Below are 72,089 nucleotides of genomic sequence, written 5' to 3' on the forward strand. Positions count from 1 at the left end.
CCACGAAATTCAGAAAAAAAGGGTTCGGGAGTCGGTTACGCACGAGGAAGGATTAGCGCCCTCGATACGACCAAAATTGGTACCTAGTTGATTACTTAATGTCTTAATGTCGAAAATTGAGAACTTTGAAGAATTTTAAAAATACGATCATTTTATTAAAACGTTGAAAATTTTCAAGTAAAAGGGAATATTTCACGTTATTCGAGAAAGAGAATCATATCGTGTAAGTTAGGACACAATGTCCCGAATTTTCGATACGCGAATGAATGCCAAAATTTTATTTATTTAAAAAAATATTTTATTATCTCGGGTTTAGGAAAGGGATCATGCCCAGTAAGTTAGGACACAATCTTTTCTTAACTCCCGATATCGTTTAAAACCTGAGTTTAAAAAAAATCGTGTAATAAAGTTTAAAAGAATATTCATTGTTTAAATCAAATGAAGAAATCGCAACCCAATACGTTAGGGCAAAATTTCTCAAAATATTAAACATTGAATATTGCATTTATTTCAAAAACTCCTCGTCTCGAGAAAACAACGTGTCACATCCAATGCGTTAGGACACAACGTATTGAATTCTCGATAACAAGCTTTTCATCATTTTTAAAAGAGTAATCCCGATTATTTAGATTCAACAAAGAAAATCGGAATCCAATACGTTAGGACTCGATTCTCTCGAAGATCTAAAATACCGAATATTACTTATATTTTTAAAATTTCTTTTTTAAAATCTAAAAAATGGGTGTAATGAAATGATGATGATAATGTAAGTAAAATAATCACGAGCAAAACAAAATATAAATAAGTAATGAGACTAATATATAAAAAATACCAAACAGACAAACCGAAGCAAGATAAAATAACAATAGCAGAAATATACATGAAGAAAATAAATAAAGATATATATATGAATTATAAAAATAATAGAAATATATAAAACATGTATATATGAAAGTATGTATATATATACAAATTAAAGAGTATATAAAAAGTATAGAATTACGTTTATATATACGAAAATTAAGAATATGTATATAAATATATATATATATTTATATGTATATATAAGGTATAGAAAACATATATATAAAATAAGGTGCAAAGATATATAAATAGTTATATAATAGTAATATAATAGGACAAGTTTATTTAAAATTTAAATAAGTAAATATAAATAAAAATATAACAATAATAAGGAGGAACTAATAGTATAATAATAGTAGCATAAATATATATACATAAAGGAAAATATAATGATAATAATAATAATAATAATTATAATAATAACATCAAATTTGTCAATTTTAATAATAAATTAACCAAAGTGTGAAAAAGGATGATTTGAACTTAAAATAGAAATATGGGGGTGAAAATCGCAAATAAAATAAGAAATGAGTGGCCAGGGACTGAAATAGAATGCGCCCAAAGAATGGAGGGCTAATTGAGCAAATATTCCTAAACTTTAGCGCATCATTTCGTTCAGACCAAATTGGAATAAGCGCAAAAACATGAGGCCAAATTAAAAATGATAAAAGACTTAATTATAAAACCATTAAAAAGCGGAAGGGCTAAAGGTGCAATTAGCCCTTCCGAATGAAAAGCTTCTGTGGATCCTTGGTGGGTCGGGTTGAAATCGGTCAAGAGCAAAAGCAGGCGTCGTTTGGTGCTCGAGAAGGTCGCCCAAAACGAAGTCGTTTTGGAAGCCTATTAAGCCAATTTTCTAGAAAAAAATTCATTTGCCTTGTTATTTCGAAAAAAAACTTAAAAGTTCTCTCCCCTACCCTCTTTTAGTCCAAACTCCGACCTAAGGTCCGGCCATGGGCCACTTTTTTGCCATGGCCGATCGCATGGCTGTCATGCCGTCATGTGTGTGGAGACCAAAAGTCTCCTTTTTCCGTTGAATGGTCTCCTCGTCCTCCTGATCGCTCCGACGTCGGTAAAAGAGGGTAAAAATGCCTCCTTTCTTGTTTTATTTTGTATTTCGAAATAAATAAAAAAACGAGACAAAAATAAAAAAGAGTGACCTTTTATTGCTTTTTTTTCTTCAGATTTCCTCTTTTTTTTAGAAGAACCCCCTTTCACAATGAAGACATTTGGCTTTTTTATAGCCTAAGTTACATGTTATTTTTACTATTTCTCTTGCGTTTTCTGTTGTTCTTGCGTGTTTGCTCCATTTTGCGGTGATTGACGAGCAAGTGGGCGAGTTGGTGGTGGTAGGTGGTGTCGGAAGGCGGTGGCCATGACTTGCGGTATTTGGAGGTGAAGACCTAGGTGGCTAGGGTTTCTTCTTTTCCTTGATTTGGTGTTGAAATTTCTTTGTTGGGTTTGGGGGTAGTTGGGCTTAGGTTTAGTTATTGGGCCTATTGGGCCCGGGTCAAAATTTGGGTCTTACAGCTGCCCCTCTTTGCTCATTTTCGTGTAACGAGAACAGAGCAAAGACTAAAAAAGTCCAATTTTGCCCGATCTCGCCGAGTCTTGACTTCTTGTTGCCTTTCTTCTTCAGGTAACCTCTTTTCAGTCCGCCGTGTCTTGTTGCTTCGATCCATTCCACTGCACTTCAGAGAGATCTGACTTGTAGCTTCAATTTTCTTCGCAGTAACTTCAGGGGGATGAAGTTTGTGGTTTTAAATTTACTTCCCTACTACCTTGGAAAGATAAGATTCCGCATCTTCGATCTGCTCCACTACTGTTTAAGGTGACAGAATCTGCAATCTTCGACCTACTCCCCTACTGCTTAGGGTGATAGGACTAATGGCTTAAATCTGCTTCTCCACTGTATTGGGAAGATAAGATTCATCATCTTCGATCTGCTCCACTACTGCTTAGGGTAACAGAATCTGTAATCTTCAACCTACTCCACTACTGTTTAGGGTGATAGGACTAATGGCTTAAATCTGCTTCTCCACTGTATTGGAAAGATAAGATTCACCATCTTTGATCTGCTCCACTACTGCTTAGGGTGACAGAATCTGCAATCTTCAACCTACTCCACTACTGCTTAGGGTGATAGGACAAATGGCTTAAATCTGCTTCTCCACTGTATTGGGAAGATAAGATTCACCATCTTCGATCTGCTTCTACTACTCTGCTTAGGGGTGAGAATCGATTCGTAGCTTGGTCTTCTTCGCAGCAACTTGAGGGGACGAAATTCATAGTTTGATCATTCTCTTTGCAACATCAGGGAGATAAGACTTGTAGCTTCAACTACAACTTTAAGGGGAATAAGGTTCGACGCGATCTGCTCTACTGCAACTTCAGAGAGATATGATCTATTATTTTAATTCGCTCCACTATAACGTCAGGGAGATAGGATTAATTTCTTCTATCTGTTTAACTACAATTTCAGGAAGTAAGATTCGCCGTCGTAGCTTTAATCTATTTACTTGCAATGTCGGGGAAACGAGATTCACTGTCGTAGCTTCAATCTGTTCCGCTGCATTGCCTGGGAAGTAAGATTCGCCATTGTGGCTTCAATCTTTTGAGTTGCAATGTCGGGGAAGCGAGATTCACCGTTATAGCTTCAATCTGTTTCGCTGCATCGCTTGGAAAGTAAGATTCGCCATTGTGGCTTCAATCTTTTGAGTTGCAATGTCGGGGAAGTAAGATTCGCCATTGTGGCTTCAATCTGTTTCGCTGCACTGCCTGGGAAATAAGATTTGCCGTTGTAGCTTCAATCTTTTAAATTGCAATGTCGGGAAGTGAGATTCACCGTTGTAGCTTTAATCTGTTCCATTGCATGCCTGGGAAGTAAGATTTGCTGTTGTAACTTCAATCTTTTTAATTGCAATGTCAGGAAAGTAAGATCCGCTGTTGTAGCTTCAATCTGCTCCACTGCAACGCTAGGAGAGTAAGATCCGCTGTTGTAGCTTCAATCTTTTTAATTGCAATGTCAGGGAAGTAAGATCGGCTTTTGTAGCTTCAATCTGTTCCACTACAACGCTAGGAAAGTAAGATCCGCTGTTGTAGCTTCAATCTTTTTAATGTCAGGGAAGTAAGATCCGCTGTTGTAGCTTCAAATTGCTCCATCGCAACGCTAGGAAAGTAAGATCCATTGTTGTAGCTTCAATCTTTTTAATTGCAATGTCGGAAAGTAAGATCTCATTGTTGTAGCTTCAATCATTCCTTCGCAACGCTAGGAAAGTAAGATCATTGTTGTAGCTTCAATCTTCTTAATTGCAATGTCGGGAAGTAAGATCCATTGTTGTAGCTTCAATCTTCTTAATTGCAATGTCGGGAAGTAAGATCATTGTTGAAGCTTCAATCTGTTCCATCGCAACGCTAGGAAAGTAAGATCATTGTTGTAGCTTCAATCTTTTAATTGCAATGTCGGGAAGTGAGATCCGCTTAGCTTCAACTTCCATTGCAACACTAGGAAAGTAAGATCCATTGTTGTAGCTTCAATCTTTTAATTGCAATGTCGGGAAGTAAGATCCATTGTTGTAGCTTCAATCATTCCTTTAACGCTAGGAAAGTAAGATCCGCTGTTGTAGCTTCAATCTTTTAATTGCAATGTCAGGGAAGTAAGATCCGCTGTTGTAGCTTCAATCTGTTCCACTGCAATGCTAGGAAAGTAAGATCCGCTGTTGTAGCTTCAATCTTTTTAATTGCAATGTCAGGAAAGTAAGATCTGCTGTTGTTGCTTCAATCTGTTCCACTACAACACTAGGAAAGTAAGATCCACTGTTGTACCTTCAATCTTCTTAATTGCAATGTTAGGGAAGTAAGATCTGCTGTTGTAGCTTCAATCTGTTCCACTGCAACGCTAGGAAAGTAAGATCCGCTGTTGTAGTTTCAATCTTCTTAATTGCAATGTCAGGGAAGTAAGATCCGCTGTTGTAGCTTCAATCTGTTCCACTGCAACGCTAGGAAAGTAAGATCCGCTGTTGTAGCTTCAATCTTTTTAATTTCAATATCAGGAAAGTAAGATCTGCTGTTGTAGCTTCAATCTGTTCCACTACAACGCTAGGAAAGTAAGATCCGCTGTTGTAGCTTCAATCTTCTTAATTGCAATGTCAGGGAAGTAAGATCCGCTGTTGTAGCTTCAATCTGTTCCACTGCAACGCTAGGAAAGTAAGATCCGCTGTTGTAGCTTCAATCTTCTTAATTGCAATGTTAGGGAAGTAAGATCTGCTGTTGTAGCTTCAATCTGTTCCACTGCAACGCTAGGAAAGTAAGATCCGCTGTTGTAGCTTCAATCTTTTTAATTGCAATGTCAGGGAAGTGAGATCTGCTGTTGTAGCTTCAATCTGTTCCACTGCAATGCTAGGAAAGTAAGATCCGCTGTTGTAGCTTCAATCTTTTTAATTGCAATGTCAGGGAAGTGAGATCCGCTGTTGTAGCTTCAATCTGTTGCACTGCAACGCTAGGAAAGTAAGATATGCTGTTGTAGCTTCAATCTTTTAATTGCAATGTCAAGGAAGTAAGATCCGCTATTGTAGCTTCAATCTGTTCCACTGCAATGCTAGGAAAGTAAGATCCGCTATTGTAGCTTCAATCTTCTTATTTGCAATGTCAGGGAAGTAAGATCTGCTGTTGTAGCTTCAATCTGTTCCACTGCAACGCTAGAAAAGTAAGATCCGCTGTTGTAGCTTTAATCTTCTTAATTGCAATGTTAGGGAAGTAAGATCCGATGTTGTAGCTTCAATCTATTCCACTGCAATGCTAGGAAAGTAAGATCCGCTGTTGTAGCTTCAATCATTTTAATTGCAAACTATGGTTTCTTCGATCTACTTCGCTGTTAGTACAAGAAGGCAAGATCTGCTATCTTCATTCTGCTCCACTGTCAGTACAGGAAGGCAAGGCTGGTGTCTTCAATTTGCTTCGCTGTCAAGGCAGGAAGGCAAGATCTGTTGTCTTCAACCAGCTCCACTACAATCGAGAGAGGCAAGGTTTGTGTCTTCGATCTGCTTCGCTGTCAATGCAGGAAGGCAAGATCTTTTGTCTTCAACCAGCTCCATCACAATCGAGAGAGGCAAGGTTTGTGTCTTCGACCTGCTTCGCTGTCAATGCAGGAAGGCAAGATCTTTTGTCTTCAACCAGCTCCATCATAAACGAGAGAGGCAAGGTTTGTGTCTTTGACCTGCTTCGCTGTCAATGCAGGAAAGCAAGATCTTTTATCTTCAACCAGCTCCATCACAACCGAGAGAGGCAAGGTTTGTGTCTTCGACCTGCTTCGCTGTCAATACAGGAATGCAAGATCTTTTGTTTTCAACCAGCTCCATCACCACCGAGAGAGGCAAGGTTTGTGTCTTCGACCTACTTCGCTGTCAATGCAGGAAGGCAAGATCTTTTGTCTTCAACCAACTCCATCACAACCGAAAGAGGCAAGGTTTGTGTCTTCGACCTGCTTCGCTGTCAATGCAGGAAGGCAAGATCTTTTGTCTTCAACCAGCTCCATCACAACCGAGAGAGGCAAGGTTTATGTCTTCGACCTGCTTCGCTGTCAATGCAGGAAGGCAAGATCTGTTGTCTTCAACCAGCTCCATCACAACCAAGAGAGGCAAGGTTTGTGTCTTCAATCTGCTTCGCTGTCAATACAGGAAGGCAAGATCTTTTGTCTTCAACCAGCTCCATCACAACCGAGAGAGGCAAAGTTTGTGTCTTCGACCTGCTTCGCTGTTAATGCAGGAAGACAAGATCTGTTGTCTTCAACCAGCTCAATCACAACCGAGAGAGGCAAGGTTTGTGTGTTCGACCTACTTCGCTGTCAATGCAGGAAGGCAAGATCTTTAACTTCGTTGATCTGTTCTCTGGGGAACATGACCTGTATGTTCTATTTTATGAACCTAATTGTGCCTAGTGATTAGGATGACATGATCATAACGAATCAAATGCTCCTAACTATATATGTATGAATGACATTTGAATGAATGCAAAATGTCATGAAAATGATTCCTTAATGCTTAGGTTATCATCACGCAAAAGCTTATTAAGGCTTTATCACCGACGTGCTACATCGCTTTCTTGCTCAGCTAGTATATCCAAAGAAACACTTAATCTGATTGCCCCCTACTGTGAACGTTAAAGTTCAAACCACTGGGACATAAAATTTGTACCATCAATCTCCCACTGTAACCCAAGGGTAGAAAGATATGGTTTTTCTCAATCTTCTCTTATCGCAATTTAAGGATACCGGATCTGAATCTCTTTGGTCTTCTACACCATTCCCAGGGTTTCATACCAAATGCTCATGCAAAATTTTCTTCTCCGAGAAAACATTTTCTTATCACTCGGTGATCATTGCTTGTTTGTTCATTGAAGCTTTGTTACCAACACGGCATCTTGTCATTTTATTCAATCAATGTTTGGACAACAAAATCTGAAAGGATAGTCTTTAACTTAGACTCTTCCTTCTTAGATATTTCACCCTTTAAACTTGGTGTTTTCTAAACAATAGTTCTGTTTCAGGTTCCTATATTATTTAGAAACTTCTAGAGTAATATGCAAAACTTTTATTATGAAAGTATCATTATTCTAATGCAACATACTTGCAAAAAAAAAGAATATAATGATGGATGAAATAGAATTGATTTGAGAGCAAGCTTAAAATGAATGAATTATCAAGGGTAGCAAGAATAAAAGAGGAATTGATTGGAACACGTATCTTTAAAAAGAATGAAGTATTCCAAGAACAACAACAAATTCAATATATAAATAGTATGAAGGTTAGGTGCCCCAGATATCGCAGCTTGAACTTCTCTGTACAAACTTTCTGAAGACTTTCCTGAGTTTGACATGTGTTTAGGAGATCTATAGGACTCTGTCGATACCACAAGATGTTGCCTTACCCTTTCAGGTATAGCAAGATCATCACATGCCCCAATCTGATCACTTTATGCCCCATTCTGATCAATATTTGAGCCGCCCTTTTCGGGTTTTCAACTCAAATCCTCTTTGGCCTAAGGTGCCCTTTGCGGGTTTTCCCCTTAGCCTCTCCATTTTTACTTTTTCATTTTTTCATTTTTTCATTTTTTTCATTTTTCATTTTTTCATCATTTTTTTCATTTTCATCATTTTTTTTGACTCAAAGTGTCCTTTGCATGTTTTCACCTTGGTCATTCCTTCTTCTTTAAACGAAGTGTTTCTTGACTGGATTCGAGTTTATAGGATTAGCAATCTCACTCAGGATCAGTACTCCTCTAAAAATGGTCTTCTTTACAACATAGGGACTTTCCTAGTTTGGCATTCATTTCCCTTTAGAATTCTTTCGTTAAGGAAGAATCTTTTTCAACATCTGGCCCTCTCGTGGAATTCTCTGAGACGAGCATGTTTATTATGGGCTCGTATTATTTATTTCTGGTACATCTGACCCCTGATGAATAGCTTTTAACCCTTTTCCTAGGGCCAACTGATCACATCGCGATTGGATCCCTCCAACAAGCAATGGGGGGATTTCAATAAGTAAAACTACCTCAATCCTGTAAACCAACAAGAGAGGTGTTATCCCAGTATAGTTGTTCGTCAAGCAATAAGGGCAAATGGTAATTTCTCATGCTAGTCCTTGTTCACCTCTAGGTAATTCGGTGACAAAACGTGGTGTCTGATTCTGAATTGATTTCAGACCCCAGTTATCGTGCTATCATTTAAGTTCAATACATTTTCCAATACCATCCTCTCTGAAATTCTGTATCGGTATAGGATAACCTTGATCCATGAAGTAGCCTCTCAAAATGAAGCAATGCCCATTAGAAGTCTTCGATAATGGTGATGTCCATGCCCCATTTTGCTCAAAATTTGAGTCGTCCTTTTTTGGGTTTTCAACTCAGATCCACCTTTGGTCAAAACGCCCTTTGCGGGTTTTCGCCTTGACCTCTCCTTTTTCTTTTTTTTCTTCTATTTTTTTCTCCCTTTTTTTTTGACTTCGATTTTTTTGATTTTTGATTTTTGATTTTGTTTTGTTTTTTTTTTGTTTTTCCTTTTTTTTTGAGTCTGAACTCATGAGATCAGGCAAGTCCTGGTCATGCTTTTCGACCAAAATCAATGTTATTCTAAAGTCTTCCACTTTCATCTTGTATGTGAAAATTCTTCATTGGTATCAGATTTCTTTCATAGAGCCCTTTTGAGACGCAACTACGACAGAAAACTTTGGATCTTCCTCTTTAATCCGGACAAAATCCAACAACATCTTGAAGGGATGGAAACTCGACTTCAAATGGGCAAAGCTATGCTGACTCAACGAGAGAGGCATTACCCCGGCAAAGAATTGCATCGTTCGCACTGTAAATTTCTGACATCGTGCTCTTGTGCAGGTTTTATTATAAGAATCGAGGCATACCCTGGTATGATCATACAAAGACATCTTTGAACTCTAGGGGTAACTCAACAAGGTCTTGCTTCGTCTTTGTGGTTAGGTCAATTCTAGTCTTCATCAAGCTCACAATTTCTAATGATTCCTTTAGAGGTAGGATCTGTTTATCCTCTTGTTCTACCATCCTCAACAAGCTTGGAGATAAGCTACGATCTATGTCATCTTCAAAGTCGTGAGATCCCTCTAAACACATGTCTCGCTCAAAATGAGATTCTAAGTCTGTAGCAGTGCCATTCATGTCGTTGATATTTGGGGACCTATTATAGGTACAAGAGAATATACGAAGAATGTATGAATTTAAGAATGATTATTTGTACAATATGATTACGAATGAATGAATGGTTTGGAAAAAGAATGAAAGAATAATTATTCATAAAGAATGAAAGAATAGTGGCTTAAAAATGATCGCAAAGATATATTTCATTAAAATGAGTCTATTTCACAAAAGAGTTCTTGTTGCTTCTAGGCTAAAAGCAACAAGTTTGTTTTGAATATTACTCTAAGTAAGTTCTAAATACTATAGGGGTCTCTTCTACAGTCTAATTATTTAGAACACCCCCAAGTTTATAAGGGCGGATATCTAACAAGGTCCCTTTTTGTCTTCATGTATGACATTGATATGAACATTTTTTTGACCCCTTCAAAAAAGAACTCAATCCTGTTGGACCTTAGCTAACCGCTCATGTATTTGTAGTTGGTCTTACCTCCCCCTTTGGAGTTGTTCAAGTTCTTCCAATCTTTGGCCCATGTCCTTTTGTTCCTGTTCGGGTACCGCAAGAATGTTGGTTTTTCCAGATTAGCTTAAATAATTTAACTCAATTAAGGTCACTTGTGAAAATCTAATGCATATGATGCAATGTAATGCAAATGCATGAATGCAAAAAGAGACGTTGATTTTTGATTCAATTATATTAGAAGAACTTTACTAGAAAACAAATCTCTTTACATAAAGCGGATATACATACGACCTTGCCCTTATATTCCAAGACAACGATCCTTTTCTTCATTCGCGTGTTAGATGAATCTCACGAACTCTTCGAAAGAGACTTCTCTTTTATCTCCTTTTTGCTTGATCCAGGCCTCGGCTCGTTACTCGTTTATCCTCATGATGCTCGTTGGCTCATCTTTAAGAAAGTTCAGCGGTTCTTGAATAATCTTCGTCATCTTGAATCCTCGGGCATCAGAGCAATAGTTGTGTTGTCCTCTATCATCTATCTTTTGTTGTGTTTTCTCGGAACATATTCGGGCAACCGTATTATTTTCCACTTTATCAAAAGACCCATTTCCTTATGACAAGCTCTTTATTTAACAACCGAATCTGAATCAACACCTTTTTATGATAAAAATGCAATGCAATCATCAAAAAGGAAAATAGGTTAGTACAAAGCAAGCAAGCAAAATAAATAGAACCCTATTCGGGTGAATACTAGGGGTTCAAGTGGTTCTACCTAGGGTGGGCTCTAAGGTTCACTACATGAGGTTTGGTTCTAGAGTAAGGGTACCGAACCGGTGATTCCTCGATCCTCACCCATTATAGGCTCATACGGACCGAGTTCGGTTCAGGGAATACATTTCCCTATGGTCGCACGGAGATGAAAATCTCACGAAGACATAAATACGGATGTATCCGAAAGCAATCCACTATCCCGCACGGAGGTGAAAACCTCACGAAGGACTAGCTTCTCACTCCCACTTACGAAGGTGTGACCAACGGTCATGCAATGCAATGCAGAAAGATATAAAAATTTAAAATACAAAACATGATGAAAACTATAACTCAAAACAAATGAAATGCAATAAGAGGATCGTATATTTAAATCAAATTTTCAACTTTCGACAAAAAGACAAGAAATAATCAACTCATGGCTTGACTCTCTTATTTAAAATCCCCAGTGGAGTCGCCAAGCTGTTGACACCATTTTTTTTATTGAAAAACGGGGTCGACTTGGGTTTTGAAAAATGAAACGGGAGTCGCCACCAATCCTTTTTTATGAGGTGTGATTGGATCACCTCGAAAAGTGGTTGTTTTTAATAAACGGTTTGATTTTATTAAAACAACAAGTTTGGTCCACGAAATTGAGAAAAAAGCGGGTTCGAATTCGGTCACGCACGAGGAAGGATTAGCACCTCGTCGCCCAAAATTGGTACCTAGTTGATTACTTAATGTCTTAATGTCGAAAATTGAGAACTTTGAAGAATTTTAAAAATACGATCATTTTATTAAAACGTTGAAAATTTCCAAGTAAAAGGGAATATTTCACGTTATTCGAGAAAGAGAATCATATCCAGTAAGTTAGGACACAATATCCCGAATTTCCGATACGCGAATGAATGCCAAAATTTTATTTATTCAAAAAAATATTTTATTATCTCGGGTTTAGGAAAGGGATCATGCCCAGTAAGTTAGGACACAATCTTTTCTTAACTCCCGATATCGTTTAAAACCTGAGTTTAAAAAAAATCGTGTAATAAAGTTTAAAAGAATATTCATTGTTTAAATCAAATGAAGAAATCGCAACCCAATACGTTAGGGCAAAATTTCTCAAAATATTAAACATTGAATATTGCATTTATTTCAAAAACTCCTCGTCTCGAGAAAACAACATGTCACATCCAATGCGTTAGGACACAACGTATTGAATTCTCGATAACAAGCTTTTCATCATTTTTAAAAGAGTAATCCCGATTATTTAGATTCAATGAAGAAAATCGGAACCCAATACGTTAGGGCTAGATTCTCTTGAAGATCTAAAATACCGAATATTACTTATATTTTTAAAATTTCTTTTTTAAAATCTAAAAAATGGGTGTAATGAAATGATGATGATAATGTAAGTAAAATAATCACGAGCAAAACAAAATATAAATAAGTAATGAGACTAATATATAAAAATACCAAGCAGATAAACCAAGCAAGATAAAATAACAATAGCGTAAATATACATGAAGAAAATAAATAAAGATATATATATGAATTATAAAAATAATAGAAATATATAAAAACATGTATATATGAAAGTATGTATATATATACAAATTAAAAAGTATATAAAAAGTATAGAATTACGTGTATATATATATGAAAATTAAGAATATGTATATAAATATATATATATTTATATGTATATATAAGGTATAGAAAACATATATATAAAATAAGGTGCAAAGATATATAAATAGTTATATAATAGTAATATAATAGGACAAGTTTATTTAAAATTTAAATAAGTAAATATAAATAAAAATATAACAATAATAAGGAGGAACTAATAGTATAATAATAGTAGCGTAAATATATATACATAAAGGAAAATATAATAATAATAATTATTATTATTATTATAATAATAACATCAAATTTGTCAATTTTAATAATAAATTAACCAAAGTAACGAAAAAGGACTGATTTGAACTTAAAACAGAAATATGGGGGTGAAAATCGCAAATAAAATAAGAAAGGAGTGGCCAGGGACTGAAATAGAATGCGCCCAAAGAATGGAGGGCTGATTGAGCAAATATTCCTAAACTTTAGCGCATCATTTCGTTCAGGACCAAATTGGAATAAGCGCAAAAACCGAGGCCAAATTAAAAATGATAAAAGACTTGATTATAAAACCATTAAAAAGCGGAAGGATAAAGGTGCAATTAGCCCTTCCGTTGAAAACACGTGGATCCTTCAAAGTGGTCGGGTTGAAATCCGGTCAAGAGCAAAACACGCCATTTTGGTGCTCGAGAAAGTCGCCCAAAACGACGTCGTTTTGGAAGCCTATTTAGGCCAATTTTCTAGAAAAAAATTCATTTGCCTTGTTATTTCGTAAAAAAACTTAAAAGTTCTCTCCCTCCCTCTTTCGGTCAAACTCCGGCCTAAGGTCCCATATAATAATTTGCTTGGCCATCGATCGCCGCAAGATCGTGCTGCCGTCTTGTGGAGACCAAAAGTCTCCTTTTTCCATTGAATGGTCTCCTCGTCCTCTGATCGCTCAGACGTCGGTAAAAAGGGTAAAATGCCTCATTTCTTGTTTTATTTTGTATTTGAAATAAATAAAAATAAAAAACGAGACAAAAATAAAAAGAGTGACCTTTTATTGCTTTTTTTCTTGATTTCCTCTTTTTTAGAAAACCCCCATTTTACAATGAAGACATTTGGCTTTTTATAGCCTAAGTTACATGTTATTTTACTATTTCTCTTGCGTTTCTGTTGTTCTTGCGTGTTTGCTCCATTTTGCGGTGATTGACAGCAAGTGGGCGAGTTGGTGGCGGTGGGTGGTGTCGGAAAGGCGGTGGTCGTGACTTGCATACTGGAGGTCAAGACCTAGGTGGCTAGGGTTTCTTCTTTTCCTTGATTTGGTGTTGAAATTTTGTTTGGTTTGGGGTAGTTGGGCTTAGGTTTAGTTATTGGGCCTATTTGGCCCGGGTCAAAATTTGGGTCTTACAGCTGTGCTGTTGACACCATTTTTTGGATGAAAACGGGGTCGACTTGGGTTTTGAAAAATGAAACGAGAGTCGCCACCAATCCCTTTTTTTATGAGGTGTGATTGGATCACCTCGAAAAGCGGTTGTTTTTAATAAACGGTTTGATTTTATTAAAACAACAAGTTTGGTCCACGAAATTCAGAAAAACGGGTTCGGGAGTCGATTACGCACGGGGAAGGATTAGCACCCCCGATACGCCCAAAATTGGTACCTAGTTGATTACTTAATGTCTTAATGTCGAAAATTAATAACTTTGAAGAAATTTAAATTACGATCCTTTGTTTTAAAATGACTTGTATAAAATAGGATGCTTGTATTAAAAAAATCCTACGATAAAATTTTAAAAAAAAAAGGATATTCAATTGTTCAAGTCAGATGAGAAAATTGCAACCCAATACGTTAGGGCACAATTTCTCAACATTCCGAACATTGAATATTGCCTTGGTTATTTTTAAGAAAATCCTCATCTCGAAAAAAAACAACGTGTCACATCCAATGCGTTAGGACACAACATATTGAATTCTGGATAATGAGCTTTTATTCATGTTTTCGATTAAAAGAACATTCTCGAGAATTTAGACTCAACGAAAGAAATCGGAACCCAATACGTTAAGGCTCGATCCTCTTAAAAATCTCAAATACCGAGTATTGCTCTTATTTTCAAAAATTTCCCTTTTAAAAAATTTAGGTAAAATTGATGTAATGCTAAACTCGATATATGCATAAGTGTCACATTAGTAAACGAAAATAATGAACATGATGATATGGACAAACAACCACAATAAAAATAACAATACTAAAAAAGACAAATGAATTACATACAACAACATGCAAAGAGACGAATAAAACTAAAATATTTCCCAAGATAATAACAAACGTATAAACAAATAAACATCAAATACAACAATAATAACAATAACAAAATTTATAAAAATATCTAATGTACATATATAATAAAATTTAAAACTAAAAGATATAAAAGAATAAATAATAATTATATTATTATTATTAATAGAATAATAAATAATCTATAGTTAAAAAGAACACAAAAGATATAAGCACTTGCATAATGATAACATATAATAAAACAAACATATTTTAATAAATAAATATAAATAGAAATATAAAATAACAATAACACAAAGCTAATAGTAAAATATAATAATATAATAAGGACTAAATATAAAAAGGAAAAATACAAGCATGGTAATAAGTAGATTAATTAATAAGATACTAAAAATAACAAAAAAGGGGCTAATTCAGAATAAAACAAAATTTAAAGGACAAAACTATAATAAAATAAACAAAGAAGGACCATAATAGAAGGGCGCGAAAAGACGGAGGGCCAAATGGGTAATAAACCCAATTTTCAGGCCACGCATCCCTTTCCCAGGGGTCCAACTAATTGAGGATCAAATTAAAAAAGGGGACAAATCCGTGGTCCAAATTAAAAGAGAAGAAAAAAAGACAAATGGTCCAAATTGAAACAGACCGAAAATGCGGAAGGGCCTGAAGCGCAAATAACCCCTTTTGATAGAAAACACAGGGATCCCCTGAGTTGGGTCGGGTCGATGCGCGGGTTATGGGGTAAAACGACGTCGTTTTGAGGCCAGATGAAGCTGGCCAAAACGGCGTCGTTTCCAGGCGCTATAAAAACCAAATTTTTTTCAGATTTCTCATTTTCTTCACTTTTCTTAAAAAAGGAAACTCAAAAACTCTCTCAATCCCTTTTGGGCAATCCGATTTCTGGTCTAAAGTCCGGCCGTCGGCCACCGCGCCGGCCGCCGGTCACCGGCGATGGCGCCGCCGTCCGCGGTGGCCGAAAAATAAATAAAAAAAATCTTTTTTTCTTCCGACACACTCCCTTGGCTTCCCCGAGCACTCCGGCACCACCAATGAAGGTAAAAAAAATCTTTCCTTTTTTTATTTTTATTTAGTATTTCGAAATAAAAATAAATATAAAAAACAAAAATGAATATAAAAAAGGAAAACACCTTTAGTTTTTTGAGTCTCTTTTTTTCTTCTTGAATCCTTTTTTTTGTTTTTGTTTAATATAAGCTTTTGTTTGAAAAGAAAAATAAACTTATAAAAAGAACAATAATAACAGTAAGAAAAAAAGAAAACTAACCAGAACGTTGATGTTTCAACCTTTTGAAATCTCTAACTTTCCGTTTGATTTCTAATATGTGTCTCTTAAAAAAACCCCCCCTTTTTTACAAGCATTTTATTCTTGGCTTTATAGCCATTTTTACATGATTTTTTTTATCTTATTTCTTGCTTGTCATTTCGTTGCAGGCACAAGTGGGTAGAAGAGCGGCGGAGCAGGTGGTGGCAGTTGGGGTCAGTGCACGGCATTAGGGATTAGGTACGGCGCATGAGAAGCATGGGCTAGGGTTCTGAAACCCTAGTTCTTTTTATTGGGTTTGGGTCATTCATCATTTTTTTTAAATGTTTGGGCTTGATTTGGTTGTAATGGGTTTTGGGTTTATTTTGTTGGGCTTCGGGTTTTGGTCTAGGTTAATTTGAATTAAGTTTGGGTATTGGGTTGGGCAAAATATGGGCTTCACAATTATTATTTTTTATCCTCTGTTAACACAAAAAATAAGTTGGCCTCTTATTAATTAGTCTAAAAAGTTTTTCTACCAAAAAGTATTTTTGTAAGTAAGTTGATTCCTACTGGAAATAAATTTTATTTATTTTAAAAAATATTTATAATTTTATTATCAATTTGATTTACGAACATAGTATAAAATTATAATTGTAAAAGCTTTAGAAAAATTTTATTATGTACAAATTATAATTATTAGTTAAATTTATAGTTTCCAAATATAATGAGAGTAAAAGAAAACTACTATAAATACTGTTAACTGTTATGTCAAATATAATTTGAACAATAAAATATTTTTGAAAAATAAATAAAATTTATTTCGAGTTGGAACTAGCTTACTTACAAAATACTTTTTGGTAGAAAAATATTTTAGACTAATTGATAAGAGGTCAATCTATTTTTGGTGTTAAAGGAGAATAAAAATTAATAATAAATAAGGGGTTTAGGGTGCAATTTACCCTTCTAAAATTTAGTGCCTGTCAGGCAGCACCCTTCAAGCGTCTTTTTAGCTACCAATTAAAAAGGAAAATTTCATATAAGGTCCCTAGAGTTTTTAGATCATCACATTTTAGTCTAATGCCGCCAATATCTCAAGCGGCCCGTCAGAACACTGTAACAAATGCCTATTTTTGTAATTATTCTATTTTCTATATCTTTTTCATAATTAATTGTTTTTTAATATTATTTGGATAAAAAATCCCTTGTATTTTACCCTAATAAAAATGATGAAGACGTGGCAAGACCTGAAAAGGATGGGCCCCATCATTATGTCCTAAGTATGATATGTTGTATGTGTATCAAACGTGTCATTGTTGGTGCTAGTTAGATCAATGCAAGGGTAAAGTAGTTTGCCTAGCTCAGACCGGGCTTAAATAAAAATTTTTGCATCTCGAGCCAGGTCCAATTTAAGTAATATTTTTATTATTATTTAAATTTAATTATAAAAAATATAAATTAAAAATATTTTATTAAATTTTGAATTGTGAAACAACTTTTTCGACAAGTCGGCTAGAAAATGAGTTTGGACTTAAATTTTTTTAGTTGGGCCTCAACCTGACTTGACTCGACCCATGAACGACTCTAGTATCAGTTGACAATTGTGTCTAGGTGTTAGTATGAGTCCAATCGAGTTATCTATTTTGTGTTTTCTAAATAAATGTGAAAAAAAAACTTATATCAAAGCACATTTATATAAAAAAAAATGTAGAAGTTAAATAAGATTTTGAAATGGTAAAATTGAGATTTTGTATCTATTTTGAGTTTTGTTATAATAATAAAGTTATTAAGGTGTTGGACGATACAAAGGTAATACTTTACATCATAAGAGATGTAAAGAATGACTGGGATGGAGGTGATTCATATCGTAGATAGTGTGAAAAGTCTCTAAAATTAGTGATTTAGAATTATATGTGTAGAGTATAGGTTATGCATTTGGTCTTGTTCCTTTCTCTTTATTAAAAAGAGATATTTATAGATGAATAAGGGCTTGGGGTAGACCCTTACAGCATGTTTGGTTGGGTGTATTGGCATAGCCAATACAGCCCTAATCGGTGGGTCCCACTTAATCCCCCTTTAATCCTTTGTTTGGTTCAAGGTATTGCTATTACGGGTCTAATCCATTACTGACTTAATCCCCAAAATCCACCGATTCCTAATCTCTTTCTTTTGCTCAGTTTAGGTGCTGCTTCAAGTTTTATACCCTGTTTACCCTCCCGATCGACGCTTCCCCTTTCCATCTTCTGTTCCTTCCTTGTTTCTGCCGATTTGCTCCCTCTGTCTCTCTGCCCATAATACTCTCCAGCAATATACACACCGACGCACAAGGAAAGCACTGTTGGTAAGCCTTTGTTTCTCCTACCCTGAACTTTTCTCCAGAAACAAGCCATGACAGCACAATAATTAGCCATATAATTCATTCACCCAAGTTTCTTCTTCCTTCCTCTCTCTCCTTCTCCTTTTCTGGGAAGTTGAAGCTTTTGACAATGGCCGTGCAATCAAGAAAATGGATGATATTAGTAGCAACTATATGGATACAAGCATTTACAGGGACCAACTTTGATTTCTCATCATATTCTTCCACATTGAAATCAGTTCTTGGGATATCTCAACTGCAGCTTAACTATTTGTCCGTTGCTTCAGATATGGGGAAAGCATTTGGCTAGTGTTCTGGGGTGTTTTTACTGTATTTCCCTTTGTGGGTTGTGATGTTCATGGCTGCTTTCTTTGGGTTTTTTGGCTATGCTCTTCAATGGCTTGTTATCAAACAAATCATTTCCCTGCCTTATTTCCTGGTTAGTTTTCCATCTTTATAGACTCTTTCATGGTATTAGTAATTTTTCCTTGTTTAAATTGCCTGGTTTCTCTTCTTCCTGGGATTTCTAATCTGTTCTATTTTTTTACTGAATTTTGCAGTTTTTTTCCTTCCATTTTCTTTAAATTATTTATTCTATTTTCAGAATTTGCTGCTTTTGTAAGTTTATTTTTTTATCTTCGTTTCCATGGGTAGGTTGGGAGGGGGGTTAGTGGAATAATTATATACTGAACCTCAATCCATACAAAATCAAACATTAGAACACAATGTAACATAGTTTACCAAATGAAATGTAAAGCTAACAAGCTTTTAATGCAATTATGCAATTAAAATTAGCATCTAACAGGGCTCTGTTTGTAAAATAATAATAATAATGAAATTTGGTGGCTGGTTGTTGAAGTAGTAATGAATACTTCTCTAACCATTTCAGGACCTTTTCTCACCAAACTTTTTACCGTAAATCCTTCATTATTTGCTACTTTCAACTAATTTCTGATTTTTTTTTTGTTTATAATAAAGGCTACGTTTTCTGAACTTAGGAATGATTTCGAATGTGTTTGATACGAATTTATTCAATGATTTCTTTTATGTTTTTCCATAACTTTGTAGGATTATATTATAAAAAAAATGAAGAGTCAGTAAGGGGAATATGGGATTTTCTGTTGAACCACTCTGCTTGTTATCTGATCAACTAATGTTTGGTATCTAAAGATTAGTTAGTCCTGATCTGATGTGGTTGAAAACCACCTATGACTTTTGTTTGGATTATTTCTTGGCAGAGAAGTAGGCAAACCTTCCATTCCAACTTACTTTTCTTGCATTGGCAGCAAGGGCTCATCTCCTGAACTCTAGGAGTCACCCTCGACTTGATACAATTTATTCAAACATTTGATAATAGCCTTTGCTTTTCTGCATCACAAATAATATTTTCTGTGCCTTTGTATAGATAGCCATTTGGATCAGTTGCATGCTAGCATTGCTTTTTGCTGTTTTTGTATTCTTTCTCCCTATATGACTATGTTGAGTCATTTGATTATAGTTATTGGAGATTTGAATCTCGGTTGTAAGTCACCATCTATTGAAACAACTATAAACTTGCATCTTACCGAGATCTGACTATCCCTCACCCCTCCTCTCTCTTCTGTAGCATATAGAAACATTTATTCTAGTTATCCTATCCACTAAAAAACGTTGAAAGATCAAACAGATTTGTGGTATTGGTCTGATCAATTCTGCTTCTACATCAGTTGCTCTTAACGTAATGCATTGCATGCATCATCTATTTACAATTGTAACATCCATGTTTTGTTATTTAAAGATGCTCTGTGTGGGAATGTGGGGGCTACTTGTTGTTCAGGAATAGGTACCAATTTGATCAAGTTACTTAGGATGCCATGGTTGATAGACTGAGAAGTTTCTCCCTTGACGATAACAACTTTGAAGCGGTGAAGCAGCTTTGTTGCAACATTGCCAGTAAATTTGATGTTTGATCTAAAAGTTTTTAAATGCATGTTTATATATTTTGGAATTATGTTGCCAATGGAATCTTGTTTTTCTCCTATTGCCTATTGGGAACTGAGGCTTGTAATAGGGGGTTGACTTGTTTGTTTATGAGGATGACTGGATCAAAAGCTATATTTGGAAGTTGTTTTGCTGATTAGGATGACTTTTATTTTGCTGATAAATGGAGAAATCAGTTGAAGTATTTGAAGGATATAAGAAAAAATCAGTTGAAGTATTTGAAGGATATAAGAAAAGAGCTTTACATTACTACTTGTTCAATATCATTAATATAGCATTTGGAAAAGCTTGCACGAAAACTAATTCGCAACCTTGATTTCAAAGTAATGTTGTATTTTATCACACTAAATTTATCTTTATTCCTTCTAAATATATGAATTATTTATATGTTAATTTATCTTATATATCATTTACTATTATTTTATTTATAATATTTTAATTGTCTACTATAAATTATTAGCATTTTAATCGTATACTATAAATTCTTCATTACTATATTTATCTCTATGCTATTAATTAGTCACGAAATATTAATTATACATCATATATTATTAGGTTATAGTTACACGAGAGTTCGTTGATTTTTGTTAGGTAAATACACATTCAAACTTTAGATTAAATTATATATTTTATTAAATTATATTTAATAATAATTATTTTAAATTATATGTAATAATAATTATTTTAAATTATACAAATTCATATAAGATAATTTATTAGTTATAATTATTTTAAATTTTATTAAATCATATATTTTAATTAAAATATATTTAATATTAATCATTTCAAATTATCTTTTATAGTATCATATATTATGATTTGAGTAAATTCATATAAGAATATTAATTATTAAGAATTTTATTAAATTATATATTTTAATTATAATATACTTAATATATTTAATAATTATTATATTTAAATATGATTAAATTATTTATTATTGATAATAATAATCTTATTAAAATTTAAATAACAATAACAATAATCATTTACGAAAATAAATTTATGCTAAGGGTATTCTAATCATTTTAGTTTTTTCCATTATGCTATTACACCTCTATTCCATTCAACCAAACACAAGATTACTATTACGCCTCTATTTCATTACATTCAACCAAACAATTGATTTGCTATTATATTACACCTCTATTCCATTACACCTCTAATCCAATACACCTCTAATTCAATACAGAGAACCAAACGTGCCATTAATCTTATGATTGCATCTTTAGTATTGTTAAATTTAGACCAAAATTAGAGTATGGCCCAAATATAACTGTTTTCGAAATTGGTTACCTTGGAAAGTTTGAAACATTAGTAAGATTGGATTTGATGTAGTAAACATTCTTAGTGGCATCACGATGATATCTTCTTCATGGTTGCAAGAGGTGTTCATACGAAAAGACGTGAGAGACATTCAAATAAAATATTTAAAAATTTGATTAAAAAATAAATATAATATAGAGGGTGATGATAGGTATAGAATGTTAATGGGGGGCGCTATCCTTAAACCCAAACGAAAATGATATTTAAATGAAAATGATATTTAAATGAAAATAATTTTTAAATATTAAGTTTGGATCAATCCATGTGTCTCGTAATGATTACCATCAAGAAGGGGGAATTTTTGCCGGTCATTCAGCTTGCCTATATATTTTATTCATGTAATACAAAAATGGTGGTGCTGGCCGATAGCCATTTTCATTATTAGTTTATTCCCTGTAGAAACCATTTGACTTTCCGTGGATTTAACAACAAATTGAAAATTTTGGGTTTAGAAAGAGAATTTTCCCTTTAGAAATTCTCAATTAATTTATTTTAATTGAAGTTAATTAATCAAAATTATATATATATATATATATATATTCGATATTATGAAGTGGTATAAAATGTAGGCATATAAAGGTCAGTTTGGTTGGATTGGATTAAGTAATAAAAATGTTATAGATTTAAGTGATGAATATTAGTGGGACGGCGGCTTGTTGTAAGTTGGAACTTTCACTACGTGCTTAATCGCTTATCCATAATACCAATCCAACACATTTGAGTTTGATCTTCAATTTGTTTTCTTTTCGTAATTTTCCACAACCAAATCTATTTTGCACTGTTAGGTTTAGGTATAGATACATGTCACTCGAATAAGATATTTTTTTTATTATTCATGTATTTTTCTTAATTATTTTATGGTTTATAAATATTAATCGTTTTAAAATTTATAATTAAATCGTAAATTATGAAAAATACAATATAACTTTGAATAAATAAAAATGCAAAAGTACTACATTTATATTTTGATAAAATAAAACGAAATGAACTCTTTTGAAAAATATCAAAAAATAATATAATTTAAAACCAAATATAAAAAATTAATTAATTTTTTAATTTTTCTAAAATACATAAATTAATAAAATCACACCTTTACATATCAATCAAATTGAGGGTGAGTTTAGATGGACGATGCGTTTACCTATGGTTAGTATAAAAATAGTGATAGCAGTGATATTAGATACTGTAACGTGAGATAAAAAATAAGTTAAACGCACCGCACCGCACCGCAACCAATCCTCTATGCAAACCAACCAACGTGAAAAAATTGAACGTGCTGCAGAATTAGAAAAAGAAAAAAAAAACTTTGAATGCCGCCTACCCATTAAAAAAGAAAATCAATGCCTGTCGCCATGTCTCTGTTAAGGTTGCATAGATAAAGCGCAAAATGGACCAATCTCTGTGATCTTTGCTTCTCAAAATCAAATCCTTTCAGCCATTCTTCCTTCTATGCTTTTCCTACAGTAAGTCCTCTGCATTTATCCAAAAATTCTTTTTCTTTTTCAACTTTTTTCCTCTCGAAATGATCTTTCTTCTTTTCTTTTTTTTCCCCTAGATTTGATCCAATATTTCGATGACCATTACTTTGGGGTTTTTAATCACTCAACTCGTCAATTTTCTTTTTCTTCTTTGATGTTATGTGAGTTTCGTCTTTGGTTTATGAGAAAATTGGAGGAAAGAATATTGACACGATTTATGGGGGGCTAGAATTAGACGTGCCCAAAATGCAAAATTAGAAATCTAATTACTTAGTTGTATTAAGTTCAGCTGGACTTCAAATCACTCTGTTTCTCTGTTTTGCTAATTAGGTCTCTAAATTGTATTTGTTCATTTCTTGTGTCCGTTTCTCTGTTTTTTTAAGGGGCTGGGCTTCTGATTCCCAGAGTAAAGTAGTGAATAATGCCAGCAAAACCGCGGAATGAAGATCAACGGATGCACCATGGTGCTCAAAGTGTGTTGAACTCAACTGCCTACTCAGAGCCCTGGTGGAAAGCAGTAGGGATTGACCTCTTAGGTGAAGCTGCTTCAAAGTCACCCTCTGCAGAGAAAAAAAATGGTCCAACAGCAGATGGAGGTAATCCAGTTAAGAGAATCTGATTAGTGTAGGATCACTACTCGGATTTCTCGTAATAGTTAAAGATGGAATGCTTCTTCTTTTTTTATGCTAACAAGACATCAGTTTGGGACCTAGTGAATTATGTAATTTGGTATCGATGGCTCGTCGTTTTTAGTGGTCTTAATAACTTTATACTATCTGTCTCAATTTCTTACGTAGTGCCATGTGACAATAATAACTAGTGAAATGTGATATATCTGCTCCTTGTATAAAAATTGATGCATACCATGTACTCATTACATTTGATGTATTCTTTGTTTCTGGATCAGATGGGCGAAATGGACATGATGAACAATATCTCAAGCATGTCCCTTCTGCAGCCCCCCTCACATTGGTTGAACACCTTGAACCAAATTCCCAAATGGAACTAGCTGGCCACTCAATTGTAAGTCCTCTCTCTCTCTTACTCAAACAAACCCATTCACACATTTACATACCATACCTATAGAAGCGGTCACGAGCTTGCACTGACATGCATCCATCCATGTATTTTAGCTGTCAAACTACTTTTTTATTCTTTAAATTTCTATGACTTCATATTGAGTCTCACTTTGACTGCGGAAGAAATTTTGCTTCAAACCTTTCAGGTCTTGAAATCTTACCCCTGTTCAGATTTGCAGTACAGTGGAATACTGGCTTCATATGGGCCACAAATAATGGTATGATCTGAGTCTCTTGTTTTGAGTTGTATTGGATAGCAGGAAAAGACAATTTATCGACTATTATTTTGTAGTAGATAGAGGCATCTGATTATTAGAATATCTTGTATCCTTTTGCCCTAGAATTCATTAGATCACTTTGTATACTTTAACAAAAGCTTTTGCATTGGTGATGCTCCTACTTAGGATCATGGCTCATTTGCTCCATGTAAAGTTGTTACAGTGTTTCAAAAATAATACTTAGAATTTCAAGCAAATGAGTTCACCCTCTTCTTGCTTTTCTTGGAAGCAAAGCGACCTTGTTCACTAATAGTTCAAACTTTATTTGCTAATTGTTTCACAAATTGTGTGTAATTGTCGAAGAGCAACTTTACCATCTAATTTATGTGACTATCATCTACCCTTCCTCTTTCTTTTAATTTATCTGAACTGTTTTTGGCATAATTATTGTTGGTCATTGACATAAAAGCTCTCGTTTTAGGGAGTTATTGCATCTAATTATCTTCAAATGAGTTTCACGTGTTTTCACTATTGGGGATGTAGGTTGATGAACTTATCATTTCGAAGGTTTAATAGATGTCTGTATGTATCACATTACTCCACATTACTCCACATGGAACCAATGAACTTATTGCATTCTCTTTCTACCTAAATTTGTGATGTCCACATTTCGGATAACTCCAACTATGATGTGCTAGGTGTCACCACTATATGGAATGCATCATGCTAGAATGCCTTTGCCTCTTCAAATGGAAGAGGAGCCTGTTTATGTAAATGCAAAGCAATATCATGGAATTTTAAGGCGAAGACAAATACGTGCCAAGGCTGAGCTTGAAAAGAAAGTCATTAAAGTTAGAAAGGTAGAAATGGTACTTTTAGGCTTTTCTTTTTCTTTGTGGTTGGAAGAAATGTATAATTGGAGAGGCTCAGGACTGAAATTGTGTTGGCATTGACTACAGCCATACCTTCATGAATCACGGCATCTGCATGCTATGAGAAGGGCTAGGGGTAGTGGAGGTCGTTTTCTGAATAAAAAGAAGCTGGATGATCACATCACCAGTCCTAACTCAGAAAAGGGTATGAATTCAGATGAAAACATTTCAGCTAAATCAGCTCACTTATCTGGGTTTGAGTGCTTATCTTCCAGTGGTACTGGAAATTTGAGTTCCTTCTACGGACAGCAAGAGGGAAATGAGTCACTAGTTAAGGATTTGCATAAAGCACAGCCTTTAGCTAATAGTACACTCCACTTATCATCTAATAATGCTGAGAAGGGTAACTACTTCCGCCAGCAGAGGGATATCGTGCAAGGGAATGGGGCACAACATGGGGCCCCTTCAATTAAATGAGATTCCTCCTTGAGGTGGGTGACTCTATCCCACATTGCTCTGCATGTTTAGTGTTTGGTAACTCGTGTCCATTTTATGTCTCTGTATCTAATGGAGTCTTTTTTATATAGGCAGCGCTGGAGGTATTTGCCCCTTAGATGTTGGGTGGCGGAATCCCTCCCAGAGTGGCGTCTCTCAGGCAAATCATTCTTGGCTTTGGTTTGGTTAAGGGGTTATCATATGAGGAAGTATGTGGTCTTTGGTTTTATCCACACACTGCTGTTCCTCCTATTGATCCCGTTGTAGAAAGATAATGTGTGGTATCGTGCTACCTACAAAAGTGTATAATTTGAAACAACTTATATTAGAACTTGTGTACTGAAGCAGAATTTACGTATGACTAAAGAGTTTTAGCATTTACATGAGTGTGGCCTTAATAATGTATAAGTGCTTCCTGCTGTTGCTTCTCTCCTTTCCTCTTATTTTTCTAGTTCTTATATGAGAAACGCGTCTAAATGATAAAAAGACAAATCTGAGGCATGGAGATTTTTGGTTAACGCTCTGCTGGAAAACGGAGGTATATGCAATGCATGCTTGATACCTTTTGAGGAGGCTCGTGAATAGCGCCAAATATCATCCCCTGGCCCCGAGAACTCTATACAAATGAAGACCTTTCCCATTGGCTAAAATTTTAGAAGTATGGTATTTTTTTTACATGCCCAAGACAGTTATAAATGTATATAATACAGGAGAAGCATTATTGGTCTTACAGAAAAAAAAAAAAACCAGTTGTCAACAACACTGCTGTCAGCTGGTAATATAATGCGTCTTGTCTCTTAATTTGTCTGAAAATAGAAGTCTCCAACAATTTCTAGTTTGCTTGCTCTTTAAGTTGTTCCTGTTCCACGGGAAGCAAAAGCCAAAAAATCACACAAAATTAGAAAAGCAGAAAGATTTTATCATCTCTAGATGTTAAATTATTTGTTATGCTTATACTAACCTCTGTCACAAAGAAAGCATGAAACCCATAAGGAACCCTGTAGGGTAATTCAACAACTGCAACAGGATCTGCTGACATCGTTTTTGCATCAATCACATTCACTGCTGATTTTCTGTTCAGTCGAAAACAATAGTCAGAAAAGACCGAGCAAACGAAATACTCAGATAGTGTATGGCAAGAGTAAGGGAGAGACATACCCAGTATTTTCATCATGTGCAAAGAATATCAAGTAGCCATCGTCTTCTTCACAAGTGGTCCCAGGCTCACGAGGCACAAAAACAGCTTCTGAACCGAATCTACCAGGACCCAAGTCAAACACCCCAACAACATTCCCCCCAACTTCAATCTTTTCTTTTCCTGCCTCTGGTTCCGTGTGCAGATCAAATTTCACAATCCCCTTGACTTTCGCAATGCTGTCCAAAATGGTTCCATACACATACCTTTGTTTTCTAAATTCACACAAGAGATGGAAAAAAATGACAAGTCAGAAGTATAAACTTCGATCAAAGAACGTAAGCATATTATACAGTATGTTTTTAGATCATGTACCTGCCAGTGTAGTATTCATTCACCCTGGGGAAATCCACAGCAGAAGCTGATAGTTTCTTCTGTGAAGCAAGACCACTTTTCATGTTGAACCTCATCTCATACCTGATTTAAATGATAAAAATGAGAAACAACCTTGTACAAAGATCATTTGCATATGCACATAAGAGGCCAGAGTTCTCACAGCTCATTTGAGAAATTTTCAAGCTTCTCTTTGACCTCCCCATTGACCATGTCTAGATCTGGGTTCTCAAGACGGCAAGTGATCAGAACAACTTCGTCTCCCTCCTCCCAAGCATTCGCTAGAAACAGAACATCATAAAAGCAGTTAAGTGTCTAATCCATCCATGTACTTGATAAATATTAAGCATATAACAATTTTATCCAAACTGGAAGTAGGTATAAATAAAGGATTGAGTAAAAAAAATGATAAAATGCATACAATACCATTGTGGAATATAAAGCAATTAGGAAGCTCAAACCATCTGATTAGCAGGTCATCCTTTGCATATCGTGGAAGGACACCAAAGCGAGCCTTCTTTGAAGCATCAAATGAGTATATCAGCTTCTTGTCTTTAACCATATCCTGAAAATTTAAATGTCAACAATCATAAGATGCAATTACTATGATTCTCAACAATGATGTCAGAAGCTAAATTCTATTATGGTACATCAATAGTCTTAATTACCCACCAAAAATAAAAGTTCTTGACAAATCATAGAACATTTTAGGCACCCAAGTCACATATCAACCTCAACAAGAGTTTGAAAGCTGGTATCTGATAGAAAAATAAACAGAAATTTCTATTGAAAGTGGCATACCTTTGGTCGAAAATACAAGGGAAGATCCAAGAAAATTGCATAATTCTCAGTAATTGCAAAGTCATGCATCATGATTGGTTCTGATATTGTTATTGGAACTGGGTCGTGCATGAAACCATCTTTTGAAATAACTCTGTATGTAATATAAGGTGGCCCTTCGTGTCCATAACCAAAAGTAAACATCTCACCTGCATGCAGAAACATCATAAATCAAAAGTGTTTCACCACCAGTAACTAATAACTTATCTCCTTTTTAAATAATGTGTCTCACCAGTGACTGGATCAACCTTTGGATGAGCAGTGAAGGAATGTGCCAACCGCTTGTCATAGTCAATCATGCCAAGAGTTTGGAGATCTCCATCCTCCAAAACTTTGAGCACATCTGTTTGTTATAACAGGCAATACAATTTAGTACCCAAGCTTCATCAAAGAAATAATAAGAAATGAAAATAGATGTGAATGTTAGCATCCTTAAACCCCCATTCTTTCTTAACAGAAAACTGAAAGAGAGAAGACAAACTTACAAGGTTTATCGGCCTCTTGAAGTGCCAGAAGTTTCCCATGGTGATATATGAGATTTGTATTAGCTGTTCAATTATTATATGGCAGGTCAGAGTCTCACATCAATAAGATAAATATTTTAAAACAGGTAAACTACCAGTGATGAGCAACAACAAAAAAATGGAAAGGGTGAAATTGTTTTCAGATTGCATTTTAAGGGATATATGTGCCACTGCCAAGGATCATGAAATAAATTAAAGGACACATAAGTTTCGGAGCCCCCATCTGGAAATGTACCACATCAACTCAATGGATCAGAATGAAGATGTAATCTATAATACATTCTAACTCACTCAAAGTTCTACTAACATTTCCTTTCTATGAAGGTTTGGAGAAATAACATAGGCATCTTAGAACCATGCAGCCATATCTTTACTCTCTCTATATGGAACAGACACCAGAGCATACAAATACTAGCACTCAATAGAGATAAAGCACAAATGCATAAGCAATAAAATCCTTTCTAAAAAATTTGTGCAACTGTGTATTAATGGAACATCACATGTAATCCATTGCATTATCTTTGAATTTAGCAGAAACAGACTCAACAAAATTACCTGGAACATCACATGTAATCCATTGCATTATCTTTGCATTTAGCAGAAACAGACTCAACAAAATTACCTGTTCCATTCCCGTATGATAAATCTAACACTTTAGCCTTTTCTCTCAGCTTATATATATTGACCATGAGCAATCCAAATAATCCTTTAAGGTCTCCAACCTGAGAAATATCATATTCAAGAAGAGGATAGCGACATGCCAAGCATTTGCAACAGAGGTTTTACACAGTTAAAATTGAACTTAAAGCTTCTAACTGCAGGTCAGTCATTGCTGTTTAGTTTTCAAAAGGCCCCACTACTTAGAAGCAGCTTAGTGGAATAAAAACATAGCCGGTACAACTTAGCTAACATTACAATGAATAATTTCAACCTTTCGTGTCAAGAAGGCAACTTGCAAGATATACCTTCATAAATTTTGACCCCCCGAAAAACTCTTCTTGTTTAAGACGCGATGTCTTGACAAAACGAGACACATATGTTGCCTTTCCATCTTTGATGCGCAGACCATGAATCATTCTATAAATTCCACAATCAACAAACAGGTTACATTATGTTAATTCTGTCATATCATGCAAGTGCAACCACATCAAGTAAAAGGTAAGAAGCAAAGAACAAGATCTGAATTGGCACTATGACAAGCATCCACATAGTTGGAGCAATACATAAAGCAGTTAATCAGAGAACCAGTGGGCAACTAAAGCAAAGAAGTAGTGCTATATAAATGGTTAAATTGAAGCAAACATACCCATCTCCGTCAAACCTGGAAGGCAAAGAAATTACAAAGAAAAAAAAGAACAAAGAATTAGAAGTGATGACCATGAAAGTTAATTCACAAGAAAAAAAAAACAGAAGAGTTGAAAATAAACGTACCAGTGATATGCAGCAACAGGAGGAAACTTGGGGTTAGGCCCAACCCTTACAAATTCACCGTTCAAACATTCCTGGAAAAACACATACAAAATTCCCAGAAAATATTATATTACTAATATCACACAATAATAAACAATGGAAAACAAAAAGTAAAACTATCTAATTCATTAAGTGAATCCAAATAACAATCAGTTTCAGCTAAATCAGCTTACAGGGAGATGGCCTTTGACGGGAAGATTATGGGTGGGAGGAGTTTCGGTAGGAGCAGGACCGAAGTTACCCGATAGATAATGTTGAGGCTGAGAAGAATCATACATAAGCTTAACTATCAGCTGTTCCAACCAGTCAATCAGTGTCGATTTTAGACCTTTTTGGGGGCTGGGTTTCACCTCCAGGATTCCCTTTTCAGCTCCCACGCGGTCATCGTTCACCAGCTTCGACTTGTCCTCCGCCATTTCTCTCCTATTCTGAAACTGATAGTGGTGGAGAAACCGGGGAAGTGTGCATAAATTATTGTATCTAAGTGGATGGTACTTGTTGGTATATAGGGGGCCACGTCATTTTAGAGATTAAATTATATTTTGGTCTAATTTCTAATATCGGTTCTTGTACTCTTCATACTTTTAAAATTTAATCTAACTTCTACTATATTTTAATGGATTTATACTTGATGAACTTGGCGGTGTATAATCCTATTAACCATTGATGAACAAAATAATCACACAATCAAAAAAATAACTAAATTGAATTCAAATTACTTAGTGATGCATCATGCATCAAATATTAATTCAAATTGATTATATTTTATCAATATTAACCTAATTTTTAAATCAAATCTTTGAATAGTTTAAATTATACAAAAATTCATTAATATTGTTATCAATTAATATTTAATTTTCAAATTAAATAAAAATAAATATTAATTTTTTTAAAAATAAAAGCAAAGGGTTAAATTTTTAAAGGCTGGATAGCACAAGGACGCTCCTTAAATATAGCGGGGAAGCCTAATTTGGCATATCAAATTACGACATATCAAACTCCCCTACACTTAATTCTTTGCTTGTCCTCAAGCAAACATATAAAACATGCAAAAAGACTACCCTTGAACTAAATTGGACAATTAGCTCACATGGTGGCAAAACATTGAACTTGTATGAGAACTAACTCACATGTAACTTAAGAGTGATATCTAGCTAACTGGGATATTCTTAATGCAAACACAATTAGTTCAATAAGTTAAAGTACTAATAAATATAGAGGCAATTAAAATGAATGTATCCACAAGTGTTATCCATCAAAATGAATTATATGGATCACTCATAGATATCTAAAATGAATTGGCCATTCATCCGGACAAATGCAAGCAATTCAAAAAATATTATGTTAGTGAATTATTCTGGTTCCAAAGGTCTTCTAGGCTTGTAACGTTCTAAGGTTTAAGGATGGTTCGGAGTTCAAACAAAAGATATCTCAAATTGGTTTCAAGCACTAAAAATGATTAATTACATGACATTTTTTCCTATTCGTCCCTAATTAATTTACAAGCTCGCCTTCTTCTCTCACCTATCTTATTTCTCCAAAATTTTAGAATATATTGTGCAATATTAGAACATACAAAACTAACAAGCACTAATACATTATGACATGAAAGATTTTCATTCCGAGCTCGACTTTGATTTCGTTTAAGCTCTTTTTTACATTTTGCACTCTTTCACTCACAATGCTTTTAACCCTCACAATGCTTTTATTCACTCAACATTTTTCTTTTTGTATTTTTCTCTTTTGTTTTATGACTCGACTTAGCAAAGTTCTATATGTTTCACACAAGAAATCAACATAACGTTTCTACCTAACCCTCAATGTCCATGGCCCAACGTCCATTACATAGTGCGTTTTAGCATTCAAGACAATGAAGGGTTGAGTTCTCGACTCATTTAGGCTTAAGGCTTCCGTATTAAGACCTTAGGCATTGTTAAATATTATAAAACGACATCCATGTCAATATTAATAATTTTTTTGAGGTACAGATTAGACAACTTATCCCTTCTATAATGAGGGACGACATAATAATCGCGAATGGAGTAAAAAAAATTTTACTCTTAACAAACACATGATTTTTAAATTTTTTTTTTAAATTGGAGTAAAACTCTAAAACTACCGATATAACGACCTGTGTTGTCAGGACTAAAGAGAAATTCATCCAACAATGAAAGCGTACAAGATCCCATATCTCTTTGCAATGCGATGCAGTCGGGTTGAAACCTCTTTCAAGGATGAACGTTCGTCCTGGAATGGTTAAGAAAAAAGCTTCGGTCTCTTTCGATTTAAATTTAATCAGAACATACTTCAGCTATGAAGGTGGTTCTGGTTGGGATCTCGTTCCCTTTATTGTTCTTGGAGGCATGTTTTCTATCTTTTAAATTTAAACTATCTATTAAATATACTAACCAACTAACCAAAATCTAATAACAATTAAACTACAATAAATTCAAATAAGCAAAATAAAAATAACAATAATAGAACTTAAACAAAAGTAAAAGAAGAAAGGAACTGTAAATCGTTGCTAATGGTGGCAAAGTGGATTGAATCGATGAAGCACCATTTTTCTCGAGTTTCTTGAAGAATAGAAGAAAAAAAAAACATTGGTTGAAGAAGATGGAAAATAAATTTCTAACACTAAAGCATTCATTGCTCTTTCCTCCAATGCATTATCGAAGAAAGGTTTCCAAAAGTTTTCAGTTATCTTCCTCTCTCTCTCTCTCTCTATATATATATATATATATAAATATTCAATGCTCTTTTGGTTAATTTATGTTTCATTTATGTGTTATATTTAGTAAATTTCTTCTTCTTAGGTTCCTCTAGTTTACAAAGTAGTTTCTAGTATTGCTGATTGTGAATATTTCAATATGTGTTATATCTTAGTTTTGATATGAGATGAATTATAATTTTACATATATAGATATTGAAGAAAATGGTGAAGTATATTCCAAGCTATCGGAACCTATGCATGAAAATTTTTACTAGTGATTCCAAGGTAATATTTTGTTGTTTGAATAATGGTGCTTTAAAACTTTGTAGTTAGTAGAACAGATGTAATGTTGATGTCTTTTTTCATAGTTTTCTAAAAAAAAAAAAAGAGAGAAGCATGGCAGATAAGATATTGTATGAACTTCTTCAAGATGGTGATTCAGCTAAAAAATATATGTAAAGATATAGAAGTATTAAATTCGACAATTGAATCCTTCTTGATAATTTCGTGAAAGGTTGACTTATGTATATCAGCTCTCAAATTAAGGCTTTGAAGAACCACTCTAAGCTCTCTAAAAGACATATGTCGATGAAGCAACTTAAGAAGTTTGGAGAATTTGAGTTGTAACACCCCTAACCCGTGTCCGTCACCGGAACAGGGTTATGGAGTATTACTGGACCTATCGGACAATTTACAATTAATATACAAATAATTATCAAATACAATATAAAATAATCGTAAAGTCCCTTAAATAAACCCTCGAGGCCCATAATACGAGTTAGGAGTGATTCGGGACTAATTCGGAAACTCGGGAATTTTTTTTCGTGCGAGCTCAATATAACCCCTTTATAAATATCTAACATTCCCTTCAATTTCAACGGCAACCAATTTACAATCAATATGGAACCAACACATTTTCACATTCAAACATATTTAAATCATGCCTAAAACATTTACTTATCAAATTGATCAACAACATTCATAATACTATATAAAAGTTAACTAATAAACTTCTTTCATTTCATTTCAATTTTAGTACCAAACTAACTCAAAAGTATATCAATTTAACTTACTATAACCATCAATTCATCTTAAGTTCAAACATGCATTTTCTTAACACTTAAACAACCAATTCATATGGCCAAATACACACCAACCTTTATAAGCCAAATCTAATGGCTAATATCATAACTCAAAACATACCAAGATGACACTAGCCTATACATGCCATATGCCATATATATACAATTCAAAAGTACCAACTTAGATGTCCGATAGCGCGATGATGTTCCCGACGACTTTTGGATTCGAGCTAGCCTTGATTCTCTATAAAACATAAGAAAATAACACAAAGTAAGCTTCATAGCTTAGTAAGCTCGTAAGTGAATAATTCAATACATCAAATACATACAATTCAACTAATTGTACATAACATCACCATATATACAATTACAACAAACCTTCTCATGTCTTAAAACATGATCAAATACCATTTCATTATCTTTCTCCATTAAATACTCGAATAGGTTCTATACGTACCTGTATCGTCTCGTACTAACCTCTTTCTCAATCATCTCATTCATTTACTCGTTGAACCATTCGTAATAGAAATCGGATACTCAAATGTCTCATATGATAAGTACCTATACCATGGCCCGTAGCCAAATCAAGGTAACTTATCCAAAGAACTATTATTATGGCCCGAAACCAATTTATCCGATATGCATGGCTCGAAGCCAAATCGGTATAAATTGCACCCGAAGTGCTAATATCATGTCCCGAAGCCAACTCATCTTATATGCATGGCCCGAAACCAAATCGGTATATCAACCTATAACGTTTCACAAGTATCCAATTCTATTCCTAAGGTTCAACCGAGATTTCTAGCTTGTCGATTCTATCTTCGGATATATCCGTAAAGTCGTATTTACAATTCATACATTAATGAAAATCTTGTAATCACAGTTTAGGCATAACCAAAGCATTTAACATACATTATAATGAAATCATCACATTACGAACTTACCTCGTATTCGGAATTGACGAATCGGATCGATTACTCGATAATTTTGCCTTTCCCCCGACCTAATTCCGGATTCCTCTTTTCTTGATCTATATGTATTGAAAATTAACTCATTTAATCATATAATCATTGAATTCAGCCCAAAAACACATATTTAAGCCAATTTGCACTTTGGCCTTAAACTTTCATATTTCTTACAACCCTATTTCACAAATACACAAAATTCATAAAATTCAACAAGACTCATGCTTGGCCGAATTACCATAGTGCCCCTAGCAGCCCATATTTCACATTTATTCACACTTTTAACCCCACATTTTCATCTTTTCACAATTTAATCCCTAATTTGCATTTTCATAAAAAATCACTTTATAAAATATGAAAATCTAACATCAAATATTCATATTTCACCATTAAACATCAAAGAACACATAATCTCATCAATGGAAACTATCAAAATCTTTAACAATTTTGAAATCGAAGACATGGGCTAGCTAGTACTAGTTGCAACGATCACAAAAACATATAAATAATTAAAAACTAAACAAAAATATAGGCAAGAATGAGATTGTCGAATGATTAAGCACAAAAATAGCTTCCAAATCCCTAAATTTCGGTTGAAAGTGATGAAAGAAAGATGGTAACTTAATTTGTTTTATTATAATAATCATTAATTACCAATTTACTTAATTAACCTTTAAAAACTTTAAAAATTACACAAATGCCAAGCCATTAAAATTCACTATCAACTCCAATGGGCTAATTACCATATAAGGACTTCCAATTTAAAGTCCTATAGCTATTTAATACTTTTAGCTATTAGAACTCAACTTTTACGCTTTACGCGATTTAGTCCTTTTTACCGAATTAAGCATTCAAACAGTAAAATTTCTTTACGAAACTTTCATCTAATAATTCTATCATGCTGTAAACTTTAATATAATAATAAAATTAATATTTTGACTTCAAATTTGTGGTCTTGAAACCACTATTCCGATTTGATCCAAAAATGGGCTGTTACATGAGTTGCCTCAAGCTATGCAAAAGTGAGTATTATAACAAGGACATCATTGATGCTCTTTTCCCTTTTGCTATTGTTGTAGGATTATTAATTATATGTCGTTGTGTTGCATTGTTCTTCACTTTGCATTGAAAGAGTGAGGATATTAGCAAGTGTTTACATATGTGTATTTGGAAATAGATTACGGGGGATATTTTTGTTCCAAATATGAAGAAGAATAAGGATAAAATAACAAATCAACTTGTTGATTATTAAAACGGAAAGGAAAGGAGATTAAAACTAAAGGATTTTAGTTAGTATTTCTTTGTTAATGGTATACTTTATTTACTTTTTATACGTTTGTGGTTTAGTGATGATGTTCATTTCTACCATTTATTTTGAAAATATTTGGCATGTCTTTGATCTTCAGATTTGATACATTTAAACCAATGCATGAAATGTGTAAAGGCTACGTGAATCAACTTATCAAAACTACTAGGTGAGATATCATCTCATTTTACTTATTGTTGAGTGTTCATTTCTCTCTCCCTCCTCATGGAGGTTCATCTTTGTATTTATAAGGCGTGATACACTGATGTGACGTACTAGGGGTAACTAGGCGCCATGCTTGGTGACACGTTACAATAAAATGTATATAACAAGCCTCGACTGCAAGACTTGTTTGTGTAAGCTTGTCTCAGAATAGTCATTTTATAACTCTCCTTCGACAAGGTGGGGGAAAAGTTGTCATATATAGGATATAGAGCACGCTATAACCCGACTGAATGTTTGACCGAAACCAACTTTTCTATCAAGGACACGTGTGCTCGTCACTCATCTCAGTCCACAAGGTATAGTTCAACTAGCTACTGTCATGCTCGCTCTCCCCTGTTCACCAACATTCTATTGAGGGCACCTAAGGACTTGTGTCACCCCTAAGGGGGTAATGTGTCACCACGCATGACGCCTAATTACCCCTAGTACATCACATCAGTGGGCTGTATCTTATTTAGTCTAATGATACATCTATTCCTCACTCAATTGCAGGAAAAAACAATTGGCTCAATGTCTTATCGGTGCAGATCTACATGTTGCTCTCATTCTAGGTTGTCTATACTTTACTTTTATAGAAATAATTCATATTATTTGTGCAGTTTTATCTTTTATGAAGTAGTAAATGCATTTAGACTCTAGCCACTTCAATCAACTTACAAATACGTAAACTGTACCAATATATGTTAATTTGATGGGAACGATTAGGTATTTGAATGAATGCAATAATAAAGTTTACTTTGAGGAATCTTCATTTTCTATGTTGTTATGAAAGAATTTATGAACTTCTTTCGTTGAGAATAGAATGATTCTTGAAATTTCAAAAGCCAATTTGAAAAAACAAAAACCCATAGGAGCCATTATAATTTCCTCTGTGGGTACCCTTTATCTATTCATTTGTCACAGTTTATCTAAATCATAATTCAAAAGGGTAACTAAAGATTCGATTTGTTGAAAGCATGTGTAACTAAAGAACGTTTGTGTATGCTATTTGAGTTGGACAAGGAGCACACAGGCTTAAATAATGCAGTAATTACTAATTGAATTCATTTGCAAACCTTTTTCAATTTTTTTCTTGTTGGTTTCTATTGTAATCTTCTCTATATTTTTTGACAGTGGCCGAGTGTAAGGTTACTAGTTTCACTGGAACGAGTGGTATTGTGATTCGTAAGACTGCGGAAACATTTGGTCTAATAACCCAGGACACTAAATTCCCATGTAATTCAACCATCTCTTTTAAAAACTTTTATCAAACTTTTGTTGTTTTTGTGAATTTTTGTTATAATTTATTTGATTTTAACAACAATGCTTTAACCATTCAATTTTATGCTGTTTGCAGTTGTCCCCAAAAAGTGTTCTCTCTTCATATTCCAAGTTCATTGCTGGAAAATTACAAGACAAGGCGATAAACTCACTTCAAGAAACTCGGGTTTGTGATGTTTTAACATTTATACTAAACATTCCATTTTAGGCTTCCCTTTTCACTCAAAGTTCCACGTAGATTTCTGGTAAATGATACCGTGTAAGATTATTTTTCCATGTAATTTCCAACTAATATATATATATATATATATATATTAATCTTTCCAAAAATTTGGCAGCTTATCTTCTTCCCTCACCCATCACGTTTCTCCACCATTCCAATTCCATCCATCCATATTGTGTTTATGGGGAAAAAATTGGCTATGGAAGACACACATATATACATACATATACCCATGGCCCTTGTAATTTTCACTGCCTTGCTTCTAACCATATCATGGCTCAGTGAACTTAAATCCAAAATTGAGGTGATGATTAAAGATCTTCATTTTTTGAGGATTTTGATCTAATACTTGTATCAAAGATGATGAATAGTTACCACTTACCAGTTTAGTATTGAAGGGTGTTTTATTAATATAATTCTTTTTTACTTTCTTTCATTAATACATTGGTGTTTGAAAAACTGTTCAAGTGAAATTTGAGATTTGAGTTTAATTTTAATTTTAATTTTTTTAATCATGAAGAAATAAATTGAAAAAAGAAAAGGAAAAATCTTCAATAGCCTTTCTTTTTTTTTCTCTAATTGCTGTATGTATAAATGGAGAAGGAATGACGAAGAGAGGCTAGAGGCGTGGGAAGATAAGTGCAAAACTTTTAAAAATATATTAGTTGGGAATCAGATGCCGCATCAGATTATAGTTGACGTGATAGGAAGAGTTTAGTATTAATTTCTCTATAATGGCCTGGAATTTGGACCCAATACTAACCTTTTTTGAGCAATCGCTTTAGGATACTTGGCCCAAATCCAAAAACTTGGGTTCGGATCATCTAAACTCTTATTTAAAAAATAAATTTATATTTTTACAATTAAACTTAAATAAAATAAAATATTTTTATTAGTAAATAGTAATTTGGGTAACTGGTTTTAGTTTTAAAAAAATTATTCAACGCCCGACCAATTGAACCCAGACTCTTAACCTAATGGTACTGGAACAGTCCTCTTTGTGGTGTGTGAGTTAATTTGATCCGAGAGGTATGGGAATCAATTATAAATTAGAGTGGCAACATGTTCAAGTCTTACCATTTTTTCCATTTATTTTGAATTTAAATTGTTCAAGTCCTTCTTAATTGGTATTTAAAAATGAAAAATTAAATAAATAAGATAATAATAAAAGATAATTATTTGAGCAATTGTTTTGTCCTGCAAAACTATTTAATTATTACAACTTTAATTTTATATATTTTAATTTATAGATTAAATGTAAATTCAGTAGATTTGATAATCAATCAGTGGTTTCCTTGTAAAACAATCTTCTATTAAACTCAATTGAAATCACCCAATTTTAAAAGCAAAATTAAAAGACAAAATTTCCTTAAAATATTTTTATTAGTAAATAGATAATTATTTTCAACGTAAGAGGATGTGAGTTCAAGTTCGCTGAAACGCACTACCATCCTATTTATAGGTTGACTATTTATGAATTAAAAAGAAAAGCAGATATGGTCAAAATTTATGATTTACATTATTTTAAAATAAACATCATTTATACCAGAATTATATGCAAACCTGAAATGCAAATACAATAATATCTATTTTTGACCTTTTTTCCATAACACACCAGTCTTTCTCAACATATTGTTCTTCTTTTTCGATAAATCATCGCCATCGTCATCATCGATGCTTTCCCATTTCGGTGATCCGATAGTTATATCGAAAGGTATTGTCTTGTCTGAATATCTCCCATTGTTAGACAACATAGCAGTAGCTGTTTCAGCTGCTTTTCTCCATTGATTTGCTTGTACTTTAAGTCTCTTCAACTCGGCTTCCATTTCTATATTTGCTGCTTGTGCTGATTCAAGCTCTTCCGTCAACTGAGCTGCTCCTCGGTTAAATTTATCAGTTTCTTCAGTTAAATATCCGACTCTCATCAATGTTGCTTGCTCTACAGCTTTTGATGCTTCTAACGACACAACAACCGATTCATCACTCTTCATTTTGCTCTCAATTTCCCTTTTGAGCATTTTGTTTTGCTCGGTTATGGTATTCAGTTCTGTTTCCTTGACGGTCAAGTTATCTTTCAGTTCTTTCAAATCAAACTCTAACTTCTTCAACCACGCCGCAAGTTCAGATTCTCGAAGACCCTTGTTTTTTTGTCTCAATTCTTCAACATTGGCTTTGGTTCTAGTTAATTCGGCCTCGAGTTTGGCTTCCTTTTAGGACAACTCTGTTTTTATGCATTCCACTTGTTCATAAGCACTCCTAATTTGCAATGTGCTTTTGATATATTCTTCTTGGTACCTCACTTCAGCTTCATCCAATGCCGATCTCAATTGACTGATTTCAAGTTTCGCAAAATTAAGCTCGGTTTTAACTCGTTTTATCTCCTCATTTTTTCATTCTGTTGTTCAGAATCCTTAATGCAGCCATTAACAACCAGTTCTACTTGTAGCTTACTAACAAGTCCTTCTAATGACTTAACTCTACATTTTGATTGTTCCAACTCCAATAGTAACATGTTGTAAGCTTCGATTTCTTTGGTTGCATTGGAACGTAGGTTTTCGATTGTTTTATTTACTACTTCGAGTTGCATTCGGGTTTTGCTAACAAGTTCAAGACCCTGTGCTTCAGACTCTCGGCAATCAGTGAGCTCAGACTTGAGTTTTTCGACCAAGGAAAGAGTTTCGGTCAATTCAATTTTCATATTCTGAATCTCAGCATGTGCAGATTCAGCATGCTTCATTTGAGTAGATCAGATTCATAGACCTTTTCGAGCTGAACTTTAAGCTTTTGAATTTCGTTCATAGCGGAAACCAATGAAGCTGAATCATTGAGTGTTGTTTCTGGACAGCCTCAAGTTCGGACTGCCATGCTCTATCTCAATCTTTCGAGATTTTACAGAGTTCTTCCACTCGATCATCTTCAGAAGCAGAAATTTCCATCAATTGTCGTTCGGATTCTTCAAGCTTAGCCGACATTATCGATACCTCATTCTTCGCCTCCTCAGCCTCCTGTAAGGCCAACCTCTTCCACGACTCAGATGCAATTAGCTGATCATTCGTCTTCTTCAAATCACATTGGAGTTGATCAAGCTGTGCTTCAAGTTCCGTCACTCGGCTCAGTTCATTCTTCTAGAACTCTGTTAGGATCGTTCCGATTAAGCAACAAGTAACAAAAATACCGGAATAAATTGAGAAATTGAACACACAAATTTAACATGGAAAAACCCCTCTAAAGAGGATAAAAAACCAAGGGAAAAGATAATTTTACTATAATGGCAAAAGAACGAAGAGTACAAAAGATGGAGATAAAACTAAACCCCAAAAACTCGAAAATAAAGAACCCTCAAAATGTAAACACAAAATTCTCTAAATGAGTTATGAGTTCTAATATCTAATGGGTGTCTTTACTAAGGTTGTAAAAGAGCCTATTTATAGGCTAAATTCATATGTCAAATAATAATAAAATAATCTAAACTAATCTGTGTTTGACTGAAACAAATAAATAGAGTTTAACCAAAAGATTATTTCTCAAATTTGACTGAAAATAGGAGTCATACTTAACAGATCTCCACCTTGACTCGTATTTCCACAACGCCATCTTTGCCAAAGCCCGCCACGAGCCTATCTTGAACTATGCAGGGAATTAACTGAGTCGAATATATGCTTAGAAGCTGGAAGACTTCTAGCCTTTGACTTGTGCACTGCCAAATCAAAACTAACCCGGGTCTGATTTTCACGAACGCAGTGCCCTAACTTTTCAAAACCTGCATCCAAAAGAGAACCTCTCTTCAACGAAACGGTCATACATTTTTCCCTCCTATGACCAAAGTTGCCTCGCTCCAAACGAGTTGACTTGACTCAGAATCGGATGAGGATGTCCGATTTCACCGGTCACTGTAAAACCTTCCAGAATATAAAGACTATCAATTCTTTTACCTTTTAACAAAACGAGAGCTCCACGAGATACTTTAATACTGCTCGACTCGATGTTGATTTTGCATCCTTTCAAGTCTAAAATACTCAAGGAGATGAGATTCTTTCGTAAATCAGGTACATACCTGACATCTGAGAGTGTCCTAATTGTCCCATCGTGTGTCCTGATTTTAACAGTTCCAATACTAACTACCTTACTAGATGAATCATTTCCCATGCGCACAACTCCACCTTCAACCGAACTGTATGTAGAGAACCATTTTTCTATTGGGACACATGTGGAAAGAACATCCCGAATCTAGGATCCACTTGGACGTGAGCTTGGAGTTATCGCTCGTTGACACTAACAAGAAATCATCACCGCTTTCATCGGCCAAATTAGCACCAGCTACATCTTCCTCATTACTCTCAACAGCTCTTTTATTTTGTAGTTAATAACAATCTGCTTTGACGTGACCTAACTTTTTACAATAGCGACACCTTTTATCTCGTTTCTTTGATGCTACTAAAACGGAAGCTTGCCTATCTGCCTTGTTATCCAAATAAAGCTCATTGTCGAGTTTGTCTCTACTCAACAAATAACCCTTCACATCTTCGAACGAGATTTTGTCTCTGCCATAAATCAGGGTCTCCCTGAAAGACTTGTATGAATGGGGTAAAGAGCACAATAATAGCATAGCTTGATCTTCATCATCAATATGAATCTCAACGTTCTTTAAATCATTTAAAAGAGTAGTGAATTGACTGATGTGATCTTTAAGAAGCTCACCTTCATTCATGCGAAACGTAAATAGATGTTGTTTCAACACTAAACGGTTAACCAAAGACTTAGTCGCATAAAGAGTTTCTAACCTTTTCCACAAGGCGGATGAGGTCTTCTCCATCAATACCTCTTGTAATACCGTATTCGCGAGGCACAACTGGATTGCAGACAATGCCTTTTCATCAAGCTCTTCCCATTCTGTTTTATTTAGATTCTCAGGCTTTTTCCCGGTAACAACCTTTTTCAAATCGGATTGAACTAGAATTACCATCATCCGAACTTGCCACAGATTGAAATTTGTCTCACCATCGAACTTCTCAATTTCAAACATTGTTGTTGCCATATATGAATGGGCTGATCTATGAAAATTGAACTACCTCTGATACTACTTGTTAGGATCGTCCCGATTAAGCAACAAGTAACAAAAATACCAGAATAAATTGAGAAATTGAACACACAAATTTAACGTGGAAAAACCCCTCCAAAGAGGATAAAAAATCACGGGCAAAGATAATTTTACTATAATGGCAAAAAAAACGAAGAGTACAAAAGATGGAGATAAAACTAAACCCTAAAAACCCGAAAACAAAGAACCCTCAAAACGTAAACACAAAATTCTCTAAATGTGTTATGAGTTCTAATATCTAATGAGTGTCTTTACTAAGGTTGTAAAAGAGCCTACTTATAGGCTAAATTCATATGTCAAATAATAATAAAATAATCTAAACTAATCTGTGTTTGACTGAAACAAATAAATAGAGTTTAACCAAAAGATTATTTCTCAAATTTGACTGAAAATAGGAGTCATACTTAACAAACTCATACAACAAATGGCAATCACATAAGCTTGTGAGTAAATAACCAAATGTTTTATATAAGTGACTAAAGAATACCTTAGACACCGGACTTTTCAATGCTTTACACTCAGTAACCTTAGGACTTCGGACTTTCGACGCCTTACTTGCCATATTTGGCGATGAAACAGAACTCGAATTGGCTCCGGGTATCTTGTTCTACTGTCATAACATGAAAACCAATGAAGCCTATGGCTAAAAGCCTAAAACAACACAGTGCATCATACGACTCAACCATCGGTTAAAAAAGCCAAGAAGCTGATGGTTGCACCATTTCTAACAATATGACATATAAATCTTTACAATCTAAATCACCAAAATGCAATAATTAGATCGACTGACAATTGATCGTACCTTGCTTGCTTTCGGCATTTGCATAAATACCCCGAGTCGAATCGAAAAAACGGAAGGATTTATATATGTCCTCTGCTTCAAAAACCTGCAAATAGTTCAATCATGGACTAAGAAACTATATAAATACATATATGCATGTATGAAGGACCTAACTAACAAACAAATAATGCAAATAATTCCTTCAAATTAAGAAACTCAATAGGAACTACATCCACTACCACCAACCATAATCAATTGAGACAAAATTTAAAAACAAAGGAACAAAATAAGGTTGCCATCAAATGAATTCAATTAAATATCATTGCACAAAACAAAACAAAACAAAACAAAAAAAGAAACATGTTTCCACTTTGTATTGTCTTTTTTGGGTCCTTCCATTATTGAAACCAGAAATGAAAATTATGATTTTGGACCAAAAAATGAATCATTTTGTCTTTAATGAAAATTATGTTTTATTCATTGAATCCAATCAAAGAAAACAACTCCTTTTTTTTTTATTATCTAAAGTTCCCAATTTTTAATGTAAAAATTTAAGATGAACTTGAAGAAAATAGAGTTTCAAGGATCAAAGAGAAAAAAATTATCAGAGAAAACTAAACTCTGGGTAGTAGAAAGCTAGCTGTAAACAAGCTTTGCAGAACAAAAAAAATGAAGCCATAAATTTTCTTTTCCGAGAAAATGGAATTTTCTTGGAAAATGAAACAGAAAAAAAGGAGATAAGTAAAACCCAGACAGAAAATCATAAGTATTGAAACATTACCAAAAACATCACATACTAAGAAAAGTACAATGCTCAATAACGAAACGTAACATGAAACAACACAAATATCAAGCAAAAAGAAATAAAAGACTTGATTTTTACCTGAAAGAGTGGCTTAGCTTGAAAAAGAAAAAGGCTTGGAAAAAAAAAAAAAACTGACAATGTAAAGTTCTATTTGAGAATTCAGCTGTTTGTCTCATTTTCCCTAAAGCAAAAGTGGGGATTTTTATTAAAATATTACAAAATAAAAATAAAAAAATACCAAAATAATATAAACTTTTTTTTATTTATCAAAATAATATAAAAAAACAGTTTAAAAAAACATGTTTGAAGGAGGGTCTACTACATACGGCACCAATTGTTTGTATTTTAGCCTTATGTTCAGTATTTTTCTCGAATTTTATTATTTTAAAAATATAATATTTTCTAATTTTTTATTTTACATTATTTTAGTACATTATATTTTAAATGTATTAATTTAGTGTGTTTTTATTGAAAGTAATAAAATCCGGGAAAAATACGAACAAAGGGCGAAATAAATTTTTTAAAATTTATTTTAAAACACACTAAATTAATACATTTCAAACATAATGTACTAAAATAATGTAAAATAATAAAATAATAAAATAGTATATTTTTAAAAGTAATAAAATTGGGAAAAAATACGAACAAAGGGCGAAATAAAAAGTTTTTACTAAATTTATTTAAAAACACAGTAAATTAATACATTTCAAACATAATGTACTAAAATAATGTAAAATAATAAAATTAGAAAAATATATATTTTATTGAAAGGAATAAAATTCGGGAAAAAATACGAACAAAGGGCGAAATAAGGTTTTTTAAATTTATTTAAAAACACAGTAAATTAATACATTTCAAACATAATGTACTAAAATAATGTAAAATAATAAAATTAGAAAATAGTATATTTTTTAAAGTAATAAACTCGGGAAAAAATACGAACAAAGGGCGAAATAATGGTTTTTTAAAATTTATTTAAAAACACTAAATTAATACATTTCAAACATGATGTACTAAAATAATGTAAAATAATAAAATACGAAAATAATATATTTTTATTGAAAGTAATAAAATCAAAAAAAAATACGAATAAAGGGTCGAAATAAAGATTTAATTACTTTCAATAAAAAACACACTAAATTAATAAATTTAAAATATAATGTACTAAAATAATGTAAAATAAAAAAATTAGAAAATATTATATTTTTTAAAAGTAATAAAATCCGAGAAAAAATACGAATAGAGGGCCAAAATACGAACAATTGGTGCCGCCTCTGCCACAGGCACCAAAAGTGCCGCCTGTAGCAGGCCCTCCTTCAGACATGTTTTTTTTTTTAATTGTTTTTTGTATTATTTTGGTAAATAAAAAAAATTATATTATTTTAGTATTTTTTTATTTTTATTTTTTTTGTAATATTTTAGTAAAAATCCCACAAAAGTGTAATAAAAATCTTTCCTTCTTTATTTCTATGTTTCACTTTTTCATTTTGTTAAGCAATGGCGACAATGGCTTCATATACAGAAAAGCTTGTGAATTTTTATTAAAAGAAGGTGAATGTTCCTAATAGTTGTCTCTATTATAGGAATCTAATTAAATTTAGTCCCTGGATGAATTTAATATTTGTTTATTAAAAGAATCAAATAAGATTAAATTGGAATAGAGCTAACCTTTACTATTTAATAAAATTAATATTTTTAAAATTTTATAGTTCTATAAATAAAATTTTTATTTGAAATTGAATTGCAATTAAAGTTAATAATTTTCAAGATAGTTTTATACAATAAATATTAATTCTGATGCAAATTAGATTTATTTAATTCTTTTTAATACTAAAAGATTAAATCGATACATTTAATAATAAACGAACTAATTTAATCTAAGTCTTTATAATACAAGAACCTATAAGATACTTCAACCTTAAAAGAAACTATACACTACAGTCTCTCACGATCCTCATTCACGTGCCATTTTCCTTATTTTAAACTTTTATTACAACCATTACAAATGACATCGTACTCTTTGTCGTCTTTCCTCCTAGATAAAACGACATTTAGGATATTTTCATGCAAGAAATTTAACCCTAAAATTCTTATATATTTATATATATATATATATTATATCCATTTAGCATTACGATGAAAACTCAATTTTGAACTCTACAAATGGTAATATTGTTGAAAAGAGTAATCACAAACTTTAAAGAATTAATCTTCATGAATCGTAAAACAAATATAAAAGATATCATGATTATTCTATTAAAATTCAGAATCTAATTCAAAGCTCTTGATACAAAATTAGTCTAAGAAATTGAAAAAGATTCACACAAAACGTTGAAAGATGTTAATAATGGTTACTGAGTGTAGGTGAGTCATATAGAGATTGGACTTTGGCACAAACCCTTCCAAACATGTGTCATTCTATGAGAGGCTCATAGTAAAGCCATGAAATGTTATATTTGGATGCCATCTGATTAAACTTTTATAAATCAATGATAAAGCTTTTGAGAGCTTTATAAGATGCATGAGGAAATTTTTAAGTGAATTTTGATGTGATTTAGTGACAGTTCACATAATAAGTAGATAAGAATTTTTCGATTCCATTAAATGAACTACTCTTTGATCAAAATGATTAACCTCATGATTATATTAGACCATGCCTTTCATAATCACTTGATTACATTTGAATTAGTTTCCGATCTTTCTTTCTTCTTTCATCCTTACTTTTATAATCTATTTCTTTTATCTTCAAAGTATAGTTTTGGTAATTTTATTATGCTCAATTTCAGGATTTTATGTTTTTAATTTTATATATTTTGGTTCATTTATTTTAGGTAAATTACACTTATAATCATTCTAAAATAGGTATATTCTATTTTGATCACTTCAATTTTTTTCTTAATTTAGTTACTCTAAATAAGATAATTGTATGAATTAGTCACTGTTGTTAAAATTTTTGTTTTCTTTTAATGGATTATTAATATGACACATTAGCTCATTGAGTAATTGACATGTGTCATTCTTTTTGTTGACTTTTGACTCAAGCTTAGGGATCTCCCTATAAAGTTTAGGAGGAAAAGTTTTGGACTAATTATAAAGAGGTCCCTAAACTTTAGACAAAAGTCAACCAAAAATGCCACGTGCCAATCACTCAATGTGCCATGTCAGCAATCCATTAAACGAAAATGAAAATTTTAATAGTAGTGACTAATTTGCACAATTATTTTATTTAGAGTGACTAAATTAAGAAAAAATAGAGTGACCAAAATAGGACAGACCCTATTTTAGAGTGATCATGGGTGTAATTTATCCGTGACTAATTCGCACAATTATCTTATTTAGAGTGACTAAATTAAGAAAAAAAATATGGAGTGGCCAAAATAGGACAAACCCTATTTTAGAGTGATCATGGGTGTAATCTATCCTTATTTTTATAATATTATCAATTAGTATAAATAATTAACACTTTTGACTATTCAATTAAAGTATTAACATTTTTTTCAAAACATCTCTTTTAATTCATTTTATTGAATGAGAACTTTTAAGAAAAAGATCGTAACTATTATAACGATAATAGTTATCAATGTTAATTATTTAAACTAATTAATAACATTATAAAAGAGATATCAAATTATGCCAAGCTAATGTATAAGAATTAAATCCTAAGTTTGAGTATAATAAAGGGACCAAATTCAAAATTTGACATTTTCCCTATGTAGAATTTAGCTGTCTGACTAACGCTTGCATGAATTTATTTATACATTTTCCTAGAAAATTCCAAATTTTCCTTTTGGAACTTTCCTTTTGCATTGACAATGGTGAAATTTGAGACACCCTAATGAGCCAATCCAACCTATATATATACATATATATATATTAATTAATTAATTAACATGAAATTAATTAAAATTGTGGGGGCTTTGGATCCTAATTTCAAGTTTCAACCAAGCAATTCACATGCGAAAAGCTTTGTGCTTCATGGCATCATTTTGTTTGTGTGGATCCCTAGAAAATAAAAGGTTAAATTGCCCAACAGGTCCTCGTATTGTAATATTCAAGCAAACTAATCTCTCAACTATAAAAGTGAGTAATGTAATTGTTAATATTATAATATATATTTAATTTTAAAGCAAATACGTAATCTTAAACTTTGAAAAATGCTACCTTACCAAGAACTCATCTCTATCTCTTAATACGAAAAAGCACTCTTAGCTTAAGGTTGATCAAGGGCGAAATGAGGAATTTTTTAAGATGAGAAGAGATTAAGTTAAAGATTTTTAAAAGAGTAAAATTGTAATTTTACTATTGTATTAACCTATAGATTTCAAAAGGACTAAATCAAAATTCTAACAATTTTGGAGTCAAACTATAATTTTAATATATATTAACTTAATATTTTATAAATTTTGGGGTCTAAAACATTAATTTCCCAGTTTATAGGGGCCAAGGTACATCATGTGTTGTTCCAAAAAATGTTAAATTTCGGGCTTTTTTGTGATTTTAAAACACGACAAGTGCAACTTTTTAATGCTTAAAGTTACTACCATTTAAATTTTTTTTTTTTTTTTACTTCTCCTCAACCTATAATACAAAGAGATGTCAGTCTCAATGGCAAATAGGTCAATATAAATATCACAAAGTAATTCAGAGTTTTTTTATGAGCACTTTCCACCACATCATCCATGATCCTTTTTTAATTATTTAATGATATTTTAGTAATTTTTCAATGTCAATAATACATAATGTCGGTAATTTTTTTACCCTAAATCCTAAATCCAAACCCCTAACTTGAACCCCAAACCTTCAACCTCAAACTCAAACCTTAAATCTTGAACTTCAAATCTTGAACCCCCAAACATTGAAGCTTAGGGTTTGGGGTTTAAGGTTTGGGTTTGTTTTTGATGTTTGGGGTTTGAGTTTAAGGTTTAGGATTTGAGATTTTAGATTTAAGGTTATGGGGTTTGTATTTAGTGTTTGGGGTTTGGGACAAAAATTATCAAAATTATGTATCAATGACATAAAAAAATTCTTGGAATATCATTAAATAATTAGAAAGGACTATGGATGATGTGGTAGGAAGTATCCATAAAATAAATTTTACAAAGTAATCAATCAATGACATTGAAATGGGATAAAAAAGAACTAATTTTTAGGGTTCTAATTATTAGAAAGCAATCATATTTTTATGTCTTGAATTGCAATCAAACTTTTTTTCCCTTTGTATATGAAAGGATAAGCTTGCAAAAAAATGAAAATAAAAATAAAAGAAGAGAGAGATAGGAAAGAGGTGTTTTCATGTGTTTTAGATCTTCGCTTGTTTGCAATGAAAGCAACAATTAATAATGTATCACTTGTCATCTTTGAATTTTCTTTTCAAATTGGACAATAAAGGACTAAAACAAATAACATGAAAACTTAGTTATATATATGTATAAAAGTGAAATAATAATTATTGACACTAGTCAAAAGGAAATAATTAATAATAAAATAAGTCCAACAAAAATATGTTTTCAAGAGTTCGAATTTGATTTTTCAAGGTGCACCAAGCTTTGTGATTCATAGCATTTTAGATCATCTAGAAAATAAAAGGTTAAATTATCCAGAAGGTCCTTGCACTATAAGCTTCAAGGAAATTAGTCCTTGAATTATAAAAGTGAGGAATTTAATCGTTATACATTTAATTTTGAAGCAAGTAGATAATATCATAAACAACAATAAAATTAAGGACGTACTTGGTTGGGTGAAAAAGTGGAGGGATAGAAGGAGAGAGTAGAAAAGTGAAAAGAAAATAAATTTTGAATGTGCTTGATTGGGAAGAAAAATGAGAGGAAAGAAAATAGGAGGGATAATTATTTTTCATCCTAATGCATGAAAACCAATCTTTCTAAATTGGAAAGACAAGAGGAGAGAAAATAAAAGAGATGCGTATGTTAGTTCAAACTTATGCATTTTTTATTTGTTTCATTTTATTTCCTTCCGTTTTTCAACTCTATCGAGCAATGAACAGAAAGAAAATTACTTTTTATTTCTATTTTTTCATCTTTCCTGCTAAGCACACTTATGGAATGAAAATTTATATTTTCCATCATTCTAGATTTCTACCCCTTCAATTTTTCATCATTCCAGTTTTCTTTCCCCTCTACCAAGCAAATCCTAAACATTAAAAATGTTACGTTAAGTTCCAAAGTTGAAAAACATTTTTACAAAAGCAAAATGTTAGATTAAGAGTTAGATGGGTAAAAGTATCATGGAGGTCCCTGTGCTAGGAGTCAGATTGTTTTTTCCTCCTTTTACTAAAAAAATGAGTAAATTAGTCCTTGTACGTTAGATTAAAGAGCAAATTGATCATTTCTGTTAAAAAAATTCATCCATTTCTATTGTTAAAACCCAACGTTGCTAACTGAATAACCAGACAGTCACACGTGGTATGCCACATGTACTTTATTCTGATATAAAATGATAATTTTTTTAGTAAAAAGAGCAAAATACAATCCAACTCCTAATGCAAAGATTTCCATGATACTTCTACTGTAGTACATGAGAGCCATACCAAACACATTCTAATAGTATACTTGTCATCCAACACCTAAAATAATATAGTAGTGTATTTATTATGGCATAAACACGATTATGGCACTTTCAAGGTATTAATCTTAAAAAGGAATACTATTTAGTAAAATATGCCGTACTCAAGGTGTGGATGCAAAAATTATGTAACAAATATATTTATAAAAATTGGTGAAAAAATAGATGAAACTTTGGTTGAAACGATTAAGTTAGAATGTTAAAACCCATAATGTCTTAAGTCCAAATCCTCTCATGTGCATTTTTTTAGGTTTTACATAAAATATAAAAAAACATTTATAGTAATATTTGTTGCTTTATAAATAAAATGTGTTTGTGATGATTTTTCAATTGAGTTGGGATCCGATTGATGAGTAAGACTAATTCAATCAAACATTTAAATAATATAGTGCCTATATAATATATACGTTATATACATTATATAATAAATACTTGATCGCTTCGGTCTTATTAGATAATTGCTTCGGTCAGTATTGTTGGATATTGAGTGGAGAAGATAGATCCGGAGACGATATTTAATTAAACAGTAGACTTCGAGGCGTGAGTGACGCTTTTTAAAGAGAAATATTTGCCTCCACAGAAATTTGCTAGAGGGTTAAGACAAAGGTCCTCTAGAGATGCAACGAAGCTTTTGAATTTCCTTTGATTAGCAAAATCGAGGAATTCCCTAACTCTTACTTTAATTTTTGAAAATAAGATTGATTGTAATAATTTTGTGAGCACCATAGACCCTCTATCTATATGCACTTAATGGATACTACTTTGAAGAGTCACAACCCTTCATGTTGGACATACTTCTTAGAAGAAATATGTCCCATGGAAATGTATACATTGAATGATAAATCATCACTTTCTAAATTTGAATAAATGCTCATCAATAATTAAATTTGCAATCTACAATTTTCAACAAGTATGATTGCTTTGGTCTTATCAGATGATGCATTACAATGCTAGATTGGGATACAAGTTGGTTGATCTATGTATCTGGCTTGAGCTCGAGTGAGATTAATGAGATTATGACATATGAATAGGTTAGATGAAATATAAATTGGGTTTAAATTATGATTTGATGATTTGAATGTAAATTGTTATACATGAATATCAATAACATGTGAAAAACTATGCAAATCAATTAAACGAGTTTGAGGACCAATAAAAAAAAATGATAGCAAACTAATTAATTGATTCGAAAATGAAATGCCAATAACCCCATATCTTTCTAGCTAAATTTCGAGAACAAAATTTCTTAAGAGGGGGAGAATTATAATAATTCGGTACAGCGGTGTCAGAAATTTCAATTTTTGGACCCTATTTTCGTAAACCAAATCTGTATATATTTAATAAAATATTTACGGAGTTATTGTTTAGGTAAGATGAAATTTTGGATAATTAATTTTGCCAAATTAATGATTAATTAAGGTTCAATGACTAAATTATAAAGTTAAATCGCTATAGATTTTAATTAGAAAATAATTAAGGGGATTAAAGTTGAAATTAACCCAAAAGGCCTTAAGTGGCAAGTTACTTTGTTGAACATTTGTGAATGGAGGTTTAAAGAAAAAAAAGAAAAAGGGTGGGCCTTAATTATTATTAAATATATTAATTAAAAAATATATACGTATAAGTTTTTATTTTTCTTTCGTCTTTTTCATGCTTCTGTCGAAACAGGAGAAAGAAAGAAAAACCTACAAGCTTCAACTTTTAGCTCAAAAATTGTAAGTATAATTTAGTTCGTTTGTTATAAAATTTATATTTTTTGAGATCATGGGAGTTTAATCTAGTTGTTCAATGTGTTAATTTGCAAAACTGTTTAGATTTTGAAAAGTTTTCATTAATGATTTCTCTAAACTGTCGAGGCTAGATGGTTATTGAAAATATTATAGATCAAGAATTGAACCAAATAGAGGCTAGTTGTGGAAAAGCAAAAATTATCGAATAGTCCTTAAAAGCTCATTTAGTTGTTGTTTTGTCAAATAATTATATTTGTTACATATTTATTTTGTTTTGCAAAGTATGATATCGAGGTAAATTGAAAATGATTATTTGAGTTTAAAATGCTATGTTTGAGATTGATTTTTGAACTAGAGGACTAATTTGAACAGAAATGAAAATTTGTAACTTAGTTATTATATGTTTTGACATTGAATTTAGTTGGAATGTATTATGTTATATGATATGAGAAAAACTTGATCAAATCATGGAAAGGCAAAATGTTTCACTAAACACTTTATGGGCAGCAATGGTAGTACAATTTTGAAAATTCTCTAAAAAACTGTAGGAATTGAGTTAGAGGTTGAATCAAATATGGAATTAAATTTTATTGAGTCTAATTTTTCATAAAAACAACAGTAAAAGCAATGAAATTGTATAATATGAGATATAATAATTTTATGAGACAAGATCGTAATGATTTCGGGTTCCTTTTTCTAACTTTGAAAAATCATTATAAATTAAAAAAAAATTAGGATATGAAATTTATATGCCTAAAATATTAATGATTCCTTTTTCAAAGGAAACAAACTACAACATAATATAAGATTTGTATTGAAAGATATTTAATTTTTAGTGAAAAAGAGTCGAAACTGCCTGGAAGCAGAACAAGGCAAGTTTTTTCTTTTTAAATGTCCCATTTACATGAAGTGTTAAGAAATCAGCATGTTGGAATTTTTTTTTTTGTGCTTAAGTAATTTTCGTACACCTACCGTTAAAGTTATTATTATTTTTATTTGGAGTTTTTATTGATTTTGTTTTGGAATAATTTATGGATTTTTATGCATTGTTTTATTTATACTTTAAGTTATGAGTGAGTCAAGCATGATAAGTTATTTTTTAGAAATATTATTTTAGGTTGTCTCCTAAATCGAAATATTATTTAAAAATTTTAAATTTGCAAGTTTGACATCAAAACCATAATTTTTTGTGAGCTTTTGAGTCTATAGACCATATATTTATTTGTGCTCATTTTATTTTTTGGTTGTGATTATGTCAACTTGATTTATTTTTCTAGAACTTGCTTTGGTTATACATGTGGAGACCACATTATTGACTTGATATACTGAGATGATAGAGGCACTTAGGATTTAATCCATCTAACCTTTAATTACCTTACCTGTTACATTATCCCTTAGTAAACTCTGTTGATCCTAACACATTTTTTTCTTCTAACCCATCAATGTTAACCCATAACCCATATATATGTTCTAAAATTATCTTTTTTATTGACTCCCTTTTTGTTGAGATTTAATTTGATTAGTCGCCTAACTATGTTTCATTATTCAAATTGTTGAATTTTATTTTGTTCTCAATAAAAAATAAAAAAGAGAGAGAAGAAAAAAAAAATAAAAAAATAAAAAATTGATTAAGCTTGAATCATTAGTTTCATATTCTGCTGAAAAGCTCATTTTCATTTTTTTTTTATTCTTGTTTATGTAAATTCCGTTCATTCGGCATTTGATTTTTCTAGTTTGGTAACTTATCAACTTGACTTTCGATTATAACCAATTTTTTTGACCTTTTCCATAACCTTAACCTAAGTCCCATTACAACCTTATAAAGACCTCTTGATTGGTGTGTCCTCTTATTTATAGTAGTGGAAATTTGATTTTCAAGCAAGCATATGACAATAATATTTCTTGTTTGACTATTGAGTGCATATTACTTGAACCTTAAACACTGAGTGTTTTGATTGAATCTTTATTGAGGATGTTATTTCTTATTGAGTTTGAATTTCAAGTAATTATTAAGATAGGGGAGATGCCTAATGCTTTAATGCCTTAAAAATTTTCTACTTGGATTGCTTGTATTTTTTAGTGTAATTTTAGTTTGAATTTCCAATGCATGATTATCTGTAAATTATCCTAAGACATTATCGGTGAAAATAATAAATTGAGAGAAGTTAACTTGAATGTGGGCTGAGGATTTTGCCTAAGGACAAGCAAACGCTTAAGTGTGGGGATATTTGATAGGTGCTAAAATTAACATGTTTTAATCTCATTCTTAATGCGTTCTTAGGTGATTATTCGATGTAAATGGTGAATTTTATGCTCCTAATCATTTAAATTCATGTTTTTATACTTAGGAGAGCATTTGGGAGCAAAAAGAGCGAAAAACGAGCGAAAATCAAAAAATTGGAGCAAGGTATAGGGGCCACACAAGCTGGACCATTCCTCACGACCTGGATACACAACTATATGAGACATACGAGCTACCACACAGCCATGTGGCAAGCTATTTTGATTTTGCGAATTGCACTCCAAATAGCGGAAAAACATGATTTTTAGGGTTTTTCAGGCATTTCGAGACCTATATATGACAAAAATAAGAAGATATATAAGAGTGAGTCATCATAGAATATTCAAGAAAACAACTCGAAAAACACCATTGAAACTGATTTTGAAGCAAATTTCCGTCAAGATTGAAAACTCCTAATTGATTTCTCAAGAGATTATAATAAGTTTCTTTATTTCTCTCAGATATACTGTCTTTGTGCTGTTTTTATTTGCAAGCATGAACTAATTTTCTAAATACCTAGGGGAGATGAACCCTATGATGAACTCTGTCTTTTGATTTTTATTTTATGCAATAAATACTTAAATCTTGCTCTTAATTATGTGTGCTTAATTCTTGGTTTAATATTTCTAGACTATTGATCCATGTTTGATGTGCTTAAATCAGAGGAGGAATAGACCCTATTTAAGAGTAGATCTACTGTAATTGAGTGGATTTGCATACAATCCTAGAAATAGGACTACATAAGTCTACCAAATTAGAGTCAAATCTAATAGATAAATCCATAGATCGAGTTAATGCGATAATAGGGGTTTTATTTAGAAAGAAATTTCAATTAATCAACTTAGACTCAGTTGCTCTTATTCTTGAAGAGAGCTATTAGCATAATTTAGAAATTTCTATGGATCAAGATACTAAGTGAAGAAATTGTGTAATTTAGATTGATAATGACAGATGAAATCTAGGTGAATTCTTTCCTAGGTATTTTTTTGCTTCTTGGTTATTATTCGATTTTTTTCCTAATTTGTTCTTTGTCACATTCGTAGTTAATTAATTTAGTTAATTTTAGTTTTAATCAATCACTCAAATTTATTGGTTAAATAATAGAAAGACTGTAATTACTAGTACTTTTAGTCTTCGTGGGAACGATATCTATACTCACAGTAGCTATACTATTAATTGATAGGTGCACTTGCCTTAGTCAAATTTTTAGTTGGTTTCGTGGATACCAACCATTTATTTTGAAAATATTTGGTATGTCTTTGATCTTCAGGTTTGATACATTTAAACCAATGCATGAAATGTGGAAAGGCTACTTGAATCAACTTCTTAAAACTATTGGGTGAGATATCATCTCATTTTACTTATTTGTTCTTTAATTATGTGGAGGTGGAGGGTACTATTTATTATTGAATCATATGATTGTTAAATTCTTTTTGGTCTAATGATACATCTGTTCCTCACTCAATTGCAAGAAAAATTAGTTGGCTAAATGTCTTATTGGTGCGGATTGACATGGTGCTCTCATTTTAGGTTAGTTTATACTTTATTTCTATATCAATAATTCATATTACTCGCGCAACTTTATCTTTTTATGAAGTTGTAAATGCATTTAGACTCTACCCACTTTAATCAATCTACAACTACGTAAATTGTACCAATATATGTTGATTTGATTGGAACGATAGGGTATTTGAGTGAATGAAATAATATAGTTTACTTTAGAGGATCTTCATTTTACGTATTGTTAAAAAGAACTTATAAACTTTTCTCATTGAAATTAGAATAATTCTTGGAAATTCAAAAGCTAATTTTCAAACCTAAAGATCAAAGGCATACCAAATCTTTTCAAAATAAATGGTAGAAATGAACATCATCACTAAATCACAAGTGTAGAAAAATAAATAAAGTATACCTTTGACAAAGAAGTACTAATTAAAACCCTTTAGTTTTAATCTCTTTTCTTTTCCTTTTAACAATCAACAAGGATATTTTTTGTTCTATCCTTATTCTTCTTCATATTTGGAACAAGAAGATCCCCGTAATCTATTTCTAGATACACATGTAAACACTTGCTAACATCCTCACTCTTTTAATGCGAAGAGAAAAACAATGTAACGCAATGACATATAACAATAATCCTACGACAATAGAAAAATGGAAAGTAACATCAACTATATCATTGTTATAATTTTCACTTTTTCATAACTTGAGGTAGTTCAAACGCTCTGGACTTATTAAGCTACTTCATTGATATATGTCTTTTAGAGCTCTTAGAGTGGTTTTGGAACCTCCTACTGATGGGGATGATTTGCTTGAGTCCAATTGTCTTGTACAGCGGCAATCCCTTAGCATTCAAGTAAGGGACGATTTTGATGAAGTGCAAAGGACTAACATCTTCCACTCGAGGTTCTTGATTCGAGGAAAGTTGTGTTCTCTTATTGTTGATAGTGGTAGTTGTGCCAATGTGGTGAGTAGTTTTTTAGTGGATACTTTATCCTTACCTTGTCAAAACTATCCTAAGCCATATCACTTACAATGGCTTAACGAAGGTTCGGAAGTTAAGGTAATTAAATAATCCTTAATTGCTTTCAAAATGGGGAATTATTTTGACGATGTTTGGTGTGATGTCGTTCCCATGCATGTCACCCATTTGCTTCTTGGAAGACTATGCAATATCATCATAATATGATACACCATGGCAAATTGAACCGTTACTCATTTATGTTTAAAGGAAAATAATACACTTTAGCCCCTTTGGAGTCCAAAGATATGTATTAGGACTAATTAAAATTGATGAAATTCTATGAGAGGGTTAAAGGGGAAGAAAAAATTGAAAAGATAGAGAGAAAAGAGACCTTGAGTGATAAAAGTCTTGGCGAGTGAAAATACATATGAGGTAAAATTGGAGAGCTCTCAAGTGGTAAAAGAAAATGAAAAACAAGAAAATATTCATGCAAAAGTGAGTAATGATTATGTTTTAACTAACCATAACTTGAATTTGTTTAGTGGTGTTTCCTTATTACAAGATTTCAAGGATCCATTGACGGGTTTCTAACTACCATCAATAGACAATTTTACTAGTGGGAGATAGGTAAGTTGAACATTGATAATTCTCCACAAGTGCTACAAGGTAAGAAAGGTAAGGAAACATTAAAAATTGAATTAAGAAGGCATACTTTGCATGTGTTTAATAAGTATGCTACTAATTTTAGATTCCCTTATGACATGTTTTTTCGTTAGTCAAGTTTCAATAAACCTTTGTTAGTTTCAATTAAGTTTATGGATTTATCTAGATTTGTAAATGTTAAAAATAGTAATTTTTTTCATTAAATAGGTTCATTAAAGTATTTTATACATTTTCTCTTGCAACGAAATTTTCTATCTCGACCTTTAATGATGAATTTTTACATAACCTTAACCTTCTTGATTTTTATAATTATGTGAAATTCTTAACTTATCGCTGGAAATTATTATGGATGGCCATACATATTCAAAGAAAGTTACAAGTTACATTTTTCTTGAACACTCATGTGCTTAACATTTCTTTTTTTAGTGTTGCTACATTATTTTTAAAGGAGACGTCCATGATCAAAGTTGATTTGAAGATCGAAATAATGTCTTTGATCCGAGAGATAGTTTTGGTGTCCAAGAAAGCTTAGGTAAGTATTTTTTTTCATTTTATTGTTAATTATAATCCCTTTTATTTTTATGCAACTAAAGATTCGAGAACGAATCTTCTTGAGGAAGGGGGAATGATGCGAGTCTTAATGTCCAATTTTAGAGCTATGGATGTAATGCTTTTAAACTACCTCAAGGCTCAATAATAAGATCAAAGACCAAGAAAATTAAACCAAGATTCGATCAAAGGCAATATGTGAGGATGAATCTTTTTGAGGAAACGAGGAATGATACATGTACGAAATGGGTGAAATTTATTAAATTCCATTCACTAAAGCTGTCAGTTTTTAACTTTGGGGAATCAGCATACTTGCAATGACTTTTTGGATGAAATTTAGACATTTCTTGGTTAAGATATCTTACATGGCATTTCAATTTTTATCTCTTATCTTCGAAACGCATTTTGAATCACTCAATTTTAAGTTTGAGAGCTCAAGTTATAACTATTTTAGTGAAGACTGCGTAAGCAGAATTTTTAGACGTGATTATGACGGGAATTACTAGTTTTAGGCTTTTAATTCGAGTTTAAATCATATTGGGTTTGATTTTAGGCTTAATTTTTATTATATATGAGCCCAATATTGTATTTATCAGATCTTATTATTTTATTATTTTTTTGTAACACCCCTAACCCATATCAGTCGTCAGAATAGGGTTATGAAGTATTACCAAAATTTACAGATCGGATAAACAGATAAATTCATGTCTTATAGCATTCATATCAGAAAATCAATCATAATGTCCCTTCTATGAGAATATACATTAGAATTAGGTCGAGACTAAACCGAGTACTAAGAAAATTTTTCAGAAAATATCAAAATTTTGTCTAGGTGCAGGGACACACACTCGTGTGGTCAGGCCATGTAACTCTCTGACTTGGGTCACATGGCCAAGTCACACGCCCGTGTGCCAGGTCATGTGATCAATTTTAAGCATTCTATTTATCAATTTTTAAGATGCAGGGGACACACGGCCAGATCGCACGCCCATGTACTAGGCCGTGTGTCACACACAATTTAGACACATGCCCGTGTCTCTGCCCGTATAGACAAAAATAGGCTATTTTCCAACCCACATTTCACACCCAATTTGTCTTGCTCCTACACCAACATTTTTACATATTCATAATGCAATACAAATATTCGACCAATGTGCTTTTAGGCACCTCAAATGATAATTTATTATCATGTTATACTCATACTTACCTAGATATCAAGTTCACCTTTATGAATAGTTTATCAAATATACATCATTTCAAACACATACCAAACATGACATAATTTCTTATATAAATCAAAACATGTTCATCAAAAGTCATTTCAATGGCTAATTATAACCAAAATATATACATACCAATATTGACCAATTAACCTATACATGCCATTATAACCAAAATTGATTTACCATATATATCGAAATGGGCGATGGATAGTGTGAGTGATCTCTGCAAAGCTTCCAATCCAACGAACTTCTGAATTACTATAGGACAGGGGAAAATAAAATAGAGTAAGCATGAAATGCTTAATAAGTTCATATAACATGGTAATTAACTTACCATTCATTCATGTTCAAGATAAACATGCGAGACACAATCAACCAATTTGATCACAAGCCTTAACACATATACTCATCACCCTTCTTAGTCATATATTACATTCCAATATCAAGAAACATGTATGAGCTCAACAGTAACCAAATTTCCATATACATATACTTTCCACATCATGAATTCGTATAACATATACAAATCATATCCATGTATTTCAAGTACATTTTCATAATAATTCGTCTCAAGTTCAAATTATTTCATATCAAGATTTTCCCCGTTAAATCAATTGAAATATTGATGGAAACACGGGAAGTACACTCGAGGTGTACAAATCAATAATAGATGAACATATTCATCAAACAAATTCCATGTTCATATATCATCGTCTCACACTTCCATATATCATGCATCATCATTTTCATGTATTTCAGGTAGATACGTGTGATAATTCATTTCGTGCTCATATTTTCTCATGTCAGGATTTTACCTGTTGAATTTTTTTAAAATATTGATGGATACACATGTAGTACACTCGATGTAGACAATTATAATCCGTCAATTCATATTCAAGAGTGCTCATTAGAGCATATAATCAGAAAGCACTCTCTCGAACCATAGAACGGGAAGCTCATGTGAGTCATGTAACAAGAAGCATATTTGGGCTGTATAACGGGAAGCTCATATGAGCCATGTAACAGGAAGCATATCCGGGCTGTATAACGGGAAGCTTATAAGAGCCTAAATCAGGAAGCTCACAAAGAGCCTTTAACGGGAAGCTCCGAAGAGCTATTAATCAGAAGCTCCGGATAGCCATATATCGAGAAATTCAAGCGAGCCATATCAGGAAGCTCCAGAGAGCCATATAATAGGACACTGACAAAGAGTTACGGTATGTCCGCAACACGTGCAGGATTACTACCGATCATATAATAGGACGCTTACAAAGAGCTGCGGTATGTTCGCAACACATGCAGGATAACTACTGATTAGGATGCTCGCAGGAACCATATAACAGGAAGCTCGAGAGGGCTTATAATGGGATGCTCATAAGAGCTATGGTGTGTCTGCAACATATGCAGGACTATAACAAATCGGGAATCCTGTATCCATCAAATTTTCATTTATTCAAACGAGATTTAACATTTATCAGGCACTGTCGGATATGTGATCAATTTCATGTATTCATATAATTTCTACAATTCAAAAATACACATTCAATACAAACATATAAATATACACAATTTAATTACATGAACTTACCTAGATAAATGTTTCTATACGTAAAATCTACTAATCCGACACTTTCTCTTTTCCTCGTTCTAACTCTGAATTTGCTCTATCCGGATCTATACGAGTAAATTTAACATCAATTTAATACAATTTATACTCAATTCAGTCCAATTCACATCTTAGGCAAAATTACTGTTTTGCCCCTTTACTTTTAATTAATGACAATTTCGTCCCTGGGCTTGGAAAATGAAATTCATGCAATTTAATCCGTCTTCCAAGCCTAGCCGAATTTTACATATAACATTTACAGACCATTTATTTCATAAAATTCAAAATTTTTCGATGGATTTCATATCTTTTCAATTTAGTCCCTAAATCTTTAATTTCATAAAAAATTCACTTTACAAAAGTTATTTATCTATCAACAACCTTTCATTTTATACCATAAAACTTTATAATTAATCTATGTCCATCCATGGAAAAACCCTAGTACCTTGATAACTTTACAAATTAATCCCCAAGATAGCTAGATTAAGTTATTATGATCTCGGAAACATAAAAATTATTAAAAACGGGGCATTAATACTTACCTAATCAAGCAAAATAAGTTTGCTTGAGCTTAGGTTTCCATGGCTAGGGTTTCCATGCTTTTAATTTGGGAAATATGATATAAATGATTATATTTTCATTATTTTATCATTTATCATCATTTATTATTTTACTTTCCAATTTAGTCCTTTTCCTTATTTTATTTTCTATGGATGAATCATCATCCTTAATCACTAAGCCTTTTTAATGGTCTATTTACCATATAAGGACCTCCAATTTAAAGTTCTATAGTTATTTAATCCCTTTAGCTATTAGAACTCAACTTTTTCACTTTGTGCAATTTGGTCCTTTATCAAATTAAACATGTAACCGGTAAATTTTCTTTATGAAATTTTCATATGACATTACTATCGTACTGTAGACCATAAAATAATATTAAAAAAATTCTTTTCGGACTCAAATTTGTGGTCCTGAAATCACTATTCCGATTTTACCAAAAATGGGTTGTTACAACTCTCCCCCTTAAGAATTTTCGTCCTCGAAAATCTTACCAGTAAAGAGGTTCAGATATTGCTTTCTCATAATTTCCTCAGGTTCCTATGTAGCTTCTTTCATATCATGTCATTGCCAGAAAACTTTTACTAAAGCTACCTTTTTTATTTCTCAGTTCTTTCACTTCAAGTGCCAAAATTTTGATCGGTTCCTCATTATAAGTCATGTCAAGCTGAATTTCAATATCTATAAGAGAAATAACATGTGATGGATCTGATCAATATCGTCGTAACATAGACATATGAAAAACACTATGAATTCTGTCAAGTTCTGACGGTAATACCAATCGGTACACAACAGGTCCGATTTTTTTTTCAATAATTTCATACAGCCCAATAAATCGAAGACTTAATTTGCCTTGACAGTCAAACTGAAGAACTTTCTTCCAAGGTGAAACTTTCAAGAATACCTTATCACCGATTTGGAATTCTATTTCTTTTCGTTTAAGATCCGTATAGGATTTCTGACGATCAAAAACTGTTTTTAAACTATTTTTAATCACTTTCACTTTTTCTTCAGTTTCATGAATCGGATCAACTCCATGTATCTTTTTCTCACTAAGATCAGTCCAATATAATGGAGTTCTACATTTGTGACCATACAAAGCCTCGTACGGTGCCATTTTAATACTTGATTGAAAATTTTTGTTATATGAGAATTCAACTAACGGCGAATATTTCTTTTCCAATTGCCTTCGAATTCTAAAACATAGCACTGAATCATATCTTCAAAAATCTGAATTACACATTCAGGTTGACTATCTGTCTGATGATGAAATGCGGTGCTAAAATGAAACCGTATACCTAGAGCTTCTTGTAATTTGTTCCAAAATCAGGATATGAAACGTGGATCTTTATCAGAAATAATGGAGACTGGCACTCCATGTAACCTGGCAATCTCAGAAACATATATCCCATCCATTCTATCAAGTGAGAAATCCATTCATACTGGGATAAAATGCATAGACTTCGTCAAATGATCGACATTTACTCAAATGACATATTTCTTTTTTGGAGATAAATGTAATCCCAATATAAAATCCATAGTAATTTTATCCCATTTCCATTCCGGTATCGTCACCGGATGTAACAGTCCTGAAGGTAACAATACCTGTTGTTCAGGTTTAACTTGCTGACATATCAAACATTTAAATACAAATTCAGAAATATCACATTTCATTCCAGGCCACCAATACATCTTTTTCAAATCATTGTACATTTTATTACTCCCCGGATAAACAGACATAGTACTATTATGAGCTTCATGCAAAATTTTCTGTACAAGCTCTAAATCCTTCGGTACACAGGCTCTACTTCGGAATAACAGACAATCATCAAGTTCTATTTGAAATTTTGAATTAGAAATTGTTTCACACTGTACTCGTTTAACTTGCAACTTATTATCATTTTTCTGAGCTTCACAGATCTGTTGTAGAAACATCGATTTAGCTTTAAGCTCAGCTAAAATTGAACTATTATTAGACAATGATAATCAATTATTCATTGCTCATAAGGTAAACAGAGACTTTCTCTTTTAGAGTATCCACAACTACATTTGATTTTCCCGAATGATAATCAATTACCAAATCATAATCTTTTAGCAGTTCAAGCCATCTACGCTGTCTAAGATTCAAATCTTTTTGCGACATCAGACAATTTAAACTTTTATGATCAATACATATATGACATTTTTCATCAAAAAAATAGTGTCACCAAATTTTCAGTGCATAACTGTCAATTCTAAATCATGTATCGGGTAATTCTTTTTATGTGGTTTTTAACTGTCTGGAAGCATAGGCTATTACTTTGTCTTCCTACTTCAAAACACAATCTAAACCATTCAATGATGCATCATTGTAAATTACAAATTCCTTACCCGATTCAGGCTGAACCAGAACCGATGCTTCGGTCCACAGAGCTTTCAAATGATCAAAACTTTATTGACATTTATCAGAATATTCAAATCTTACTTCTTTCTGTAATAACCGTGTCATCGATATAGCTATCATAGAAAACCCTTTCACGAAAAATAAAAAGGGATCATATAATAAAGCTATTTCAATTATTAACATTGAAGTTTTGAATTATTCTGAAGCCACATCTATCAGATAAATTAAAACCATAGTGCTATAATAGGACTAGCATTTCAACAATATAGATGGAACAATACCTCAACATCAATAGAGTACTCCAAAATGGAAGAGGAAAACTAAAAGTAGCCCCAATAACAACCAATGCCATAATAAAATTTCTATAATCTGAGATCCATATCACCGAGCTTAATCGAGTCAGGATTTATAACAGTAATAAATGTAATTACCTCCAACCAATGAATATCTTTCATAGATAAACCATGTTTGATAGATAAGAATAGACCATAAGAATGACAATAAAACCGAGATAATTAAATCTAAAATGTGAAGCTATACTGAATTTTCAAGAATAAAACCACATTGAATAATAAAGAGAATGATGATATCTCAAAGAAAGTCCAGAAGAGTAATATCACACATACGTAGTAGAAACAGTTGTGATAGAGACAATATAAATTGCATATTTGCAATTCAGAGCTTTAACTAGTAGAATTAGAAAATAGTATCATATGAATCTTATCATCAAGTCTTCTATCAAACATAATTGATTAGAAAACTAAAGAAAAATATAGCAATACCGCTCATGAATCAACCCGACTTATAATAATTCCGTCTAATATTATAATTAGTCAACATTTCTATATGATAAGAATCACATTTGAAAATGAATAGTTACATATATCTCTAAGCATCAAAGAATATATATAATACCCAGAGGAGATCACCGTAAAATACCCGATTATAACAACTGCATTCAGATATATTTTAAATTTCATCACTATTCCGCTGACTACTAAAGTCATCAATGATCTCACATTATTCAGTTTACTAAATAGACCAACCCAAAAGAAATTTACGGTTAATCTATTCTGTAGATATAGTACCTGAATAAGTCAATTACTCATGAATAGCTTCTTCCTTAACAGTGACATTGCATATCTCGAATAATCTTCAGAATAATCTGATATCTCTTTTAAAACCATCTTTACTTACTAACCCATTCTCAGCTCTGACTGCATTATTAATCATTCAGCCATTGAACTTTTCAGTTTCACACTTTTGAACTTAATCAATATAAATCTTATGAATTTCATTGTATAAAATTGTACTGGTAAGGGGGTAGAAGTCGTAAAGCCTCAAAATTTGACTTTAATATATACACACGTATAACATAACATTTATCATCAACATTTTCATTACAAACATTTATTCATACCTCTATGAGTTCCGTTTCATCATAAGTAAAATTTTTTTACTCAAATACTTGAGTATCGCTTTTGGAATTAGCTCGGTTGGAAAGTATCTCTGTCTATTAGTAAAACAATTCTCATCAGAGTTGGGAGATATCACACTATCACATGTTATATAATGCAATGTATTTCTAGACTTTACATATGCTACGTTCAATCTGAGAACCGACTAAACCGTAGCTCTAATACTAATAAATGTAACACCCCTAATCGATATCTGTCGTCGGAATAGAGTTACAGGGCATTACTGGAATTTACAGATAAGATAAACAGATAAATTCATGCCTTATAGCATTCATATAAAAAAAATCAATCATAATGTCCCTTATATGAGCTTTTGAGGCCCAAAATGTACATTAGAATCAGGTCGGAACTAAACTGGGTACTCAGAAAATTTCTCAGAAAATATCAAAATTTTGCCTAGGTACAGGGGACACACTCTCGTGTGGTCAAGCCGTGTGAGCCACACGGCCAAGGGACACGCCCGTGTCTTAGGCCGTTTAACTCTCTAACTCGGGTCACACGCCCATATACTAGGCCATGTGTCACACACGACTTAGACACACGCCCGTGTCTCTGCCCGTATGGACAAAAATAGGCTATTTTCCAACCCACATTTCTCACCTAATTTGTCTTCCACCTACACCAACATTTTTACATATTCATAATGCAATACAAACATTCGACCAATGTGCCTTTAGGCACCTCAAATGATAATTTATTATCATGTTATACTTATACTTACCTAGATATCAAGTTCACCTTTATGCATATTTTATCAAATATACTAGCTTAAATGAATCATTTCAAACACATACCAAACATGACATAATTTCTTATATAAATCAAAACATGTTCATCATAAGTCATTCCAATGGCTAGTTATAACCAAAATATATACATGCCAATATTGACCAGTTAACCTATACATGTCATTATAACCATAATTGATTTGCCATATATACCGAAATGGGCCAACGGATAGTGTGAGTGATCTCCGCCAAGTTTCCAATCTAATGAGCTTCTGAATTACTATAGGATAGGGGAAAATAAAACAAAATAAGCATGAAATGCTTAATAAGTTCGTATAACATGGTAATTAACTTACCATTCATTCATGTTCAAGATAAACATGCAAGACACAATCAACCAATTTGATCACAAGCCTTAACACATATCCTCATCACCCTTGTTAGTCATATATTTCATTCAAATATCAAAAAACATGTATGGGCTCAACAGTAACCAAATTTTCATATACATATACTTTCCACATCATGAATTCATATAACATATACAAATCATATCCATGTATTTCAAGTACATTTTCATAATAATTCGTTTCAAGTTCAAATTATTTCATATCAAGATATTTCCGTTAAATCAATTGAAATATTGATGGAAACACGGAAGTACACTCGAGGTGTACAAATCAATAATAGATGAACATATTTATTAAACAAATTTCATGTTCATATATCATCATCTCATACTTCCATATATCATGTATCATTATTTTCATGTATTTCAGACAGATACGTGTAATAATTCATTTCGTGTCAGGATTTTGCCTATTGAATTTATTTGAAATATCGATGGATACAAATGTAGTACACTCAAGGTGTACAATTATAATCCGTCAATTCATATTCAAGAGTGCTTATTAGAGCACATAATCAAAAAGCACTCTCTCGAGCCATATAACGGGAAGCTCATGTGAGCCATGTAACAGGAAGCATATCCGGGCTGTATAATGGGAAGCTCATAAGAGCCTAAATAAGGAAGCTCATAAAGAGCCTTTAACGGGAAGCTCTGAAGATCCATTAATCAGAAGCTCCGGATAACCATATATCGAGAAGTTCAAGCGAGCCATATCGAGAAGCTCCGGAAAGCCATATAACAGGATGTTCACAAAGAGTTGCGGTATGTCCGCAACACATGCAGGATTACTACTGATCATATAACAAAACGCTTACAAAAAGCTTCGGTATGTCCGCAACACATGCAGGATCACTACCGATCAGGATGCTCGCAGGAACCACATAACAGGAAGCTCGAGAGGGCTTATAACGGGATGCTCGTAAGAGCTATAGTGTGTCTGCAACATATGCAGGACTACAACAAATCGGGAATCTTGTATCCATCAAATTTTCATTTATTCGAACGGGATTTAACATTTATCAAACACTGTCGGATATGTGATCAATTTCATGTATTCATAGAATTTATACAATTCAAAAATACACATTCAATTCAAACATATAAATATACTCAATTTAATTACACGAACTTACCTCGACAAATGTTTGTGTATGTAAAATCTACTAATCCGACACTTTCTCTTTTCCTCGTTCTAATTCTGAATTTGCTCTATCCGGATCTATACGAGTAAATTTAACATCAATTTAATACAATTTATACTCAATTCAGTCCAATTCACATCTTAGGCAAAATTACCATTTTGCCCATTTACCTTTAATTAATGACAATTTCATCCCTCGGCTCAAAAAATAAAATTCATGCAATTTAATCTGTATTCCAAGCCTAGTCAAATTTTACATATAACATTTGGAGCCCATTTATTTCATAGAATTTAGAATTTTTCCATGGATTTCACATCTTTTCAATTTAGTCCCTAAATCTTTAATTTCATAAAAATTCACTTTACAAAAGTTGTTTATCTATCAACAACCTTTCATTTTATACCATAAAACTTTATAATTCATCTATGTTCATCCATGGAAAATCCCTAGTACCTAGATAACTTTAAAAATTAATCCCCGAGATAGCTAGATTATGCTATTACGATATCGGAAACATAAAAATTATTAAAAACGGGGAAAGAATACTTACCTAATCAAGCAAAATAATTTGGCTTGATCTTAGGTTTCCATGGCTAGTGTTTCCATACTTTTAATTTGGGAAAGATGATATAAATGATTGTATTTTCATTATTTTATCATTTATCATCATTTATTATTTTACTTTCCAATTTAGTCCTTTTCTTTATTTTATTTTCCATGGATGAATCATCATCCTTAATCACCAAGCATTTTTAATGGTCTATTTACCATATAAGGACCTCCAATTTAAAGTTCTATAGTTATTTAATCCCTTTAGCTATTAGAACTCAACTTTTCACTTTGTGCAATTTGGTCCTTTATCAAATTAAACATGTAATTGGTAAATTTTCTTTACTGAAATTTTCATATGACATTATTATCGTACTGTAGACCATAAAATAATATTAAAAATTTTCTTTTTAGACTCGGATTTGTGGTCCCGAAACCACTATTCTAATTCTATCGAAAATAAGTCGTTAAATTTTTATTCGAATTTTTATACTTATTAATTATTGTAAGTTATTTAGTAATTTTATGTCAATAAGAAAGTTTAGTTTAAAACTACTTCTTGTTTTAGTTAATTAGAATTCTAGTATACTTAAGAATTTTATTTAGATTTATTTAGCTAGACTATATAAAGACCTTTACATTGTACACAATTCAATCAATTCATTATTATTCAACAACTTCTATTTTGAGTTAATAAATTCTTTTTGAGCTTTTATTTTCAAGAATTTTTCTTGAGTTTTCTTTTAGAAGAGTTTTAACAATCTTTTCAAATTGTGGAAATCATTTTCAAACTTTTTCTTGCCAAGTTTTTTTTCTTGGAGGGGAAACTAGAGTCGCTTAAAGGGGGTTTTGGATTCTTCTTGTTTCCAAGACTCTTTAGGATTTCTTTTATCTGACTTGGATTTGTTTGGGTTTTAGGTTGTGTTAACATTCAAGTTTCTTTTCGAACGTCTAGAGCCCTAAGTCAAATCTGCGACTTAGACAAATTTTATGATCCTGTTCCATTCATCCGTATCAATTTTATGATCCTGTTCCATTCATCCGTATCACTTGCTAGTTAGGGTTTTCGACATGCATAGTTGCTCCAGCTTCAACCATAATGCAGCGGTGGTCTTCTCCTTCAACATGTTCTGTAGAATTTCATTCGACAAATGAAGATGTAATTGTGATAGGGCCTTTCGATCCTCACGTTGCTTTTCTTCAAGTGACAAGGTCGAATGCATCTTATCTAACCTAGCAAGACATCGTCCAAATCCATCTACGTAATAACTGGCTATATCTTTACCTACCGTAACATGAATTTGGTATTGCTATCTAACAGCGGAATATCATACTTCAATTTCACCATTACCATGATTGAGACAAGCAACCTGAACGCTCTAATACCATACATCGGTAATGGTAGTAGATGTAACACCCTTAACCCTTATCTGTCGTCAGAATAGGGTTATGGAATATTACCAAAATAAATAGATTAAATACAAACATTTCATATTATTATTTAACATTCATGTCGTATATTATTCATAAAATCCCTTATGAGAGTCCTCGAGGCTCAAATTTCACTTTAGAATCGAATCGGGACTAAATTAGAAACTCAAAGAATTTTTTACGAAATTTTAAAATTTTTCTAAGGTGTAGGGGACACATGCCTGTGTGGTCAGGCCGTGTGGCTCACAAGGCCAAGTGACACACTCGTGTCTTAGGCTGTGTGGTATTTAAAGTAGGGCACACGGTCGTGTCTCCAGCCCATGTAACTTTATGACTTGTAATACATTTAAGTGCAGGGGTCACACGACCATGCCACACGCCCGTGCGATCAATTCTGAGCATTCTGTTTTAAAATTTTAAGATACAGGGGACACACAGCCAGAACACACGCCCATGTGCTAGGCCATGTGTCGCACACGGCTGAGACACACACTCGTGTCTCTGCCCGTGTGGACAAAATAAGGTCATTTCCAAGCCTTATTCTTCATCCAATTTCACCTTCCACCTATGTAAACATTTAAACACATTCAAAAGCCAATTCAAGGCATTTAAACCTAGCCAAATTCAAGTCTTATGCATGACATATTAATACCTATGATCAAATGTCCAACTGACCAAAATAGCAAAATACTTATAAACATGTTTTACCAAATACACTATCATAAACTAATATCCAATATATTTATATGATTTTCCTCATTCACTCTTTTAAACATGCTCATCAAGTATATTAAGACTATTTACATATCAAAACATATCATTTAACAGCCATTCCAATGGCCAATTTCAACCAACATTAAATTGCCATCAATGGTAACATTTAACTTATACATGTCATTATTACCAAAATTAGTTTACTATTTATATACATACCAAAAAGTCCAGGGGATAGTGTGATGTAGCTCCGACCAGCTTCCAACCTTTACGAGCCTCCGAGTACTATAAAACAGAGGAAATAAGACAGAGTAAGCACTTAATGCTTAGTAAGTTCATATAATGGGAAATTAACTTACCACTCATTTACTTATATAATAAACATGCATAATACATCCAAAGCAATTTGGTAATTAGCCTAACACATATAACCTCAACAAACATATTAGTCATGTATTTCATGTGAATAACAAGAACAAGGATGAGCTCATCAGGTATCGAGTTTCCAAGTATTTCATGCATATACAAATAATAGTTTCATTTTGATTTCACATGTTCTTATGTCAGAATTTCACCCGTTGAATCATTTGAAATCTCAATAGATACTTGGGTAGTACACCTGAAGTGTACAATACTATAAATCCGTCAATTCATATCCGAGAGTGCTTTTATAAGCACTTAAACAGAAAGCTCTCTCTCAAGCACTATAACGGGAAGCTCATTGAGCTTTGTAACGGGAAGCTTATCCGAGTAATATAACGAGAAGCTCACAAAGAGCCTATAACGGGTAGCTCTAAAGAGCAATTAACAAGTAACTCCGAAAAGCAATTAACGAGAAGAACTTGATAACCATATAACGAGAAGTTCAAGTGAGCACTAACAGGAAGCTCACAAAGAGCCTTTAATTGGAAAGCTCATGATGAGCCATATAACGGGAAGCTCATAAGAGCTGCGGTGTGCCCACAACACATGTAGGGTCACAACCAACCGGGATGCTCCGAAGAGCATTTAACAGGAAGCTCGCAAGAACACTATAATGGGAAGCTTGAGAGGGCTTGTAACGGGATGCTCTTTCGAGCTACAGTACGTCC

General features: G+C 32.7%; 2 protein-coding genes, 1 long non-coding RNA gene and 1 pseudogene across 8 annotated transcripts; 2 read left to right on the top strand and 2 right to left on the bottom strand.

Annotated features, from left to right (window-relative positions):
- The first annotated feature begins 15,458 nt into the window (after positions 1-15,458).
- Positions 15,459-20,404, top strand: LOC105790575 (uncharacterized). 5 transcript variants are annotated; one of them, XR_008198667.1, is made up of 5 exons: positions 15,459-15,681; positions 16,076-16,145; positions 18,062-18,225; positions 18,356-18,679; positions 20,057-20,404. It is a non-coding gene; the product is annotated as an uncharacterized LOC105790575 (long non-coding RNA). The 5 variants fall into 5 exon arrangements; XR_001132521.2 differs by having other exon boundaries at positions 18,362-18,679; XR_001132520.2 differs by having other exon boundaries at positions 18,528-18,679.
- Positions 20,405-22,832: 2,428 nt separating this feature from the next.
- On the top strand, positions 22,833-26,556 carry LOC105790577 (nuclear transcription factor Y subunit A-7). Of its 2 annotated transcripts, none has more exons than XM_012618249.2 (7): positions 22,833-23,009; positions 23,408-23,620; positions 23,932-24,047; positions 24,250-24,321; positions 25,020-25,181; positions 25,281-25,684; positions 25,781-26,556. In XM_012618249.2, exons 2-6 carry the CDS (start codon positions 23,446-23,448, stop codon positions 25,668-25,670), a joined length of 915 nt encoding a protein of 304 aa, XP_012473703.1. In that variant the 5' UTR covers positions 22,833-23,009; positions 23,408-23,445; the 3' UTR covers positions 25,671-25,684; positions 25,781-26,556. The 2 variants fall into 2 exon arrangements, with proteins under 2 accessions (XP_012473703.1, XP_012473704.1); XM_012618250.2 differs by having other exon boundaries at positions 25,785-26,556.
- On the bottom strand, positions 26,304-30,528 carry LOC105790576 (carotenoid 9,10(9',10')-cleavage dioxygenase 1). Its single transcript, XM_012618248.2, has 14 exons — positions 30,224-30,528; positions 30,012-30,082; positions 29,887-29,901; positions 29,546-29,657; positions 29,203-29,302; positions 28,542-28,604; positions 28,289-28,399; positions 28,018-28,205; positions 27,643-27,781; positions 27,380-27,497; positions 27,199-27,300; positions 26,847-27,098; positions 26,650-26,761; positions 26,304-26,547 (listed from the first exon to the last, which is right to left on the bottom strand). The coding sequence occupies exons 1-14, from the start codon at positions 30,464-30,466 to the stop codon at positions 26,521-26,523; spliced, it is 1,653 nt and encodes a 550-aa protein (XP_012473702.1). The 5' UTR covers positions 30,467-30,528; the 3' UTR covers positions 26,304-26,520.
- An 8,803-nt stretch (positions 30,529-39,331) lies between these two features.
- LOC105793097 (interactor of constitutive active ROPs 2, chloroplastic-like) lies at positions 39,332-43,484 on the bottom strand (annotated as a pseudogene).
- Between the last annotated feature and the right edge of the window lie 28,605 nt (positions 43,485-72,089).

This window comes from Gossypium raimondii, chromosome 8 (genome assembly GCF_025698545.1).
Source record: "Gossypium raimondii isolate GPD5lz chromosome 8, ASM2569854v1, whole genome shotgun sequence".
In the NCBI taxonomy this organism is placed as follows: domain Eukaryota; kingdom Viridiplantae; phylum Streptophyta; class Magnoliopsida; order Malvales; family Malvaceae; genus Gossypium; species Gossypium raimondii.

Coding starts and splice junctions, on each gene's coding strand:
- LOC105790577 (XM_012618249.2), top strand. CDS start 23,446: ATGCCAGCAAAACCGCGGAATGAAGATCAACGGATGCACCATGGTGCT. Junction 24,322..25,019: donor CATATGGGCCACAAATAATG/GTATGATCTGAG, acceptor ATGATGTGCTAG/GTGTCACCACTATATGGAAT. Junction 25,182..25,280: donor AAGTCATTAAAGTTAGAAAG/GTAGAAATGGTA, acceptor CATTGACTACAG/CCATACCTTCATGAATCACG.
- LOC105790576 (XM_012618248.2), bottom strand. CDS start 30,466: ATGGCGGAGGACAAGTCGAAGCTGGTGAACGATGACCGCGTGGGAGCT. Junction 27,498..27,642: donor TTGCTTTATATTCCACAATG/GTATTGTATGCA, acceptor TTCTGTTTCTAG/CGAATGCTTGGGAGGAGGGA. Junction 26,548..26,649: donor ATGCTTTCTTTGTGACAGAG/GTTAGTATAAGC, acceptor CCCGTGGAACAG/GAACAACTTAAAGAGCAAGC.